The sequence below is a fragment of the Lepus europaeus genome, chromosome 7, assembly GCF_033115175.1.
Source record: "Lepus europaeus isolate LE1 chromosome 7, mLepTim1.pri, whole genome shotgun sequence".
NCBI lineage: Eukaryota > Metazoa > Chordata > Mammalia > Lagomorpha > Leporidae > Lepus > Lepus europaeus.
Window position 1 is genome coordinate 27,456,643 of NC_084833.1, and position 72,089 is coordinate 27,528,731.

At 37.0% G+C, this 72,089-nt stretch overlaps 1 pseudogene; it reads left to right on the forward strand.

Moving 5' to 3' along the window:
- The first annotated feature begins 10,549 nt into the window (after positions 1-10,549).
- Positions 10,550-49,919, forward strand: LOC133763703 (eukaryotic translation initiation factor 3 subunit H-like; annotated as a pseudogene).
- The last annotated feature ends 22,170 nt before the right edge of the window (positions 49,920-72,089 follow it).

Consider the following 72,089-nt stretch of genomic DNA (forward strand, 5'->3'; position numbering starts at 1 on the left):
GATTTGGTGGAGTGTTTAATGGTGATGTCTTTCTATTTTCTATCATTGTTTAGGTTCTACCTCTTGGGTCATCTTCTAAGGTATCAACAGCATTAATAACTGACTTTCCCTCAGGGTAACGGTCATTCCTTATTGGGATAGGGAAGTATATATATATAAAATATATATCATATATATATTGAATATATATATATATCATATATTGTCATCACCTGCTAAAACAATTATTGAAACAGGAAACAAGAATTATTACTTCAATAAATTTCAGAAGTCAGTACTTTTAATATTTCTTTCTCAGTCTCCATTTTTGTTAATTTTTGGTCGTTGCAGAATAATAGCAATAGTGAGGATGTCTTGTTATTACTAAATTGGAAATAACTAATGTGTTAGGCATCCTGAGACAGAATACTTCTTGTTTCTTCTTTTGGATTTCTGCTTGATAAAATACACAACTTTTAAAACAGTACTTAAACTGGGAGCATTTAAGAATACCTTAACAAATTGATTGAGCTTCAAATGCATGTTTTGGTAAAAAATGCTTTATGCAACCGAGATCAGGGGTAAGGTTAAAGTGGGGTTCCTATTTCCTTACGCTGGAATTGAAAACACTGCAGCTTAAGCTTGGCCTGACTTACCCACTCAGTTATAGGCAGAGGAGCCTTTGGACAACTATAGTATATAACAAGTTAACCTCTGTGGGGAAGTCTTGCCTGCTCTCCTTAATACAAAGAAACAGGAAGTTCAAAGTTACTGAAAAGGGAGAGACAGAACTCCTGCTGTGGCAGAGCACACACAGATCAAAGTGATAGATAGTTCTTGCCCTAACAGAATCACAAATCTATATCCTAGTAAAGTAAGATCTTATCCTGATTTAATGAAAACAATGAAATTAGTTATTTCTCCAGGGACTAAAGTATGCAGTCAAGGGAGCAGCTCCCTTCCCAGAATCCTCTTGCCCCACAAGAAGATGAAAGCCTCATCCTTCTAGAAGATAAAGCATGGAAAGTATGTGCTCATTTTCATATAATTAAGTAAACGTTGATAATATCTTTGACACATGATGTGGGAAGATAAATTTCCACAGATCTCAGGTTTCTACCCAAGTATTAACGGCCAGTTTTCCTCAGATTTCCTTTTTCAGAAATGATTGTGTGAGCAAATGACTTTGAAAAAATAGAGGCAATGATGTCTTCTCAGCATATTTGGTTACAGTCCATGAAAGTAAAGATAGAAATGTCTCCTGGGGCCAGTGTTGTGGTATAGAGGGCAAAGCCACCACCCGTGATCCTTGCATTCCATATGGGCACAGTTTGTGTCCAAGATACTCCAGTTCCTATCCAACTCCCTGCTCGTCACCTTGGAGGGGCAGCAGAAGATGGTCCCAGGGCTTGGGCCCCTGCCACACACATGAGGTACCCAGATGAAGCTCTTGGCTCCTGGCTTCAGCCTGTCCCAGCCCTGGCAATTGGAGCCATCTGGAAAATGAACCAGTGGAAGGAAGATCTATCGCTGTCTCTCACCCTCTGTAACCCTTTCAAATATAATAAATGAACCTTAAAAGCCGAGACCACTTTCTTTTTTCGTTGTTTTTAGCACAAATATTTAATTTCAATTAAAAACAAAAATGTTAAAAGTATTATGTACTGTACATAATTAGATAGCTGTATTTCCATATGACTGATAGCAAGTCAGTTTGTTCACACCAGCATCACCAGAAACACATGAGCATTATTGCATATATGTCATTGTGCTGACAATGACATCAGTAGGCAATAAGAATTTTTCAGTTCCATTATAATCTTTCGAGATCAAAATCAAATGTGAAGTCAATCATTAACTGAAATGTCATAATTCAGTATTTGACTGTAGGAAGTTTTTCCACTGTTAGAGTGATGGTTCTCAGTAGAAACTCTGAATCTCAGAGAACATTTTTCATTATCTGAAGTTGGCCTTGGTTGTCCTGGTTGGATGGTGGTGGGTGTACATGCCAGGAATTAAATATTCTACTAACCCCTGCTAAACATTCTGCATTGCTCAGGACAGACATCCACAAAAAGAAATATTCAACCACAAATGCCGAGAGTGTCAAGGTTGAGAAGCCATGTGTACAGAAATATCAAAAAGCATTTTCCCTTGTAATGAAATATCAAAAATGCTCAGTAACCTCACATCCAGGGGCAGTGAGTAGAACCCCAAACAGAGCAAGACACTTCCAAGAGTGTTGACATTTTTATCCCTTTCCTCTCCAGGGCAGATTTCTGAATATTCCAGATAATAAAAATAAGATCACTCTCTCCACAGATTTGCTAGAAGCCCTTGTATAGGTTTGGGATTTTCTGATACCTAGGCTCCTCTCCTGCAAAGCAACCCCACTGCACCTGCATGTACAGACAAGATCCTGCTGTCATCACCTAGCACTTTGGGAATTAGGGGATAGAGAAAAAAGTATCAGGATGATACCTTGGCTAGTGTTTTGCTATCAGTACTAAGCAGTGCTTTGTAAAAAAAAAGATTCATTTATTTATTTACTTTATATTTGTGAGAAAGAGAGAGAGGGAGAGAAAGAGATGGTGGTAAAGGGATATCTTCCATCCTCTGGTTCACTCCCCAAAGGACCACAAAAGCCAGATCTGGGACAAGCTTTGAAGCCAGGACCAAGGAACTCTGTCCTAGCCTCCCACATGGGTAGCTGGGACCCCAGCACGCAGGCCATCTTCCACTACTTTTCCAGACCCATTAGCTGGGAACTGGATTGGAAACAGAGCAGCCGAGACTCAAACTGGCACTCTAATATCAGATGTCAATATAGCATGATTATGTCTCACGTGGCAGCTTATCCTATTGTGTCACACTATGGGCCCCTACACTGTCATTTGCCCCTAAGCTAGAGATCTCAAATATTTACTCTGGTACCTATGAAACTCATGACTGTTTAAGTGTGTTATCTTGTGAATAAGGTAAATTCAGATCATTTCAAGCTCTTGACATGACAGTTTAATACATATCTCTGAAAATCCATGCAAAAGAGGAAAATACTGCTTTGAAAAAAAATGAAGTTCATGTTTATTGCAAGCATATGTGAGGATATTAAAAACATTAGTGGAACATGGAATTAAAATATAAGTTCCTCGGTGGCCTTTTCGTGTATTGGTTAAGAAGACTTAGGGATGTCCCACATCAGAGTGCCTGGTTTTGAGTTCCTCTCCTGATTCCAGCTTGCTGCTGATGCACAACCTGGAAGGCAGTTAGGTGTTGGTCAAATGGTTGAGCCCCTGCCCAGACTGAATTCCCAGATCCTGTTTTGGCTTCTCTCAGCCTCATCTTTTGCCTGCAAATTTGTGGAGATGGCCAGCAGATGGTAATAATCTGTCTTTCTCTATATTTATCTCTCTTTCGCTCTGCCTTTTAAGCAAATAAAATAAACACATTTAAGTCTTTTCTTTTAGAAGATACATTTATTTTTTTTAAATTCTCATGTAAGTTTTTTGTAATATGCAATTTTCATGAGCATTTTGAAAACTCCACCTATTGATATAATATGGCTGTGTATCTGATTGTTCAACCTGTATAATAAAAGTTCTCTTAACCCATGAAGCACATGGAATTTTTTTTTATTTTATGTAGCTTGTCCAAGAATTTTCTTACAGTATTAATTTCCTTATGATACTAAGTTATCTTATAAAAGGACTGAGAGATTATATGTAGCATTATTTAACTAGCCCTCAAGTCAAACTGAGTGTGAAATTCATCCAAAATTTTTTAAAGATTTATTTATTTATTTGAAAGAGCTACAGAGAGGCAGAGGCAAACAAAGAGAAAGAGAGAGGTCTTCCATCCACTGTTTCACCCCCCAGATGGCCACAATGGCCAGAGCTGCAACAGGAGCCGAGAGCTTCTTCCAGGTCTCCCACGCGGGTGCAGGGGTCCAAGCACTTGTGGCATCTTCCACTGCTTTCCCAGGCTATAACAGAGAGTGGATCAGAAGTGGAGCAGCTGGGACTCGAACTGGTGCCCATATGGGATGCCTGCACTACAGGCGGCAGCTTTACCCACTATGCCACAGAGGTGGCCCCCATCAGTTTATAACTGAAAAAGCTATGCTACTTTTGGGGATAAATGTCTGAAAGTCTGCATTATTTATGTTGGAAAAGAATATGTTAAAGCAGCCTTCCTTGATTCATTTCTCTCTCTCTCTCTCTCTCTCTCTCTCTCTCTCTCTCTCAATTATTAGGAATACTTTGGAAAAAGAAAAAAAGATAGTCTTGTCTAATATCCTTCTGATTATGATAACTGGATCTCCTGGTAAATAAGAGTGATGGTAGTTAATAAAAGATACTTCTTTTTGAAAAATTCTTATTAATATGTCACTGATTTAGAATTGCTTATGGTGAACCAACCTAGAAGCTATGGTTCAGTGAATCACAACTACCCAGAGAATGTCATGTATTCTATATCACTATAGCCTATATTAATGACCTGAAAGCCCCACTGTGTGAGGCATATGTCTGATTCTAATGAAGAATGAAAAGATTTGGATCTACCCTCAGTGTCTGAGACCTCCCCATAATGTGCCTGTGCTTCTTGGTTGCTTATGTCCCTGATGTTATAGCAAAACTGGGTACTGGGTAAAAATTTCTGATATTGTGTTACTTTTACTGGACAATCAGGTTTTTGTGTTAAGTCATAAGGTTACACTTATGCTAACTATATTATTATTATTTAGCAAAATGCAGTGTCTGATTTGAAGGGTCTATTCTTGGAACTTGCAGAAAAATGTCATCATTGTTAACCAACTAATGAGTTGAACAATGAATATTTACTCAGGTTACATACTTAAATTATTTCAATTTATGTTGTCTGTGTCTTCTACTTGCTGTTTGCAACACTTGTGTCCTCTTTAACCATTATCCAGGGTCGTCGCTGAGACATTTCTGTACCACAATGATTCTTGCCTCTTTTTACAGAGATCTACCATGCTTTCATAGATTTGCATTACTAGTTGGTGATAGAAATAAAGCTCCTTTTAAATCTGGTGTTACTTCTCTACTACACTTGTGTTTTCTCTTTGTGGTTTAACCAGATTTTATTTATTAACTTAAATTTCTCTTTTTTGAAAATAAGAACAACATTTTTCTTTGTTATGAATGCTACATTAATTAGATACTTCATTAAAAGTACACTTTCTAAGTGGTTGTGGTAGTTTTGTTATCACTGAAATCTGAGAAATGCAAATTATTTCTAACTGATAGGCTCATTGAGGGCAGGTAAAAAAATTCCAGAATATATAATACCTGACTTGTTTTATATCTATCATCCATAACCATACATTTATCTAATCATCTCCCTACCGGATGAATATTTGCAAAACTGCAAAATAGATTTAGATTTTGGAAAATAATACTGATTACCTCACCATTGAGATATGCCAGAAATACAAATGAGACATTATTAACATTCTAGAATTTCCCTTATACATTCACATACATTGTATTTGTTATATAGATAGCAGGTTGAAGCTCATTTCTAAAGCAATGAATAAAAAACATGTTGAATGAATAAGTTAAAATGAAAAGAGAGATCTCTTTTTTTACTTGTATGTGACTTGTTTCATATGGTTTTATCTCATTTGGGTACCAAGGGAATAACTGTAAATTTAAGAACCTATGTGGTACTCAGTTCCTTTGATGAAATAAATAAATTGAAAATTAAATACTATAAATGAATGACTATAATTTGACAAGGGAAACAAATTGCTACACTGAGGTTCAGGAAAAGCAGGTTTGACCAAGTTTAAAAGTCATGAAATAGTGAGGCCATTGCCTTGCAAAATTCCCTAAGAGAAATAGTACTGCAATTAAGCCTGAACCCTAAATTACTTGAGAAATTACTTAGAGGTTTTGCTAGACTAAGTGTAACAGGATAATATGCTCATTAAGTTATAGTCAATTATCATGAGTAACTCAGTATCACTTTAGAATCCAAACCAGTTGGTTGGATAATTCATTTCCAAGAGCCCACAGTGGCATAATCCTACTGCAACCATCTGTATCATAAGAAAAGTTGATTCCCAAGTTTATTATTGGAACACCATGGCAATGTCAGTAAATTTGCCACAGTGATTTCCCTGTGGTCACACATTTATTTAGCCAAACAAATGGTTGTGCTTGTGGTAGGTAGCAGCTGTTGTCAGTTATAGGATACAAAATCATTTGAAGCATCTTTTCTATGGTTCCAACTGAGAGGAAGAAGCAGTGGGAAAGGAGCCAAGTGATTTAAGCTTTGCAAGGAGCACCTTTGTGTTCCTTAAATACTCATGGGATTCCCAGTAAGTCATTTCTCCAGATTTTCTCCAAATAGTACTAGGTTCCTATTGCTATCCATTTGGAGTACTACTTAGTGGCAAATTCAAACAGACATAATACCAGGGTTTTGCAAAAGGCTTACCTCAGTGTGACTACCAGTTCATGCCAAAGGTAGCTCTCACTAATTCTCACTAATCCCACTCTGTCCCAGGAGTACAAAGCACATTCTGTATGTCAAATGGATATTTCTGGAGATAACTCTCTGACCTCACTATAAGTGCTCAGTTATATCTAGTGTCATGAGCTGCTGCTTATTGTCTTTTTATTCATTTCTGTATTCATCATATCCAGCTTGTATTTTTGCTTCTGAATAAAGAAACTTTACGCAGATAGTGTAGATTGACTGATACAATGCCTGGATTCTACTCTCTTCTTGTTTGCTCACTTATAATTAGGAGACTAGAAAGTTTATCTTACTGTTAGGAGTGGGTAAGTGATGTACTTCTGTCCAATAATATATAAACAGAAATAGGGCTCACCAACATATTCCTCTTTTTTTTTTGCTTAAGCTATAGCAGAGAACTGGATCAAAAGCGAAGCAGCCAGGACTCAAAACGGTGCCCATATAGGATGCCTGCACTGCAGGCAGCATCTATACCTATTATGACACAGCGGCAGCCCCCCCATAGGTACAGTTCTAAGATAACCATACTTCCCACCCTCATTCTCCAAGTCTTCACCTTCCCTCCCTTATTTTCTTTTCTTTTCATTAATTTTTGCCAAGACATAATTTTAATCCACTGTATAATTACAGGTTTAGTTCACCACTCTCCACAAATTCCAAATGCTCTTTCCTTGACTTTTGTGTCTGTGGGGTTTCTGATGATCATGATCTCTCACACTTCTTCTTCCTTCTGTTATTTTTTTTGCAGGATCCCTTTCTTTTGAGACGGTCTCCATGATGTCACTGTTGTGCCCAGATCGTTGGATCCCCAAACGCTGCCAGAGACTCGAACACACCGAAATGCAAAAGCAAGGTTTATTTCGGAAGTACAAGCCGGGACAGGGACCCCGTCTAACCAGCTGCGCAGCAGAGGGCAGAGGAAGGCCCCGAGCAAGGCTGGGGGAGCCTATTTTAAAGCAGGGTTATGTCATTGAGGGGTGCAGGGTAACAGTATATTGGCTAGGGTCACCTCTGGTATTTCCTGATGGAACACGATTGTTTCTGATTGGTTCGGACCAGGGGATTTCCTTATATGGTGAACGCTAATGAGCTGTTCTGTTGTTAAGTTTCGGTTTCCCCTGAGTGACGCTGCTTTTACTGGAAGTTGGGCCTTCCTCCCGAATGGAGGCACTTTTTCAAAATGTAGTTACTCTAGCCCTTCAGTCACCTTTGACTATCTTTCTTCTTTCATGGCATATTCTTCTGAAATTTTTGTATTCAAATGCCTTTTATGAGCTAGCATATTGGCAACCAATAAATCTCTAGGTCAGAGCTCTCCCCTGAGATGGCTACATGCAGTATTGAGCTGGTCATTTTATTTTCTATAGGGAAAAGGAAAATGTTTCGGCATTTGCTCATTTTTATTAATATTTCTTCTAGATTAGTTCTTGCAGGTGGTTATGAATCAGGTCCAATCTACAAGATTGCCCACTAGACATCACCACTTGGCTGCGATGGCTTCCAAGATCTGTGTCTCGCAACCTAACTTCCCATTATTGGTATCTTTGCCAGTCTGTCCTTTTTCGATGTTTAATGCTGCCAATCAGTTACTTGCTTCAGTCAGAATCCTGAATGCCATCCCTAATTTGTTCCTCACTTTCATCCTTCACACCTGATCAATTACTAAACCTGTTTTTACCTTGTTGTGTTTAATATCTCTCAATATCCCAGTGGAACTAGCTCAACCTGAGGCACTGTCATCCCTCAGTAGGGCCCCAAAAGACTTCATACTGGTCTCTGGCTCAACCGATCCTGTATCCAGTTGTTTCTCCATGCAGTGACCAGAGGGTTTTTTCTATAATGTGGGTTTCACTGCATCATATTCTTATAGCCCTTCATTTGTCTTCTGGTACAACTTGAAAAAAGTTACAAATCATTCAGGATTCATATAAGGCACTTTATGCATTGGTCCTTGCTAATCTCAGGAGTATGACTTCTTACCACACAGGTTACAAACAATATCACACAATTCAACAAAATTAATATTGCTCCTTCTATTGATTCTAAGAAACTGTTCATGATCTTCCCATTTATATGATTAATATTGTTTTCTTAAGATTTTATTTATTTATTTATTTATTTATCTGAGAGAGAGAATTACAGACAGTGAGAGGGAGAGAGAGGTCTTCCATCTGCTGGTTCACTAACCTACTTGGCTGCAATGGCTGGAGTTGAGCCGATCCTAAGCCAGGAACCAGGAGCTTCCTCTAGGTCTCCCATTTGGGTGCAGGGCCCCAAGCACTAGGGCCATCTTCTACTGCTTTCTCAGGCCACAGCAGAGAGCTGTATTGGAAGTGGAACAGCCAGGACTAGAACTGGCACTGCAGGTGGAGGATTAACCTACTGTGCCACAGAGCCGGACCCAGATTAATATTATTAATGATAAAACTGGTACTTGTGTTTTACATAATATATACCAGGCTCTATATTAATTTCCTTATCAGTATGCTTATCTCTATAACCACCCTAATTTTTTTTTTAATTAAGGTACAGAGTGTTCAACCAATGGTAGTAAGTATGCACATCAGAATTCAAACCCCAGAAAATTGACAACTGAAACAATGCTCCTAAACATCATACTTCATTATTTATCCATGGTCTACCTCTTCAACTTTTAGTTATCATGATGATTCTTTGATGATGAGTCCCTTCATTCAGGAAACTGTAAAAATGAAAATACTTGTAATTATTCCTATAGAGCCTTAAACTAATTTTCACCCTTAGCATATTTTTTTATGGACTTACTTATTTATTTCTTCATGGCTATCTTGCTCACGCATTATTTATTTCTTCATGGCTATCTTGCTCACGCATTATGGCTGTACCTAACAGGGTTTTCATCACATAGCAAATGCAAATATTTATTGCATGAATACAGGTTGAAAAGTGAGAAAGTATTGCTTGAAATCATTAAGTCTCAACAGTGTCTAGACATACACATTTAACTGAGTTTAAAATAGAAACCAAACACAAATACTGTTGAAACTCTTCAAAACCATCACTCACTACTTCTGATTGTGATATTGGTTTAGAGATCGTAATCCAAGAAGCACACCTAAGGAAAACACAAAATATGGGCCTACATATTATTAATTGTTGAAAAAAAAAAACTAAGAATTTTTCCCAATTTTACAGATAAGAAAATTAAAACCAAGGTTAATAATGAGATATTCTGGGGCCAGTGCTGTGGTGCAGCAGATTAACGCCCTGGTCTGAAGCGCCAGCATCCCATATGGGAGCCAATTCTAGTCATGGCTGCTCCTCTTCCAATCCAGCTCTCTACTGTGGCCTGGAAAGCAGTAGAAGATGGCCCAAATCTTGGGCCCCTGCATTCACGTGGGAGACCCGGAAGAAGCTCCTGGCTCCTGGCTTCAGATCGGCACAGTTCCAGCCATTGTGGGAGTGAACCAGCTGATGCAAGACCTCTCTCTCTGCCCCTCCTCTCTCTGTGTTACTCTGACTTTCAAATAAATAATAAATAAATCTTTAAAAAATAATCAAATCTTTTATTAACTTAAATTTCGCATGAGATTAAGCAAGAGGATTCAAGAAAACTGTCTTTTAAAGATATAAAGACAAGGCCGATATTTTGGTGAAATGGCTAAAGCCACCTACTGCAACACAGGCAACCCATCAGAGCACAGGTTCATGTCCAGTAGCTCTTCTGATCCAGCTCCCTGCTAATGGCCTAGAAAAAACTGGGGAAGGCGGCTCAACTCTTTGGGCTCCTGACACCCATGTGGGAGACCCAAATGAAGCACCAAGCTGCTGATTCAGGTCTGGCCCAACACACTGTTGCGGCCATCTGGGGAATGAAAGAGCAGATGGAAGGTCTCTCTATTTCTGTCTCTCTCAGTCTCTCCCTCTTTAATTCTGACTTACAAATAAGTAAATCTTGTTTAAAAAGAAACAGAGATAATGAAAATTTGGATTTCAGCAATTTACTCTTAAATCATTAGTTATTTAACATTTAAAGGTAGAATTACTGCTTTAACTATAGGTATAATAAGTAGAAGGGTACGAGATGTACAGGTAAAGATGTATTATACAAATATTAGACAAATTTATATTGGGTCACTGTTTTCTTTTTACATTTACGTTAATATAAATACACTGTCATAGTTTCTCAATAAGGTAGTCTTTGCTGGTGGTTACCTCTTCAGCTACTATAAAATATGGATATTTCAACTGTTCTCTGGGGCCGGAACCATGCTCACTTGGTTAATCCTCTGCCTGCGGCGCCGGCATCCCATATGGGTGCTGGGTTCTAATCCCAGTTGCACCTCTTCCAGTCCAGTTCTCTGCTGTAGCCCAGGAAGGCAGTGGGAGGATGGCCCAAGTGCTTGGACCCATGCACCTGCGTGAGAAATCAAGAGGAATCACTTGGCTCCTGGCTTCCTCGGATCCGCACAGGGTGCCGGCCATAGGGGCCATTTGGGGGGCGAACAAACTCAAGAAAGACCTTTCTCTTGGTTTTTCTTTCTCACTGTCTAACTCTATCTGTCAAATAAAAAAAAAGTTTCTAAAAAGAAAATCAACTGTTCTCAAAGGGTTTTTATGAAAATTTTATGAGAAATTTATGGTAATTCTATAGAACATTAAAAAGTTTCTATCACTTAGGATATTCCCATTAAACATTAGATGAATGACAAACATAACACTGATTTTGAATTTTTAAACTTTCATTTTAATAATGAAATCTTTCTCTTTTTAGAAATTCAAAACCAAGCTATATTATGATGGAATTTGAAATTGCTTTCTGAACTCCATACCTACTTTCCCTGAAATCACAATTTTTAGTCACAATATTGTGATACGGAAAATGTAGACACCTCAAACAAACTTTGCATGCAAATCATGACATGAGAAATTAAGCTTTGAATTCTTCAGCTGAAGTCATGAAATGAGAATTGATGGTAGCCTAGGTGAATCCTCCATCTTGTCTTTGAATGGGCCATTTATTATCATTATTTAAAATAAAAAATTCAATTGTCATCTCAGAAACTAAATTGGAGGTGTCTTCTAAAAAGCCAATATTTTAGGAAAAATTATTAATCCAGGATATGAACAATTTTTTTATCTTCATTTCCTTCTGTCACCATTAAACAAAATGCTCAAAATAGCAATGTCTTCCCACACATGAGCCTTCGTGTGGGCTCAGATTTGTTTATAGTGCTGGTCATTCCTCATTTGCTTTGACATCACAATTATCTTCCTAGTCACAAATTGTTATGGAACACAAGATGAAAAGCAAAAATATAATCGTTATTGTCCTTATCATATAAAGGCAATGCAGAAGCCACCAAAACATGACCCTTGAGAAAGAGTAGACAGTTTTCTACACTGTGTACCTGCACTGGCTACTCACAACTGCCACTGTGACAGAGGTAAGGCAAAGGCATATGTGTCCCTTTCTCAACCACGAGCTACCAAGGCCCTTCCATCTTCTGAAGGCAAAAAAGAACATCAGAGAGAAGTATGTGATATTGTATATAAGCTTCTGTTTAGAGCAAGACAGATTTTGTTACTGTTGGTACACAGAAACCCCCCCCCCCTTCCTAATAATGTTCCTCCTTACCCAAAGTCCCAATTCCCAAAAGGAGTGAATGCATTGGATTGATAACAAAGAAGAAATAAGGGGGCAGATTGCTAATTAGTTGATCTTGATGTAGTGAGACTTCTCTGGATTATCTGAGTGGGCCCAATGTAATCACAAGGGTCTTCATAAGTTAAAGAAAGGAGAGTCACTTTTAGAGTGATGCTCTATTATAGAAACTCCACTGATCATTGCTGGCTTTCTAGATAGAACAGAAAAACACCAAGATGACTGAGCCCACCCTAGAATCTCCATAAAGAAATACATCCCTATTGACATCTTGATTTTAGCCCAGTGAAACTCATTTCAAACTCCTGACCTCTAGTGTAGTAAGGCACTAAATGTGTGTTGTTCTGGACTACTAAGTGTATAGTAATGTTTTATATCAACAATAGGAGACTACTACACCACTCCACTACCACTGCCAATTTTGTGATCTTCAGCAAGTTTTTAAACTCTTCAGACTCCAAAACAAGAAAATATTCTCAAATACATATTGTACAGATTCTGCAAATCATACTCCTGGAAGTATACTTCTCAAGTACATAATATACCACAAAATTTTTCATTGGTGATTGTAGTAGCATCTCTTTAGCATATAAGCTATGTGAGCTTAGAAGTCATTTAACCTCTTTGCATGATGATTTTTTGTGTAAAATTACAAAAACAATCTTTTAAAAATTAATATAATACAGTATTCAGTGAGTACTTAGTATATTGAAGAAATAATAGATGAATAAGACACTTTCCCTGAAAAAAATGATAGATTTGACACATCTTATATCACATAAACAAATTATTAATCGGTAAGCAAATGGAGGTATTATTATTAGAAGCAATATTTCAAACCAGTTGGTGAGAGTATGCTACTATATTTATTAGGGGATGTGCCTTTAAGCACACATTTGGGAATATACAAATAACTATGTATTGTGACAATGCCTGTTATATTTCTTCCCAGCTTCTACTGTACTTTTTTTGGGTAACAATCCATTCTAACTTTGGTGAATTGTCTTTCTCTTATTGGAACAATAAAGTGTGGTTCTTAATGAAGATGCCATCTCCTCCTCTACAAAATGCATGGCAGGCCAGCTCCGCAGCTCAACAGGCTAACCCTCCGCCTTGCAGCGCAAGCACACCGGGTTCTAGTCCCGGTGGGGGTGCCGGGTTCTGTCCCGGTTGCCCCTCTTCCAGGCCAGCTCTCTGCTGTAGCTCGGGAGTGCAGTGGAGGATGGCCCAAGTGCTTGGGTCCTGCACTCCATGACAGACCAGGAGAAGCACCTGGCTCCTGCCTTAGGATCAGCATCGTGCGCCGGCCACAGCGCGCCAGCCGTGGTAGCCATTGGAGGGTGAACCAACGGCAAAAGGAAGACCTTTCTCTCTGTCTCTCTCTCTCTCTCACTGTCCATTTTGCCTGTCAAAAAAAAGAAAAAAAGAAAAAGAAAATGCATAGCACGTTAGTGGATTAAGGCTAGTCCAATCAACTCCTCCGTGCAATTTGAATTTTAGATGGAGTGAGGACAAGACTTGGAATTTGACTTGTCCAGGAGTGGTGGTCTGCAGATGCTTGACTGTTTTTGTTTTTTGTTATTTTGTGTCTTGTTCCCATATTTCACTTTACACCTGTGACCTATTTCAGATACTCCCAATAAATTATTTTTACTATCTATATCACTGTTAGATGTATTTGGCTATTTTCACTAAAGAACTCTATAGGTTATATCATTAAATAATGTTGTCAATGTAATCACTATTTTATGTAGAGAAACTCTTGACATGTAACCCTACCACAACCTGATTCTATTTGAGAATAATAGCCAAATATCAGATTAAATAAGAGACACTGTTAAGAGCTCTGTAAATAATAATCCATTAAAATTCGCTTTATTTTGGTTAAAAATAAATGATAGTTTGAGTCAACACAAGATGTATGTCCCATGAAAACTGGACTTGGATAGATCATTACATACAGAAATGAACAATTGGCACTTCAGATCTAATTTTATCCTTAAAAGGACACTTCCAATTAAATCTCCAAGGAGAATGTATGCATAGAAATCCAAATCCAAATATAATAATAATACATAATCCAAATATGAAGTCATCCTTATTATTTCATAGAAATTATCTCAGAAATAAATGCCTCATAGGAATGTAAAATGTCACATAATTAATAACATGGATTTTTTTGTAATCACAATAATAAAAGATTATTGATAAATGACAATCGATATTGGCTTTTAATGTCAGAGAGAGATTTAAAAAAAAAATCATAAGAACTACTGATTCATAAATTGTCAACAAGTATTTACTGAGCATCCTTTATCGGTGAGGTGATAGTCCAACTGCAGGGAACAACTGGTAAAGAAAACAAGAGTCCTACCCCATGGAGATTGCAGTCTAGTGTGGAGATAACCAAAACACATCAAATAAGCAGGCATAAAAATAATAACGATAACCGGTGTAAAGAAAAATAAGGAGTATAAAAGCCAACAGAGTACTTTGTACTGTTTTGTTTCAAAAATCATAGTAGGTTTCTCCATGAAAATGACATTTAAGCACCAGTATAAAAGAGCTCTCTATGTGTATGTGGGAGAAATGTTCTAGTAGAATTCCAAATCTCTGAGACAGCAACTTGCTTGATTAGAAAATAATAGACACGGCCGGCGCCGCGGCTCACTAGGCTAATCCTCCGCCTTGCGGCGCTGGCACACCAGGTTCTAGTCCCGGTCAGGGCACAGATCCTGTCCCGGTTGCCCCTCTTCCAGGCCAGCTCTCTGCTGTGGCCAGGGAGTGCAGTGGAGGATGGCCCAAGTGCTTGGGCCCTGCACCCCATGGGAGACCAGGAGAAGCACCTGGCTCCTGCCATCGGATCAGCGCGGTGCGCCGGCCGCAACGCGCTACCGCGGCGGCCATTGAAGGGTGAACCAACGGCAAAAGGAAGACCTTTCTCTCCATCTGTCTCTCTCTCACTGTCCACTCTGCCTGGCAAAAATAAAAAAAAAATAAAAAAAGAAAGAAAGAAAATAATAGACACATCCCAGGACTGGTGGAAGGTTGGTTTCACTGCATTTCAATGATCAAGGAAAAGAATGATAAGCAATAGATTGAAGAGTGAACAAGATCATATATGGTAAGAAACTCATTTTATTCTAAGTGTCACAAGAAGCAACTGGAGTAAGGTTGACATTATTTGATCTATCATTTTATTTTATTTTTCAAATAATTTTGTCTTTTAATTCCATTTTTCATATTTTAATTATTTATTGATTTTTATTAAATTGAAAAGCAAAGGGGTGAGGAAAGAGAGAAATATCCTCCATCCACTGGTTGATTCACTCCATAAATGGACTGGGCTGGGCTAATACCAGGAGCTCTGACCTCTGTTTGGGTCTCTCACATAGATGTCAGGGACCAACGTAGATGACCCTTAACCTGCTGCTTCCTAGGGTGTGCATTAACAGAACACTGGAATTGGAAGCAGAGCCAGGACTTGAACCCAAGCACTTCAGTATGTGGGATGGGTGTCCCAGGCTGTGTCTTAACCACTATGCCAAATGCCTGCCCCAAGATCTATCTATCAAATTCCAAGAACATTGCTTAAGCCACACACTACCATGCCAAAGGGATAAAAATGATATAACAAAAACAGTACTGCTACTATAGGAATCCTTTTATAATTATTAATGGAAAGAGTTGAAAATGATCAAAATCAAGCAGTGAAGAAAACAACTCCAAATTTTTAAAAATTCTTCCAAAGCCCATTTATATCTATTTTGCTTCTTTCCCTAACTGTGGTTACAACATCAAATATAATACATGCTTTTTCATGTACCCTTAAATAATTAAGTCCAGCACTGAATTTCAGTGCTGAAAGAGTATCGCCTTAGAACTTAAAATATTGAGTCAAACATAGTAATCTAATTTCAAAAATGAATTTAACAAATCTTATTTATCTTTATCTGTTAAAATAAGAGCACTTTGGGATCATGGGTTTTTGTCTTGTCTGCATTGTTACATTTATGAGACCTATTAACAACTCCAGGCACATAACAATGACTTAAAAACAAGTGTTGATAAATTAGATCATTTGGAGAGGAAATAGAGCTAAGAAAGGAGAAAGACTCTAGGGTACTTTGATATGATTGAGAAGAGAAGCCTCCATCACAGACAGAGAAGTGAGAGCAAATAAGGTCAGAAGAAAATGAGCCAGAAAAGGAAGAGAGTGTGGCTACTTTTTTAATTAATTCCATTACAGAATTTGTGTGTAGTGAGACCTGAGCATTAACTTATAAATTTGACAGGAATTACTTGATGGCCAAGGAAAGAATGCAAATCAGAAAAACTGAGGTCAATATTCTTTATTAATATAGCCTTGAAAAACAGTAACCAGAGGATATGGCAGGGAGATGAAGGAAAGAGTTAAGAATCAGAAGATGTGGATTTGGGAACAGGGTAGGTTTAAAATGTAAATAGTCAAAAATAACAGATAGTTTTAAAAAGCTGGGGAAAATGATGCCAATAGATTTGATGTTTTATAATTAGCCATGGCAAGAACAATTTCTATTTCTCTCTTGTAGTGAGGACAGTTTACATATCACAAGGCCAACAAAGATCTGGAGACCACATTTTCCTAAGATATCAGAAATGAATTAATACAGTAATAAGGAAGCATGGGGCCGGTGCTGTGGTGCAGTGGGTTAAAGCCTGAGCCTGCAGCACTGGCACCCCATATGGGCTCCGGTTCAATTCCTGGCTGCTCCTCAATCCGATCTAGCTCTCTACTATAGCCTAGGAAAGCAGTAGAAGATGGCCCAAGTCCTTGGGTCCCTGTACCCACATGGGAGACCTGGAAGAAGCTCCTGGCTCCTGGCTTTGGATCAGCTCAGCTCTGGCCATTGTGGTATTTGGGGAGTGAACCAACAGAATGGAAGACCTCTCTCTCTCTCTGGCTCTACCTCTTTCTGTATCTCTTTCAAATAAAATAAAAAATACTAATTTAAAAAAAATAATGAGGCATACATGAAGATATATATATATATATATATATATATATATATATATATATGAAGAGGTAAAGAGCTACTAGAAAAACAGAAAATACACATATACACATAAAGGAAATAAAAAAGAAACCTTTATCATGGGAGAATACATTTCCACATGGAGTGGTCAAAGATAATGTTCTTTCAATTTATTTAGAAAGAAAATGCTTGGGATTAGATAGTTGTGTTTGTTTTTATATGAGTTAAATATAATTTTTATAGGAAAAACTTATATGCCAAATTTACATCTCTTTAATATTTTTATATAGTGGTCTTTTTTGTTTGATATGGATAAGATAATGTTTATTAGAAAATATTACTGTAGTCTCAACCTTGCTCATATTTTATTTTCTACGATTTTTTTTTTACCCAGAGACAATTGTGGATAAAATACTGAACATACTATATGGAAATTCTGTAAGTAAACTGTTCTTAAGTCTCTAAAAACTTTCTACTCTAAGTAGCATGATGAAACCTTGAACCAAACTTCTCTATCCCTCTGGGAATAGGAGTCATCTATTTGTTTAGTGTATCTACACCTTATATGCTATTCATCAATAATTATTTCCTAGCCATCTCAATTATTAGATTGACTGTTATCACAGTATTTTTGTTCAAGTAACTGATTTTACTCACTAAGCTCCCATAGCATAGAGTAGTAATGATGGAATATAGATATATTAAAGAAAAGTACTGTGCTTCCTTTGAGTATCACCTCACAGTGTCAGATAAAGGACAAGTACAATAAAATAACATATATTGGAGAGAGAGAGACTAAATTCACTTGTCTCTTATTACAGTGTATTATCATTACTCTATATTACCATTAGTTGTTGTTTATCTCTTAACGCAATGATTAAACCTTACCATATACACACAAAGACACACACACATATGAAAATACACAATATCCACTCACAAAATGTTCTGTACTGTTGAGAGATTCAGGCATCCAAAGAAATCCCTTGAGGAAAAGGTGGAGACTACTGTAATAATTTGCATTTTTGCTGTGCTTTCACATGATTTCCCTTCTAAGCACCTATTACAATGCTATAGATTTCTCCTTGCATTCATTTATCTTGGCCAAATCTTTAAAAAGTATTCAATGTGCACATTTCTCTACCTTTAGCTCTTTTCTTTATAAACCAATGGGCTAGCCATTCCATTATATTTTACTATCTGGAATAGTTGATGAATAAGAAAATACATAATTTATTAGACTCGTGTACTGGAGATAAATTGATCATTTCAGCAAAATCTTGTCTAAAATAAACTGAAAATGCTGTTTTGTTTATAGATAGCACTCATCCTACTTTTTAGAAAGCAGATCCATTGAATACAATAATTAAAACACTAATTAGGAGTCAGTTCTGCCCCATCTTTAGCAAAGTTGCACATTGTCTGTAAGTTCTGTTCTGCAAATAACCAGTAGCTATCCTTCACCATAAGTGTGTTTGCTCCCATATTAATATGAAGCTAACACTCATACTTCTTTCATCCCACATATGTTTATAATATGGTTGTAGATGTGCTTATTGTCTCTTTAAAATACTTCCTCAGGGGCCAGCACTGTGACTTAGTGGGTAAAGCTGCTGCCTGCAGTGCCAGCATCCCATATGGGAGCCGGTGCCAGTCCTGGCTGCTCCACTTCTGATCCAGCTCTCTGCTATGAACTGGGAAAGCAGTAGAGGATGGCCCAAGACCTTGCACCCCTGCACCCTCGTGGGAGACCTGGAGGAAGCTCCTAGCTTCTGGCTCCGGAATGACACAGCTCCAGCCATTGCAGTCAATTAGAGAGTGAACCAGCAGATGGAAGACACCTCTTTCTCTATCTCTTTCTCTCTCCCTCTACCTCACCCTCTCCTTCTCTCACTGCTTCTGCCTCTTTGTAACTCTGCCATCAAATAAATAAATAAATCTTGTAAACATACTTCTTCAGAGTTCACACAATTATTCTTACATGTTTAAATTTTAACTGAAAAGTGATCTCTGTTAAATATAAGAGTGGGAATAAGAGAGGGAGGAGATGTACAATCTGGGACATGCTCAAGCTGACTTGCCCCAAATGGTGGAGTTAGAAACATGCCAGAGTATTCCAATATAATCCCATCAAGGTTGCATGTACCAATGCCATCTCACTAGTCCAAGTGATCGATTTCAGCTCACAATTGATCACACAGATAAGTCTAAGAGTCAAAGAGATCACACAAACAAGACTAGTGTCTGCTAATACTAACTGATAGAATCAAAAAGGGAGAGAATGATCCATCATGGGAAGTGGGCTATACAGCAGACTCATAGAATGGCAGATGTCCTAAACAGCACTCTGGCCTCAGAATCAGCATGTAAGGCATTCGGATCTGGCTGAAGAGCCCATGAGAGTATTGTAAGCATGGAAAGCCAAGATACCATGGAAAAGAAAAAAAAAGAAGACGACCTAAATGAAAGATCTCTGTGAGTGAGATCCCAATGGAAAGAACGGGGCCATCAAAGAAGGAGGTACCTTTCTCTGAAGGGAGGAGAGAACTTCCAATTTGACTATGACCCTGTCAGAATAAGATCAGAGTCGGCGAACCCTAAAGGCTTCCATAGCCTTGGCAACTCATGACTAGAGCCTAGGGAGATTACTGACGCCATAAATAAGAGTGTCAAATTGTTAAGTCAGCAACAGGAGTCACTGTGTACTTACTTCTCATGTGGGTTCTGTCCTTAATGTGTTGTCCAATGTGAAGTAATTCTATAACTAGTACTGAAACAATATTTTACACTTTGTGTTTCTGTATGGGTGCAAACTGATGAAATCTTTACTTAATATATACTAAATCTAAATCAATCTTCTGTATATAAAGATAATTGAAAATGAATCTTGATGTGAATGGAATGGGAGAGGGAGCTGGAGATGGGAGGGGTGCGAGTGGGAGGGGAATTATGGGAGGAGGGGGAAGCCATTGTAATCCATAAACTGTACTTTTGAAATTTATATTTACTAAATAAAAAAAAAACTTCTTCAATATTGATATTCTGAAAAAGCATTAACTAGCATTTACATTTTTCCTGAAACAAAGGTGAAAAATGTTAACAGTTCTCCAGGTACACAACCACGACTATGTCTTTATGTAGTCTACCTAGTGTGTACATTTTTCTAAGAGTTCTCATACTTTTGATGTCTTCTATATGTACATCAATTCTAATAGATATCAAAGTGACATTAAAAAGAAAACACCATGCTAATAATAACAACCTGAAAAGAATTTAGTATGGTATCTAAAACCAAATTATCTGGGTATGAACTGATTCTGCCACTAATGATCTATGTAACCATTTAGTAAACTGATTTTTCTGTGACTCAGTTTCTTTACTTGCAAAATAGGCATAACAATGAAATTTATATCATTGGATTATTAGCAGAGTGAAAGGAGTTCATGTAAAATGCTTACAGGCACACCTAGAGTGTATTAGTGATGAATAGTATGAGCTGTCATTGGTAGCTAACATTTAGAGTGTACTTAATACATTTCTAATAGCTGCAAGTAGATTATGGCATTGAGTTCTCAGAATATGGAATTGATTCTACAAATTCACAAAATGAGAGATTAAAATGGAGTCATTACAACTGATACAAAAGAAATACAGAAGATTGTTAGAGTTTTCTATGAACAATTATATGGCAACAAATTTGGTAACTTCAAAGAAATAGGACAAATCCCTGAACACATAGTCCTTGGAATGAATCCTGAAGAATTAGGTTATTTATTTTTTAAATTTATTTATTCATTTGAAAGGCAGAGTTACAAAGAAAGAAAGAGAGAGAGAGACATAGATAGAGAGATAGACAGGAAGATATTCCATCTTTGGTTCACTTCCCTAAATGGCTGCAATGGCCAGAACTGAGCTGATCCAAAGCTAGGAGCTTCTTCCAGGTCTCCCAAGTGAGTGCCGGGGCCAAAGGACTTGGGCCATCCTCTACTGTTTTCTCAGGTGCATTATTAGCAGGAAGCTAGATTGGAAGCAGAGCAGCCAGGACTTAAAATGACACTCATATGGGACCCGCTACACCACAGAACTGGTTCCTAGAACTAGAATACTTATATAGACCAATAATGGATATTGGATCATCATCAGTAATAAAAATTTTTCATCAAAGAAAAATAAGACCAAAAGGTTTCACTGCTGATTTCAACCAACATTTAAAGAATTAACACCAATCCTTTAGAAATTATTCCAACAATCATAAAAGAAGGGAATTCTTCCACAGTAAGTTTCTGAGGCCAGCCATTACCTTGCTACCAAAATCAGATAAGGACACAATAACAAAATAAATATCTTTGATGAAAATAGATGTAAAAATGCTCAGCAAAATGCTAGCAAAGTGAATCCAATGTACATCAAAAAGGTCATTCACCATGATCAAGTGAGATTCATCCTAGAGATGTTAGAATGGTTCATCTGCAAATCAATAAATGTGATTCACCATATCAACAGAATAAAGGACGAAAATCATATAATCATCTCAATATATACAAAAACAACATTTAATAAAATTCAGCATCACTTCATGCTAAAAACTCTGAATAAATTAAGTATTGACTGAATGTATTACAACATAACTAAATCTGTACATAAGAAACCAACAACTAATAACATATTGAATGGGGAAAACTGAAGGATTCCTTTCCAAGATGTGGAACAAACAAGGGATTTTAGTTTTAACCATTTTTATTCCATATCGTGCTGTAAGTCCTAACTAGAATAAGTAGTCAAGAGGAAAAAAAGCCACCCAAATTGTAAAGGAGAAAGTGAAAGTGTCACTGTTTGCAAATGACGTGAATTTATATATACAAAACTACTTTTATTCTTATTTTACAAAGAAACTGAGTCACAGTGACCAAACCACTTGCCTAAGGTCACACAGACTATAAGGTAGAACTAAGGTACTCATCCAAACCACTGGGCCACATATTCCATCCCACCTGATACAAGTGGTCAAATCAACTACAACAGAATAACTGAATTAGCTTTGTGGAGTCATAAATTAATTCTAGGATTCTATAAATTGTCATACAGAATATTTTAGTGATTGTATTGAATATTAAGCTATGAATGCTGAAAAACTGTAGTGTTCCAGAAGCTGATTATTAGAACCCATTAAAAAATGAAAAGTGGTGATCCTAGAGTTGTCAACCATGTTTATTAACTTGCAAAATATTTACACTGTTACTTACATGTTTTTAATATTTCTCAGAGTAAATGCCTGAATGTTTTATTTTTTTTCATTATCTTTGAGAGACAGAGAAACATTGAGAAAATCTTTCATTCACTGGTTACTCTCTAAAGGTTGGCAATTACCAGTACCTGTCAGGTTAAAGTCAGAGCCAGGAACTCAACCTGGGTCTCCACTTGAATGGCAGGGATTTATTGTTTTGAGCCATCATGTGGTACCTCCTAGGGTAAGCAGAAAATTAGATCAGAGTGAAATAGGTATACTTAGAACCAGGCAATTTGATATGGGATATAGGCATCCCAAGCAGTGTTTAAACTGCTGTGCCACATAAATGTTATAGACAAGGACTCTTAAAGAATCAAAGAGAAGATATAAACATTCACCATAGAAAGACATACATACATACACACACATACACACACACATATATAGTACAGAGTATCATTGTATGTATTTGTGAGGAAACTCAATGTGAAGCAAGAAAATACAGATAAAGAGGAAATCTATAAGTGAAATGAATGAAAGTATCAGCAAGGAGAAGGAAATCATTAAGAACAATCAAATAAAAAATTGGAGGTGAAATCTGATATCAATGAAATAAAAAAATATGATTGAAAGCTTTAATAGCAGAATAGACCAAGAGGAGGAAAGATTGTTTGACCTCGAGGACAAGATTTTTTAAATAATCCAATCAGGCAAATATAAAGAGAAAAGAATTTAAAAGAATGCATAAATGCTATGTGAAATATGAAATACCATTAAACATTAAAATATTCTTATTATAGGTATTACTGAAGGAGAAGGGAAGGGAAAAGTTGTTGAAAATAATAGTTGAAAATTTCCCAGGTCTTCCAAGAGACGTGCCACCAGATCAAGAAGCTCAAAAACTCCAAGCAAATTCAACAACAACAAAAAAACAAGGTATATGATAATCAAACTGCCAAAAGTTAAAGACAAGGAGAGAATCTTAAAGATATTAAGAGAAAAGTATCAAACTACAGATATAGGAAAACCAAGTAGATTAGCAGCAGACTTCTTAGCAGAAACCCTGCAGATCAGAGAGAGTTATATGATGTAGCTAAGGTCTTAAGAAAAAAAAAAAAAAAAACTTTCAACCAAGACTATTATATCCATTGAGGCTATCCTTTAAAGGGGAAGGATAAGGTCTTTTCCAGATAAACAAAAGCTGAAAGAATTCAGCACCACCAGACTTTCCTTGTAAGAAACTCTGAAGGGAGCCCTGAATTAAAAGTAAACATTCTGAAGAGAGCCTGGCATTAGAAGTTAAGCCACTGCCTGTGTTTCCAGCATCTTATATGGGCACTAGTTCATGTCCAGGCTGCTCAACTTCTCACCCAGTTCCCTGCTAATATACCTGGGAAAGCAGGAGAAGATGGTCCAACTTTTTGGGTTCCCGCACTCATGAGGGAGACTTGGATGAATTTCATGGCTCTGTCTTTGGCCTGGCCCAGCCCTGGACAGTTTTTGTCTCCCTCTCCCTCTCTGTAACTCTGCCTTTCAAATAGATAAACAAATCTAAAAAAAAATAAATAAAAGAAGAAGTAAACATAAAACAGAGGGTATCAACAAATTAATTTACAGAGCAGGTATAATCAGTATCCAATCAACAAAATGATGGGTGTTTGCTCTTATCTATCAATACTACAATGAAGGTAAATGGATTAAATTCTCCAGTCAAAAGTCTTAGGTTGGTTGAATGGATTAAAATGAAACGAGATCCCCAACATATGCAGCTTACAAGAAAGTTATTTCACAAGCAAAATATTTGTAGACTGAAAATGAAAGACTGGAAAAACATACACCAGGCAAATGGAAACCAAAATGAACAGGAGTAGCTATCCTCATATAAAAAAAAAAAAAAGATTTTGTGACCATCCTGATGTTCAGTCATATTCTATAGGTTAAGCAGCACTGACTGATAGCCTATGAAAAGTACTATCTAGCACCCTCGCTGTATCTTGTTTATAACTCTATGACTCAAAGAAGACAGAAAAACACAAAAAAGATTTACCTGAAAAATTAAGAAATTATTCCAGAATAGCTGCTTCAAATGATTACTATTTTATTTTTCAAAGAAACAAGCAAGCAAGCAAAAAGCTCCTTTTAACTATAACCTCATCATACAACTTTGGCAATTCTGAAGTTAAAATGTTGTCACTTAGGGACCATGTTCTTGTTTTAGTATTAAATGATTTCCTAAAGAATATTTAAGGAATGCAACTTATTACTTGTGATTTTTTTTTAAAAACTGTCAAGGCTCACTGCTCCTGGTTTATTTTGGGAACTTAGTGAATGACTCCCCAAAGAAGTGAGCTACATTATTCTTGATATTACTCAACTCAGGGCCTGCTGCCTTGTGATGCAGATCCTTGCTACCTTTTAATGATGAGTAAGGCTCTGTGAATTCCACAGGGTCTTACAATCAGCAGCACTTCAGAAATGCAACTTAGTGCATTCTCTGTGTAATAGGCAAAGTTTTCCACATGTTCTAGGCAAAAAAATCACCCTTGAGATTTTAAGAAGTAAATGAGATTCTCAAATGATTGTCATACTTTACAAGAGACATATTTAAACAATAAAAGGCTTTATCCCACAATGTGGAAATTTGTGTAAAAATAAAGAACAAGAATGTTGATAGGCTTTTTAAATATAAATTATATGGTATTATATGGTTTGTCTTGGACCCTGGATCCTGAGAAATAGCTTATAAGTCCCTTGGAATCCTCAGAGAAATGAGTGGTTTTCGTGTGGTTATGAGAAGACTGGTGACTGGGAGACTTGGGGTAATTTAAGGAGGGAGCTAGTTACTAGAAAAATCAAGGTATGTTTCTAGGGTTGGTACTTTCAGCCTATCTTGCAAGATCTGAGATGTGGAGAGGGGCTAGAGCTTGAGCTGATCACCAGTGGCATGTCATTTCATCAATCATGCCTGTGTAATGAAGCCAAGGGTTGGCTTCACAGTGTTTCCTGATTGCTGAATACTTGAAGGTATCTGGAAGTGCCACGTCCTTTCCCTCGCACTTTGCCAAACGCGTTTTTTTCCACCTGGCTGTTCATTTGTGTTCCTTGCAATATCCTTCATAATACATCAGTGGACATAATTATGTATTTCTCCGAGTTCCCCATCATTGAACCCCATCAATTAATCAAACCCAAGGAGGGGGTAGTAGGAACCCCAGTTAATATTTGGCTAGTTATAAGTTTGGGTGACAGCTTCCTATTTGACATTGGCATTTGGTGAGAAGGTTGGTCCATGGAAGTGAGCCCTCAACCTGGGATATCTGAAGCTCTCTTTAGGTTAATGGTGTCAGAATTTAATTGATGTATAAGACACCATATTGGTATCCTCTGGTGAATTGTTTGATGTGTGGGGAAAAAAAAGAAAACCACATAAATCTTGTCACATTGATTTTCTGTTATATTGAGTGAATGTGTAAGACTAGAAAAAACCCTGTGTTGTTTTCTCTCTCTGTTAATCATGTATTTATTTACTAAATTTAGTATAGTATTTTTAATCCTTGAAAGATACATTGTGGTGATTTAAGTTTCTCTGGCTTTCATTGTGCCTTCAAGTGTTTACATGAAAATTCCAAATATGCAGCAAAACTAGAAGAATCATTAATTTTTAATCAAAATGTGTATTGAATTTCCATTTAATATGCCAAATAATTTCTTTGAATCCTCTTTAGGAAATGTGACATATTAACAGGGATTGATGACTATCATAGAATCAGCAAGTGTACCTTAGCTAAGAGGAGCATGGAAATGAAGCAGCAACAGAGAGCCACAACTCCAGCCATCTGATTCAGGAGAATTACAGCCTAGGATTAGACTCACATGAACTCTTTTCCTCCATCATTTGTATTAGTATTAGAATATGATTATCATGTGATTAATGACATATTACTATATTGATGACATTAATATTTAAATATATAAATAATAGATTAACAATATTATGATTTATTTTCTCCTTCTAAAATATCTATTGACACACACACATTCATAAAGAGATCTTTACATAAAGGGAATATGTTAAATTGAGAACTCTGTGATCCCTATATCTATGAAAGAGCTGAGCAAATCTGAAGACTCTGTCACAGTTTCCATGCTTTATCACTGACACAATTTAAAGAATATAACTTTTTAAAAAGCATTTATGACTGGCCAGCACCATAGCTCACTAGGCTAACCCTCCGCCTGCAACGCCGGCACACCGGGTTCTAGTCCCGGTTGGGGCAACGGATTATGTCCCAGTTGCTTCTCTTCCAGTCTATCTCTCTGCTGTGGCCAGGGAGTGCAGTGGAGGATGGCCCAAGTGCTTGAGACCTGCACTCCATGGGAGACCAGGAGAAGCACCTGGCTCCTGCCTTTAGATCAGCATGGTGCACTGGCTGCGGCGGCCATTGGAGGGTGAACCAACAGTAAAAGGAAGACCTTTCTCTCTGTCTCTCTGTCTCTCTGTCTCTCTCTCTCTCACTGTCCACTCTGCCTGTCCAAAAAAAAAAAAAAAAGCGTTTATGACTAAAAGCATAAGAAAATAATAAACTTCAGTGAATTTTTTAAAGATTTAATTTTTATTTAGAAGATAGAGTTACAGAGAGAAAGGAGGAAAGAGACAGAGACGTCTTCCTTCTGCTGGTTCATTCCTCAAATATTCACAAGGGCCAGAGCTGGGCCAGACTGAAGCCAGGAACCAGGAGTTTCTTCTGGGCTTCACACATGCATGGCAGGGGCCCAAGCACTTGAGCCATCTTCTGCTGCTTTCCCAGGCACATTAACAGGGAATTGGATTGGAACTTGAGCAGCTGGGACTTGAACTGTCAGCCATTTGGTATGCTGGCATTGCAGGTGACAGCTTAATCTACTATATCACAATGCTGGCCCCAGTATGAGTGATTTTTTTTTCTCTCTACATCCAGTGCAATTACTACTTATTGAAATAATCAAATGCAGCATTTTTGAAAACTTTTACCAGATAGGTCAATTAAAATGTGAAGTACCTCCTTTCTACAATATTTATAATGTTATTCTGAAGGTGGTAGGACATACAAAAACATTGGGAACAATCTTAGGAGCTTTTTAAAATAATAGTGACTTTTGGGTGAAAAATTTTCCTGTCCAGTTGATCACTGGGATAAAAACTATGCATAATTATGTCCTTCATACGGTTTTGTTAAGTCAAGGTATCTTGTACACTTATTTTATAGACCTTCAAAGAATTAATTTTACCTTAAATTATCTAGCAATGGTAGAAAAAGGGAGAAAATCTAATGTTTCAGTACTTACCATTCAAAAAAAGTGAAAGTGAGCTAATTTTTTTCTCCTGTAGAATTTGAAGCAGGAGACCATAGGTTTAATATGTACCCTAACAATTATGAGCTTTCTATCCTTGGACAAATGAATCTCTCAAAGATTCAATTTTTCAATTTTTGGACTAGTAGGAACCATAACCTAAATCTAATAAATTTATGGTAAGAAATAAATAACAGCCTAAATGAAAAGAGCTGGTTGAGTGGTTGTGACATAGTAAATACTTAATATTACTGATCATTGGTATTAGGTGTGTCTATTCTGACATTGAATTTTGGCACCTAAGAATAAGCAGTGGTCTCCAGATCTTTGCCAGTCACTCTAATTTATTTAACCTTTCTAACAGGTTATGAAATTAGCAACCTGGAATGTATTCAGTGCCATTATTTGCTAGGGAGTAGCCCAGCAGAGGTAGCTGGGGGCATAAACTCTGAAACCAGATTCTGAGTTTCAGCCCCACCCCTGCTACTTACTGGCTCTGTTTTCAACTCTGATGCCTCAGTCTCCTCACCTATATAATAGAGGTCACAAAATCATCTGTCATTCATAGTGAAGGATTACAGATATCACTGTTTGAAAGACCTTTTGAACGGTGACTAACATTTTGTAAACATAACTTAAGTGTTTGGTAAATAAATACAAGCAAGTGCAATATTTTACTGATCTTTTCTCATAGCAAATATTTTATGTCTATGTTTCAAACCTATTCAATATATAAACCCAGGTATATATTACATGAGTTTGAATTAGAGTAGGAACTTAGTTTGTAGCTAGCCTGAATCGTATGTTTTCATGCATAAAAGGACAACTGTGAAGCCCAAAGTAGAATCATTAGAACTGATCCGATTCTGAGGACTATTGTCTGGGTTAGTATTGACTCTCCATTGAATGCCTTAGGGACTTGCTCATCAAAAGCAACCCCATTATGTTTCTTTGGTGAAAATAGTTTCAATTTTATTTATATAAGAAAGAAAAGAAGCAAAGGGAAGCCTGTTTTCTTCCTTTCAATAAGCTTTCATCAAAAACCTGATTAAATCTTCCTTTCACATAATCAGAAAATGTAATCTGAGTACCTACTCGGACCTAGAAGAGGGAATCGCATCTTCACAACAGTTTTTCCGTAAGAGATTGCATTTGCCTCAGGCCATGGAGTCCTTGCTGCTGATAAATCTGTGTCTGCTTTTCGTGGTTTTTAATTCTCATACTGAAAAAAGAAAAAAAAAGAGAAGGAAAGAAGCAAACCTTAGACTTTTTTTTTAACAATTTTTATTGTTCTGTTACTGATATAATTTAAGACTTTACATTATTTATATAACCATTTACTAAATTCTCATTTCAAATCACATAAGAATATTTTCAATTTTAATTAGCACAGTATGATAAAATACTGAGGGAAAATAATGATTTTTAATTTTTTTTTAATCCATCACTATTCATGTTTCTAAGCTACAAAAGCTTTCTAATAAATAGTACACTATACTTATATGAGGTAGGTTCACTAAGTAATAGTGCTTTAAGAAAAACTTCATGTATTTATGCAATGTGTGTATACTTCACAGAACTGATTGTCCTATATTAATGAAATAAATTTGTATTCTGGAATACTTGTTATTAATCTATTTTTTTCTTATCCCAAATCACAAGTTTCTTTAAAACTCTGGAGATAGTTAAGAATCATTACTTTTACAAAAGACAAATTGTTGATTGAGAATTGAAAGTTACCTTTGGCTTCTAAATAATATCTAAAACTATGATTTCTTTGCATTTCCCACAGTAAAAGAAAGAAAGAGACAGAGGAAGAACGCAGAAGATTAGGATGAGGTGTGTGTCAGAGATAATAGCATTCTTAAGGTGGACTGCTAAATATGGAGGAATAACCGTTAAAAATAGATCCATTTCAGGAGCCTTTCTGTGGTCTCTTGTTTCCTTTCATCATTTATGACATACTCTATGCAAAACTTTAACTTACAAGCTATATTACCATAGACTCCTCAAAAAGAAACTTTTTTTTAAACTAATAACTTCTCTGAACCAGTCAGACTGCCAAAACTACTTTTTTTTTTAATTTTCAAAATCCATGCTCCTAATCTCAGTGCCAGCATCCTCCTTCATCTAGAAATTGTTTATCACTTAGTCAACATCGTATTTTTCCTCTGTAAGGCAGTTTTACTGAGACTTAGCATTTGATGTCACTAAGTGAAAGTGATACATGACTCATACCAAAATGGAAAAAGCCAATCTCTGAGTTCCATTTTAAATAAATAGAGCTTACAACCCCTTTGCGAGATGAATAAGCTCTTTTGCTTTATTGGCTTTTGACAAAGTTGTATATACAACACGGATTGGCTGATGCAGCAGAAATTTTGCAGTTTAGTAGTTCTAAGATATTATATTGCACTTGCTAACATACACACAGCATCTACCATTCTTTGATGAAATTAAATATGCCTTGTAATTCTCAGTGTGATGCTGCAAGGGGTGTTTCTATGCGCAGATGTTCTTTCAGAATAATTTTACCTAGCTAAATGTTGATGAAGTACTTTTATTTCATCATGATTCTTTATTATGAAGATATCTCTTGTATAAAGAGGCACTATTTTTTCCAACCTAAATCATTCAGTAGCTCTATAACTTGATATTTGCATCTACAGTGAAGAAATTGAGAACTAGATCATGCCGAATAGGTGTTTAGATGATGTTTAGAAGAGCAACATTTTATCTTTATAATGTAATACTAAAACTAAAAGCAAATCACAAATTCTATGCAAAGTGTGGTGATGTTAAAACATGTCTTCAAGTCCTTAACACCAAGAAAGAAAATGTACACCCACCCTTTTGAATTCAGATGAGCTTATGACTACTATAATCAATAGACTAGGAAAGAAGTCATGACATTGGACTTCCCAGACCAGAAAAGGCCATGTTCCTGAAACACCTTATAAGAAGTTAGACTACTCTGACATTGCCACAATGGATAATTCCTTGAAGGTCCTCTGACTACAGTCTCAGCAAAGTCCAGCCAACATCACAGACAGACTAGTTAGTGAAGAATCTTTCTTGGGTATGGATCCTACAGCCCAGCTTGTTCTAGCTCCTTGTTGTTTGTGTCTCCTTAACAAAGGACCCAGCCAGATACAGTGAAACGTAAAAAAGGGAACTCCCTGTGTTCTTTCTCAATTTCACTTTTTAATTTTTTTTTTATTTGACAGAGTTATAGACAGTGAGAGAAATAAAGAGAGACAGAGAGAAAGGTCTTCCTTCCGTTGGTTCGCTCCCCAAGTGGCCGCTACAGCAGGCACTGTGCCTATCCGAGCCAGGAGCCAAGTGCTTCTTCCTGGTCTCCCATGTGGCTACAGGGACCCAAGCACCCAGGCCATCCTCCACTGCCCCCCAGGCCACAGCAGAGAGCTGGACTGGAAGAGGAGCAGCCAGGACTAGAACCAGGCTCCCATATGGGATGCCAGCGCCACAGGCGGAGGATTAACCATGTGAGCCATGGCGCCGGCCCCCTCAATTTCACTTTTAAAAAAAGTTATGTATGTATGTATGTATGTATTTAGAGAGATCTCCCATGTATTGGCACATCCCCAAATGCCTGTGAAGCCTGAGACTTTGCCAAGACTAAAGCTAAGAGTAAAGAACCCAATCCCAAATAGGTGTTAGGGATCCAACTACTTGAGCTATCAGCTGTTGTCTCTCAGGTTATACATTAGCTGGAAGCTGGAACAGAGCCAAGACTCAAACCTAGCCACTTCGGTATGGGATACAGACATCCCAAACAGTATCTTATTTGCTAAAACAGACACCTGTTCTTGAATTTCTTTTTTTCTAAAAATAATATTATTTATTTAAAGGAAGGAGGGAGAATTGAGAGAGAGAGAGAGAGAGAAAATCTCCCATTGACTGGTTCACTCCCCAAATGCCTCTTGTGAAGGTTGAAGCTGATCTGAGACAAAAACTGGAAGACAAGAACTCAATCCATATTTCCCATGTGGTTGGGAGAAAGGCACTTACTTGAGCTATTACTGTTGCCTCCCAAGGTCTGCATTAACATGAAGCTGGGGTCAGGAACCAAAGGTAACTCTCAAATCCAGACACTTTGATATGGAATATGTGTGTCAGAATGGACATCTTGACCACTAGGCCAATCGTCTACCCCAGTCTAAATTTCTAAACAACAGGATTTTATGCATAATCAAATGATTGCTTTATGGGCTGTAGCCAGCTTGAGGATGATTGCTACTTTTGAGAAATTTTGGAAGAAAAGTACAAACAAGACATTTAAAATATTACAATTAATAAATTATATTAAAAACAAAGTTTGATGAATATCACTATTACATCAATTATTTTACCATTTAAAGATGGAGATTATGCCTTCAATCTACTATTTTCTGTAATTCCTACAAATTTATAATTTTGCTATTTAAGGAGTAACACTCCTTAATCTACACTGTATTGATCTTATTACTAAAAGATTAATTGTGTATAAAATGAAGCAACCATGAGATTTATGATAATTTTGAAATCATAATCAAATGATTAGATTTTTTTGAAATATGTATAGGGCTAGAATGTGTAGGAATTAAGAGGAGGCAAATAGAGAAAAATATATTGTTATTTTTTTTTCCTTCTCAACCTTACATCAACTGCTCTTATGTTAAATCGGCAATGTATGTCTCCAGTAATTGTTATTTTATTTTATTTTATTTTATTTTTTTAAAGACCTATTTATTTTACTTGAAAGTCAGAGTTACACAAAGAGAGAAGGAGAGGCAGAGAGAGAGAGAGGTCTTCCATCTGCTGGTTCACTCTCTAATTGGTCGCAACAGCCAGAGCTGTGCCAATCTGAAGCAAGGAGCCAGGAGCCTTTTCCAGGTCTCCCACACGGGTGCAGGGACCCAAGAACTTGGGCCATCTTCTATTGCCTTCCCAGGCCAGAGCATAGAGCTGGATCAGAAGTGGAGCAGCCAGGTCTCAAACCAGCGCCTTTTTACATGGGATGCCAGCATTGCAGGCGGTGGCTTTACCCACAGCACCGGCCCCTCTAGTAATTTAAACAACACATGCAAATTATTTTATAATAAAAATTATTCATATTGTACATCAGTGGCATGCACTTCAACATGCATATTCTTATTATAGTCCCATAGCCCTGATGAAAAATACTTTGCCAAACCAAACCCGTGTCAAATCTAATTTCACTTGAGTTTCTTACAAAATTAATTTTAATGCCTAATCATGCAGTCTTCATGCTGACAAAACCCATATTGAAGTTAATGACACAGGTGTCTCCAAAGAATGTCTAAAATTTTATTCTACTCAAGTAGCAGTAGTTCAAAGATTTGGGCTTCAGTAATTTCCTCTTCACCAATTTTTATAAGAAAATAAAGGAAAATAGAGTCTCTGTGTTAAGTAAGAGTTTATGGTTGTCTTGCACATTCTATGTGCTTGGATAAATGCATGCAAAGTCCTTCTCTGCCCACTAGTCTCTAACAACAAATGACCTTGTTTTTCTGTTTAATTGTTTAATTAATTTTTATATTAGGATTTTATTTTAATAGACATTTAGAAATTGTGCATATTATGGATTGCTACATGATGTTTTGATACATGTATGCACTATGAAATTTCAAGCCAGGGTAAGCACCTGTTTCTTTGAACATTTATTATTACTGTGTTTAAAAGAAAAGACATTCGGGCTGGCACAATGGCTCACCTGGCTAATCCTCCGCCTGCAGTGCCGACACACCATTTGGGCGCTGGGTTCTAGTCCTGGTTACTCTTCTTCCAGTCCAGCTCTCTGCTGTAGCCCAGAAAGACAGTGGATGATGACCCAAGTGCTTGGGCCCCTGCACCCACATGGGAGACCAGGAAGAAACACCTGGCTCCTGGCTTCAGATCGGCGCAGTCCAGCCCCAACAATTGCAGCCATTTGGGGAGTGAACCCTCAGACGAAAGATCTCTCTCTCTGTGTGTCTCTTCCTCTCTCTCTCTGTAACTCTGCCTTTCAAATAAATAAATAAATATTTTTAAAAAACGTTGTGATGTCCTTCAAATGTAATGAAATATCAATCCATAAAAGGAATTAAAATACAACCATGATAAAAGCAAACCTGAAATAAATCCAAAAGAAGTACATACTAAAAAGAGCTACTTGAGTAAACAAAGAATCTTATCAGTTAGATATCTTTAAAGATTAAATGACTAATGAAAAAATGTCAAAAATATTTTGAGCTTACAACATATGCGAAAGTAAAATATATCACAGTCATAATATAAATCTCTGTAGAGAAGAAATAAAAACACATGAAGTGCTAGCAATGTCCCTTACATGCATTAATGACATATGGTATAGCACTCCCCACCCCTCAAAAGAGAAATCTAAAATTACACAACAAAGAGCTAAAGCTAATGTTAGGGGCTGATTGTGTTCTCCAATGTTCTAGCTTCAACTCCCAGGACCTTAGAACATGGCTGGTCGTTATGCTACATGAAATAAGCCATGCACAGAAACACGAATGCCATATAGTCTCACTCATATGTGAAGGTTTTTTTTTTTTTAAGGTAATCTCATAGAAGTTAAAGTATAATTGAGATTACCAGAGACTGAGAAGGGATGGGGTAGCTAAGGAGGGTTAAGGAAAAGCTGAATAAATAGTGCTAAGATACAGCCACATAGGAGTAACAAGGCTTGGGGTTTGATTGCACCAAGAACTCTAGCTACTGACTATAGATAATGTTAATGTACTGTATATTTCTCTATCTGAAAAAACAAAAAAATAGAAAGCCTAAATATGATCAGAGTTGGCAAACTCAAGAGGCTTCCATAGCCTTGGCAGCTCATGACAATGCCTATGGTGATTACTGACGTCATAAATAAGAGTGTCAATTGTTATATCAACAACAGGAGTCACTGTGCACTTACTTCCCATGTAGGATCTCTGTCCTTAATGTGTTGTACTATGTGAATTAACAGCATAACTAGTGCTCAAATAGTAATTTATACTTTGTGTTTCTGTGTGGGTGCAAACTGTTGAAATCTTTACTTCGTATATACTAAATAGATCTTCTTCTCTGTATAAAGAGAATTGAAAATGAATCTTGATGTGAAATGTGAATGGGATGAGAGAGGGAGCGGGAGATGGGATGGTTGCAGGTGGGCGGGAGGTTATGGGGGGGAGCCACTATAATTCAAAAGTTGTACTTTGGAAATTTAAATTTATTAAATAAAAGTTTTAAAAAATTTGAAAACTATGACAGTACTCTGGTGATGATGACCTAAGTGATACTAAGAAGCAATTCAATGTAGGAAACTTTTCATTGGAGACATACATTTTTTTTTCTTCTTTTGAAGGTATTTTTTTATTTTATTTAAGGTATACAAGTTTCCTGTATTTCATATATTCAGATTTAAGAACATAGTGATACTTCCCACCCTGCCCTCCCTCCTGCCCATGCTCCCACCCTTCCTCCTCCTTCCTCTCCTATTCCCACCCCTAATTTTTACAAAGCTCTATTTTTAGTTTACTTTATACCCATGAGATTAACTCTACAGGACGTAAAGAGTTCAACACATATAGTATGAACAATAAACAATAAATGCTGCTGAGGATGTGAAGAAAAAGGTACCTTAATCCACTGTTGGTGGGAATGTTACTGGAAAAATAGAATTTTGAGTGTCTCACCATAAATAAATATTTGAGGACTATTTGGCATGACACATTATCCCAAATAGATATGACACAATATATACATGTTTGGAACATCATATAGTAGCATATTATTACGAATATTTTAATATGTCTCAAAAACTTTAGAAAATTGTTTTAAGGAATACTGTGTTTAGAGAACCAATGAGCTCTGAAATAGGTTATTAAGTTAAAATGAAGTCAATATTGCTAGGCCCCCCATGCAATCTGAGTGGTGTCCTTATAAGAAAAAGAAGTGCAGAACCAGCCAGCTCAGCCAGAAACAGCCCTGAACACAGGCAGCAGGTATTTGCATAACAGGGAAAACCCCTCAGAAAAAAATCAACTCTGCTGACACCTTCATCTTCAACTTCTCAGGACATGAGAAAATAAATTTCTATTGTTTAAACCATAAAATCTGTTAAGACAGATTCAACAAACTAACACATTTCTATTGTTAAACTTGGTTTATCTTGCATAAGCCTGCAGTTTGTTATAGCAATCCTACCCAGCCAATTAATACTACTAATAAGCCAACCCAGGAGATAAATCTGAAACACAACTATTCAAAAGAAAGCTAAATATCTGTCAAAGGAAGCAAAGATGGGATGAGACAAATATAAAAATCACAGCAATCTGGTACATTTAAACACAGGCATATCAATAATCACATTGTCAGCCAACTTGTCCTAATGGATGTGTACAGAAATCTCCATCAAAGAATAGCAGAATACTCATACTTTAGTATTTCAAATGGATCATTTACCACCTTGATACATATTTCTGTACATAAATCAAATCTGATAAATTTAAATTTATGTTGTTCAACTAATATGGACCGTGTTTTCTGATCACAGTTAAATCAGAAAGCAGTATCTGGAATATATTATTATATTATTTAGAAACTAACTTACATTAAAATAACCCCTGTTTCAAAGAATACCTCAAAAATATTCTGAATTTAATTAAACTGGAAACACAGCATGTCCATGACATTAAGCTAATGCAACATTTAGAGGAAAATCGATTGCACTAAAATTTATATTAGCATATAGTAATGTTTCAAATAAAAAATGAAAAGCAGGCCGGCGCCGCGGCTCAATAGGCTAATCCTCCACCTTGCGGCGCCGGCACACCGGGTTCTAGTCCCGGTCAGGGCACCGGATTCTGTCCCGGTTACCCCTCTTCCAGGCCAGCTCTCTGCTGTGGCCAGGGAGTGCAGTGGAGGATGGCCCAAGTGCTTGGGCCCTGCACCCCATGGGAGACCAGGAGAAGCACCTGGCTCCTGCCATCGGATCAGCGCGGTGCGCCGGCAGCAGCGCACCTACCGTGGCGGCCATTGGAGGGTGAACCAACGGCAAAGGAAGACCTTTCTCTCTGTCTCTCTCTCTCTCACTGTCCAATCTGCCTGTCAAAAAATAAAAAAAAAAAAATTTAAAAAAAATGAAAAGCAAATAAACACAAAATAAGGGGAATAAAATAAATTAATAGCAGAAAGATAAAAATCATCAATTAATTAAAAAATTTTCTCTCTGAAAATAAAATGGATAAAAGTTGAGCTTTCAGGCCAGGAATAAGTGACAAGTATCAAAATGTTAATATCTCTGATGGGAGAGTTCACATGAGATGCAGGAATTTCATAAAAGATGCAAATTACTTAGTTAATCTTACTTATCCTCCATTTATTAAAATATAAATGTGTAATTGATACACAGAAACTCAAGTTTTAGATTGCTACATAAATCAATTGTAATCATTATTTTAGTATGAGATAACAGTGATTTTATGCAAACTCTTCCAAAAGTGAGGGAGAGAGAATTGTTCCCACCTCCAGGTATTAGGCTTTAATTGCGTTAATACATATTATAGGTAATCTACATTTTAATATTCCACATGAACATGAATTAAAAAATTAAAGCCAATATTTTAGTATATGAAACTCAACAAAAGAACAAAATTCCTACATTATGAACAAGAATATATGAACAAATATATTTATATATTTATATATAACATAAAAACAGTACATAACAAAAATACAACATTGTGAACAATATATGAACAAAAATACTACATTAGGGGCCAGTGCTATGGCAGAGTGCATTAAAGCCCCAGCCTGTCATGCCAGTTTCCCATATGGGTGCTGGTTTGAGCCCCAGCTGCTCCACTTCTGATCCAGTTCTCTGCTATGGCCTGGGAAAGCAATGGAAGATGGCCCAAGTTCTTCTCCATGTGGGAGACCCAGAAGAAGCTCTTGGCTCCTGCTTTGGGATCAGCTCAGCTCTGGCCGTTGTGGTATCTGGGGAGTCAACTAGTAGATGGAAGACCTCTCTCTGGGTCTACCACTCTTTGTAACCCTGTCTTTCAAATAAATAAAATAAATAAATAAAAATACTACATTATATCCTAAGAATGCAACATTTGTTTAACATCAGATAATGAATCATTGTCATTCACCATGTTAACAGAATAAAAAATGAAAAATATAATTTTATTAATAGAAGCAAAATAAAACATTTGGTCTAAACCCAAATCCAATTTCTGCTGACAACTCCAGGCAAACCAAGAATAAAAGAGAACATCCTCTACTTAATAAAGTGAATCCATGCAAACCCTACAGCTAGTGCCTCAGAAAGTCAAGATTGTGGTGCAGCACTGAGTTTATAAGTAATGAGAATAGTGAAAGGCAATAGGGAAAAAAACTCTCATTACTTATAAACTCTCATTACTTACACCACAATCTTTATTATAGAAAGACTTTCGTCAAGGCTGTGTCCTCAGTACTTAGAACTCCTGGCATATAACAGGACCAGTTGATGTTCTTGAATCAAAGAGAGCATGAATAAAGATTACCATCAATTCTACAAATATAGTAGGTTGTAGATTGTTGTAAAACAAATAATTTAGAAAGTTGTAAGAAATAAAGAAATGATTCATTCAAAGTAATTATAATTCAAGTGTATGCATGTTGGGATTTTTTAATATATGTATTTATTTCACATCATATATGTTGACAAATATAAGAAAGATTACATAACTTTTAAAAGCACGTGGTACATAAAACAATAGTAAATAAATGTGTTCTTAAATCTTTTAGTGATACATTATTTACTAAGTAAGCAATGATACCTGATAGGAAAAATAAGAAAAATTTTAGGAAGAGTAGCTCAAGCAAAAGTTGTCATCAAAATGTAGTCTTGTAATTTTTGCTTCATTGAGAGACACTACCATTAAAATGATACCAGTAGCTTTCAAATGAGTTTTACTTAATTACACATTTATTTTAGTATTTAGATTTATTTGTAACCAAGAAGGTAATGCCATTCAGAATTTTCATCTATATACGCAATAATGTAAGTATGTGTATCTATTTTTTTACAGAGCAGTTGGGGAAGTCAAACTCCTAGAATTAATATTTCAGACAAATAAGTAAAACACCTTATTTTTTCTAACAAAGATTAATATCTTATTAAACAAGTCTACAGCAGCACATATGGCTTATTAATGTATTTAGTTGACTAAATGAGCCCAACTCAACACTACAAACATGTGTTACCACTCCAACAGAGCAAATACAAATATCCATCCTCAACTGCACTGGATTAAGATATATACACTTGTTTTTGCTGTAACTGATATTAATATTTAGAAAATACCCCATAGGAGTTCAGAGTTCCTGACCATTTCCCATATGGCTACATCTACAGGTCTTATACCACATGTGCAAAATAAAGCCTTCTTCTCTGGATTTGAATCCCAGTCCCACTACTTACTCTCTGTGTAACTTTGGGCATTCCAATTAACTTGTGTGTTTCTCAACTTCCTTATGTGAAAAAATGGGGATAACAGTGAGGATTGAAATGTGTTAGTATTTCAGCACTTGCAAGTTTCTGACACTTAGTTGTCTATGTGTTATAAGAGATATCATCCCAATTTCTACATGAATTTGCAACAAAAAGGGGATAGAGAGGTGTCACTCATACAGAAGACAAGATGTCACCTTTATTACTGTTGAATAAACCTTATACGCAGAGCCAATTGTGTTTCCTACTAATCAATCCCTGCTGGTGGTACGCTGTGCTGGAAAACCCTCACTCGCCTCCATTCCACCCCACCCACACAGTTAAACACAAAAGGGTTTGCCCTTGTGAAGCTCGGTGACTGGAAAATAATGTAAAATATGGGCTTCCTAGGAGCAGGACAAGTTAATTTGATACACAGAGACTCAGCTCCTTCTTCCAGTTTGATAAAAGGAATTAAGTTCCTCTTCCCAGCAGGAGAATAGGAGCCTTAGACTGGTCAGGTGGAACAAAATGAGAGAAAGCATTTGGTCTTAAGGAATAAAAGCCATTGTTCCCCAACTGCACCGAATGACTAACTTCAACACAGATACTTCTTTCAATCCTATGTCATGTGAGAGTCCCCAGGATGTTTTGGATATTGGGTTTGTTCACAAGCCTCCTCTACTCCCGAAACCCCCACCTTTCTGAACATTATGACTCCTTACTCCAGGAATGAGCTACAAAGTCAGGGACAAAAGCAGAGACAACCATTCAAATGTCAGAGATTCTTAAACTATAATAGAAGAGACATAAAATTCCATCACTATCATTGTCTTCTTCACAAGACAATAAATCCAACCAATACAAAACTCAAAAAGCATAGAACAGAAGCATTTTCTGAATCACACACTTAGGATTTGGTGACAGAGGGTGAGATCCAGAAACTATGCTGCTGAACATTCTAACAAATACTGTACATTTTACCATGAAATTATAGAATTTTCATAATTTATCACCTATCAAAAATAAAAACATAGATTCTATCTGTAGCTCTATTGACAAAAACTATATGGCTTTTGATTTTTTAGCTCTAATATATTTTTGTAGATTTTGTTAATACTCAATAAACCATATTTAATAAATTCAAACACTGGAGATATAATAACACAGTTGAATTCTTTTTCTCAATGTATGGTTCACACTTTGACTTTAATGTGTGAAAATGTTTCTAGGAAATCAGGCTTGAAAATATATAAAATGAATCTAAGACTTTCTGACTGCTTCTAGTAGATTTTTTTTTTCAAATTTCCATGCTATATTTATTTTAGAAAAATTAGTTCAAAAGTCACAAATAGCAAAATTTATACAAACTAGTCAAAATTAAAACTTACCAAATTACAAACCTCACCCATCTCTGACATGTCTGTATCTCTAGTAGAATGGGTGTATTAATCTATTGTACATGAAGCAAATTATCAACAGCACAATGTCTAAATTGCAGGTGTCAAAATGACCACATTTCCCCTATATGCCTCAGGGGAGACACATGGACAGGCATTTTCCAGTATATGGAAGCCACTTGATTTTTTGGTGTGTGGCCCCTTCTTATGTCTTCAAAATTGGCAGCAGAACATCTAATGCTCTGCCTCTATCATCATATTGCCCTTTTGTCTCTAATGCTATGCCTCTATCTCCCTCTTATAAAGAATCTTGTGATTATGTTGGATTGACACAAATAATCCAAGAGAATATCTCCATTCAAAATCAATAATTTAGTCACATCTGCAAGGTCCCTGTTGCCATTTAAGGTCAAATATTCATCGGCTCCAAGGATTCCATTGGGAGTGGGGTTATTCATTGAGCAACAAGAAGCATCTTGTACTAAGTGTAAGATGGGGGTATCTTTGCATTGAAGCTTAGAAAAATTTTAGTTGCTGATCATTCTGGACAGATAATTCTAATTATCAAAACTACAAGAACATTGAAGAAAAAGTGCCCCATTTTAAAAGGTGAAATATTTATGCAATCTGAAGCGAAAGCAGAGTATTAAAAGTATCCCATTTTAAAGACAAAACACCGAACTCCCTAGAGATTTTGTCTTATAGAATATTAGTCAAATTGATATCTGATGTCATAAATCCATTTCTTGGTCTCTTGACTATCAAATGTTTTCCTAGTGTTGCTTTTTCCACCATAGCAAACTTCTCATCTCAGATATCTTGACCACTATATTACCTCTTTCCAAAAAGAAAAAAAAATAATTACTCATAAATGGACATGAAATAGACATGCTTTCGAGAGATATAAAATTACTGTTAGAATCAATCATTTGACAGATGTTTAGATAAGAAACTGATCATATCACTGATTTTTGGCAAAGTAACTAATGTATGAGCAGCTTGAAATAGAAAATAATAAAAGCAACTTACTTTCATCTTTCTATCATCTGGCTAGACTAGTTAGGAGGAAGTTTTTCAGGGTTTGCATAGGTCTTTGGAGTTTGTAATTGATACGAAAGCCACAATGAATTCTCCTATTGAAAATAAAAGCAAAAATGTGTGAATCATTGCAAAGAATATTATAATTATTACAATGACTGAATAAAAAATTTAGCATAGATTTCTCAATGAACTGCTGAAGAAAATTTTAAACAAAGTTTTATATGAATATATTTAGAAACATTTTTTCAAGTAATTTGGATACAATTTTAATAACTAACCATCACTTAACACGGGTAATATACTTTTTTTTAAAGATTTATTTCATTTATTTGAAAGACAGAGTTACAGAGAGAGATGGAGACAGAGACAGAGGTCTTCCACCAGCTGGTTCACTCCCCAGATGGCCGCAATGGCCGGAGCTGCTCTGATCAGAAGCCAGGAGCTAGGAGTTTCTTCCAGGTCTCCCACTCGGGTGCAGGGCCCCAAAGACCTGGGCCATCTTTGATTGCTATCCCATGCCATAGCAGAGAGCCGGATTGGAAGAGGAGCAGCAGGGACCAGAACCGGCTCCCATATGGGATGCCAGTGCTTCAGGCCAGGGCATTAACCTGCTGCGCCACAGCGCCGGCCCCGGGTAATACACTTTGAATCTTAGATTCTTTGTTATAAAATGTGCAATCAATTATATTTATTTATTAAAAATAAGAAAAGATTTTGAATTTCCCCATATTCATATTATTATCCAGTCTCAAAAGATTTATGGATATAGATAAAATATTTACTGTAGAAAGTATAGCTAAACAACATAATTGAATCATAAATACTTCTTTGATTCTAATCATATGCCTATTTTTATAGAAATAGAAGTTTTGAATTCAAACATCAATTATAATTAGGATTAGCCTACAAAATCAATGTCATAATGCATTAGTTATGATGCAATATTATGTGTTACAGAACAAAATAGTGATAACATATATTACTATCAATTTATTGTAATATTAAGAGAATGTTATAGGTAATATTTCTACTTAAAATATGCATCTATTAAATTTCTTATGTTTAATGATTTTCTTTTTTTTACCATGTAATCTCACTCCTTTCTTTTGAAAGCTTTTATTTAATAAATATAAATTTTATAGGTGCAATTTGTGGATTATAGCAGTTCTTCCCCTCTCATACCCACCCTCCCACCCCCAAACCATCCCACCTCTTACTACCTCTCCCATCCCATTCTTCATTAAGATTCATTTTTAATTATCTTTATATACAGAAGACCAACTCTATACTAAGTTTGCACCCACACAGACACACAAAGTATAACATACTGTTTGAAGACAAGTTTTACCATTAATTCTCATAGTACAACTCATTAAGGACAGAGGTCCTGCATGTGGAGCAAGTGCACAGTGACTCCTGTTGTTAATTTAACAATTGACACTCTTATTTATGACGTTAGTGATCACCCAAGGCTCTTGTCATGAGTCGCCAAGGCTATGCAAGCCTTTTGGGTCCACAAACTCCGTCACTATTTAGATAAAGACATAAGCAAAGTGGAAGTTCTCTCCTCCCTTCAGAGAAAAGTGCTTCCTTCTTTGATGCCCCCTTCTTTCCACTAGGCCATTTAATGATTTTCATTTTGACACTATCAGCTAGATAATTGGTATTACTCTTTTACACCTACAGATGTAGAATTGAGGTGCAGAAAAGAATATTTTTTCTTATCAGAAATCACAGTTTTCCAAGAGGTAGAAGCCAGTCTTTCATAGTGATTTTAAAAAATTTTTTTGCAACCAGAGATGAGATCATAGTCCTGTACACTATATTTTCTCATTCATAAGTGAGGATTGAGAAAATTCCCTAATAAAAGAATGATCACAAATGGAAAAATCACTTTGAAATGTGAATGGAGAACTACTGCTTTTTCCCAAGGTAGACACACAACAAAGCTTTTTTGAAAACTGAGACTGTGTATTAGCTTGCAAAGTATACATTAGTCACATGCACATTCTTTACTTTCTGAATTATTAAATTAATAAGCCATGATTAAAGCAATTTTTAATGAATTGCAGTTAGATTCCACATCTTCTTATAGGTAAATTGGTGGTTTTCGTTTTGTTTTGTTTTTTGCTTTCTGATCAACAGGATATCATGACTCATGGATTTCTGATTAATGATCTTGTTAATAAACCAATCTAAATGCATGCTTCTGGGCATCTCCTAAAGAAAGAAGATTTTGAGAAAGCTAGCAGAAGAGAAAAGCAGATTTTGAATAATGCATGGATTTGTTCCCTTCTATCTCCCTGCCTTTTGCTTGTAATGATATGTTTTGATAGCTGTAAATAGCAGGGATTTGCAGATGAAAGATACTACCTGCCTAATGTTATTTTACTATTCCAGGGATTTGATAAACCATTAAATCATACCAATAGCAAAATCAGTAAATGCTGCTTAACCTTAAGCTGTGAAATGGTAATAATAATTACACAGTGGTTTTACTGGAGATGATAAATGTTTTTGCAAAATTGTGACTACATTAATAGTTTTTAATGATAACATATTTCAGTGAGACATGTGGAATTTATAGGAATAGATGTTAGAGAAACATTACTTGTTAATGAGGGGCTGTAGTGTTTGCCAAAGTGCATCTGCTTGATGTTCTGGGTTTTGCAATCATTCAGAAAATTTTCAGGTTGATATTTCCCTGATAGTCTTCAGATTTTAACCGATTCCTTCTGCTTGCAACTGATAATAATACTATCATCAAATGAGATCTAGTCAACATCCTAAGCATTTTTGCATCTATTAACTCTATTGTTCTATTTGATTTTCAGAAATGCACAACATAATAATTATTATGATGATGGCCAATATGTAAACAATACCTTTTATTAGAATAGGTTTCTTAAAGGCTGTTTTAAAAAACCACAGACTCAAGTTAATCTAAAAACATATCTCCTGGAGCTGGCACTGTGGCGCAGTGGTCTAAAGCCCTGGCCTACAGAGCCAGCATCCCATATGGGTGCCGGTTCGAGTCTTAGCTGCTCCACTTCTGATCCAGCTCTCTGCTAATGTGCCTGGGAAAACAGTGGAGAATGGCCCAAGTCCTTTAACCCCTGCACCCATGTGGCTCAGCTCCAGCCATTGCAGCCAATTAGGAAGTGAACCCACGGATGGAAGATCTCTCTCTCTCTCTCTGTCTTTCAAGTAAATAAAATAAATCTTTAAAGAATAAATTAATAAAATAAAATAAAAACATACTTCCTTGCCATAAATTATCCTTTGTGTCTAGTGTAGTGGTGAGGCTTCAAAGTCTAAAGACGTAAACTGGCTGGCGCCGTGGCTTAACAAGCTAATCCTCCGCCTTGCGGCGCCTGCACACTGGGTTCTAGTCCTGGTTGGGGCGCCAGACTCTATCCTGGTTGCCCCTCTTCCAGGCCAGCTCTCTGCTATGGCCTGGGATGGCAGTGGAGGATGGCCCAAGTGCTCAGGCCCTGCACCCGCAAGGGAGACCAGGAGAAGCACCTGGCTCCTGGCTTCGGATAAGCAAGATGCGCCATCCGCAGCGGCCATTGGAGGGTGAACCAATGGCAAAAAGGAAGACCTTCCTCTCTGTCTCTCTCTCACTGTCCACTCTGCCTGTCAAAAATAAATAAATAAATAAAGACGTAAACTTACTTTTTAAGATCAAAGCATGCTTATTCCATGGCTATGATTAGATTCACTTATTTTTTTTTTAAATTTCTCATCCAGTTGAGTCTTATCCTCTACATCAGTTATCTAATGCTGTGTAACATGTTATCACAATATTAGTGATTTAGAGAAACATACATATTTTATCTCACTGTTTCCATGGATCAGGAATCCAGTCTCAGCTTAGCTGGATCTTCTGCTCCTGCATCTCCCACACTCTTGCAGTTAAGTTGTCCACCAGAGCAGCAGTCTCATCTCAACTCATGACTGGAGAAAAATGTGTTTCCAGGATCATGTGGTTGAAGGCAGAACCCAGTCCCTCATAAATTGTAGAAGGGAGGGCTTCAGTTTCTCCTTGTCAGTTGGAGAGCACGTTCAGTTCCTTGCCACATGAACATTTCCACACAGTAGCTCAAAACGTAGTAGTCTGCTTCCACAGAGACAGCAAATGAGGTTCTAGCAAGATGGACATAGGTCACTCATGGGGATGATATCCCAGCACCATTGTTGTATTCTCTTGGTAAGAAGTAGGTAAGAGGCCCTGCAAAGGGGAGGGGCGTATACCAGCTTGAAGGTTTCAGAAGGTGGAGATAATTGGAGATCACCTTTAGAGCCTGTGAACTATAGTCTCCTTATGGGAGTCATTGGAAAATGGCAGATCTTCACTTGAGCTATAGGCATAATGCTGGTTTTCACTGTCTAGATAAATCAACTATCTGAGAATCTGAAGAATATGGAGTACATGGATGGATTCTTGGCTGCTTGATGCTTTTATTTCCAATGAACTATGCTTCTGCTCATTTCACTAACTTCTGAAATCATATTAAAAACCTTCAACTTCCTCTGGGACTTAGGTATCCTCTTCTCATCAACCAAATTTCAGAACTTAGAGTAGATTTTTCACAGAAATTTTGTACCAGTCTTACAGTACTAAGAGGCCTGTGTTAACTGACTTTACACAAGAACTGTTAGCCTTTCCAACATTTCACTTATAGTTAAAATTTTAATTCACTTAAGTCTGTTACTTTTGATCATATGTCTTCATTTTAGATTACCATTTCCATGATGATGATGGGTTCCCTGCTGTCAACATAGGGCTCAGTGTACATTAGGATTCAATCATTATCATTGACTAAATTGATGAACAAATTCTTCATAGAGTTGAAACTAAAATTCACTATTGATCTCCTATTTCATCTTCTTCAATTTTATTCATCTCTAACATCATAAAATAAATCTTACAAACTCAATATATGGACTTTGTTATTCTCACCAATTCTGACTCCTTTCTGCTTTTATATCCTCTGGTTCTCACAAGTTAAAGTCTTTCCCCAAGCGGCCAGTGGTGTGTTGTTCTGGGTAAAGCCACCACCTGCAACACCCATATGGACGCTGGTTTGTGTTCTGGCTGCTCCACCTCTAATCCAGCTCTCTGCTAATGGTCTGGAAAAAGCAACAGAGGATGGCCCATGTTTTGGGTCTCTGCCACCCATTTAGGAGATCCCAAATGAAGCTCCTTGCTTCTGGCTTTGGCCTGGCCCAACCATGGCTTGCCATTTGGCCGTCCCGGGAGTATCTCAGTGGATGGAAGACCAATTTCTTCTCTCTCTCTTCCTCTCTCTTGCACTCTCACTCTTGCTCTCCCCCTGTAACTCTGACTCTCAAATGAAATAAATAAATCTTTTAAGACAAAAGTCTCTCCCCAAGGACTAAATGAAAATACACCACTCAGAAGAAACATCCTAAATTTTTTGAAGAGTTTTGTCATTAAGAAACTATTTTCTATTTTTAACTATTTTATTTCTTATAGTTTTATAGCAAAGTGGTTTTATAAGAAAATAATTTCCCCAAAATAGCAAATATTAAAAAAATTCATTGATTTTTAGAAAAAAAATAGTTTATTATGTACTAACTATACCTTTATTAGAAAAAGGAAAATTTTGCCAATTGGTTGACATGGAAACAAGAAAAACAGATATCTTGATTTAAAGCTACTTTAGTTACCAGGTAACCATAAGTTGATAGAAACTTAAAGGGCATTAGATAGAAAGAGGAAGAAACTAGACTTTGTCAGATAAGAATACTGTCCTCAATTATTTTGCACATAAATTATAAGCAGTTTAATATTAAACTGGTTGGGGCTGGCACTGTGGCATAGCAAGTAAAGCTGCTGCCTGCAGTGTCAGCATCCCATATCGGTGCCAGTTTAAGTCCCCACTGCTCCACTTCCTATCCAGCTCTCTGTTATGGCCTGTGATAGCAGTGAAAGATGGCCCAAGTTCTTGGGCCCCTGCACCCACATGGGAGACCCAGAAGAAGTTCCTGGCTCCTGGCTTTGGATTGGTGTAGCTCCAGGCACTGTGGCCAATTGGGGAGTGAACCAGCAAATGGAAGACCTCTCTCTCTCTGCCTCTCCTTTTCTCTCTGTATAACTCTTTCAAATAAATAAGTAAATCTTTTTTAAAAATTAAACTGGTTAGTTGAAGTCATCATCACTAAACATGGGCTGAAAAAAAGAAAAAGAAATATGAGTAAACTGCATTTCTTCCTGTCTGGATAGAAAGGTGGCATGTGGCAAGTAAGGCACTAGCTCTACCACCAATTCTTGTAGCTCCACCACCAGTGTGGTAGCAAAAGGAAAAGCCAAATATGGCTCTGGAGATTCAGCCATGAAGGAAGTGCAAACATTTGGTTTGGTGGTATTAAAGGTAATCAGACTTTACCAGGAAGAAGGACAAGGAACTGAGGTTGTTTACTGAGTGTTTTTGAACCTGGTTAAGAAAATGAGCTTGAAATAACCAACTGTTTTTCTTTCCTCCAGCTCATATGAAATGTTGCTGAGCATTCGCCATGTAAATGTTGATCTTCTCCACATAGGCTGATACCAATTCACACGCTGTGGCTTATTAGTTAGCTTGCTTCTTGAGGATTTTCAGTTCTGTTGCCAACATGACATTGGGGAATCTGTCATTTCATTTATAGCTCAATAACTGTACAGGAATCTCTGTACCTAATAGCACACAGAATGGCATCTATACTGATGGAAGTTATAAAGAGAAGGATATCCCCCTGAAACATCAAAAAAAGGCAAATGTTACCATTGAACATATATTTGAAGAATGCCTATTGTAATGAACAATTCTCATCTTATCAATGTTTTAACATAGGAGCTTGAGAAGAAACCACATGTACCAAATAAATATGAATTACTCAGTCTTGACAGCAGAAATAACTTGGAGAAGAATCTGCAGTTGCTGATGGACAGAATGGAAAAATGAGCCAAGAGATAGTTAAATATGACACACACAAGAGGTTTTTGAAAATTTCATGGATGTCAGAAATTGCAAATTGTTTATTTTGCTGTAAAAATTTTTCAAATTCATGCATAATTTCTTTGGTAACATGCATTTTCTTTGGCCTTTTTCAAACCCCTGAAGTCAATATGTTGAAGGACAAATAATCTAATCTTTTCTAGTAGAAATTAAGGTTTAAAAAGCCACATTAGGACTTCAGATCATCTGGACTGCTTACACTTCAAATGATAGTGCTTTTTTTGTTAAGCAAGAATTCTGCCCTGCCTGGTTCCCACACATCAGAGGACCCAGCTCCTTGGAAAACTTTCTCAAAATTTTCCAAGTCTGTCTCTAGTTCTTCTATTTAAGCTGAATGATCCAGTGCAAAACCAGAATAGTGTGAGTCCTAGTCACCATTTTATCTCTGGAAGGCTCTCTCCTATCCTCTCTTCCCTTCAACATCATTAAATGCTTGGACGAATTCAGCACTCACAAGGATGAGGTCATCTTGGGACCCTATAGCCATAGGGATCTAGGAGGGTGAACTGATGATTGAAATACTTTTTTTTTTTGTTAGACTGCATGAAATTGGGCTTTTATTTATTTATTTATTTATTTATTTATTTATTTTATTTTTTGCCAGGCAGAGTGGACAGTGAGAGAGAGAGAGACAGAGAGAAAGGTCTTCCTTTGCCGTTGGTTCACCCTCCAGTGGCCGCCGCGGCCGGCACACTGCGGCAGGCACATTGCGCTCATCCGAAGCCAGAAGCCAGGAGCCAGGTGCTTCCTCCTGGTCTCCCTTGTGGGTGCAAGGCCCAAGCACTTGAGCCATCCTCAGCTGCACTCCCAGGCCACAGCAGAGAGCTGGCCTGGAAGAGGGGCAGCCAGGACAGAATCCGGAGCCCTGACTGGGACTAGAACCCAGTGTGCCAGCTCCACAGGCAGAGGATTAGCCTATTGAGCCACAGCACCGGCCAGAAATTGGGCTTTTACAATGGTACAGCCATGGTGACTTTATATAACTTTCACTTATATTGAACCCAATATGAGATCAGGACTATATGTTACCAATTATCCATTGGAGTTTGTGCTTGAGCTATAAGAGTAGACCCATGTATCAACCCTTGCTGGTCAGTTAATGCCCACCTGTCAATGTTGCCATTGCTGTACTGCCTTCAATATTCAGTGGTAGTATGATGCATTTATATGCTGCTACAGAAGCCATCATCGCATTCCTGAAGGTTAAAGGATATACTCCAGGAAATACTGCCATGGTAGCTGCAACTTATCTCCTCTGATGGTTTCATAAGATTCCAAGTAATGTCATCTCTTAATTTCAGATGAGAAAGTTCGCTTTGTGGGTCAGTCTAGGACACACCAGAAGAAGGAGGGATATTTTTGAAACAATATGACTACTTTTCTCAATCTACCCAAGTTTTTCAACTGTCTTCCACCCGATGGTGATATGTGGAGACTGGCAAAAGTTCACATTCTAAGATACAATGATTAGGGCATACGCTCCTCTACAGAAGACACAGGTAAAATATGCATCCTTCAAAATTTATGTTTAAAAATCTCCAATTGCTAAATATAAGAACAGAAAATATATTTTTACTTATATTTTCCTATGTGGTCTGGGTAAAACTGGCATTTCTCAGAGCTGGCACTATGGCATTGGATTAAGTCACTGTCTGCAGGGATAATGATATCCCAAATGGGCACAGGTTTGCATCCTGAATGGTCCACTTCCAATCCAGCTCTCTGCTGCTGTGCCTGGGAAGGCAGAAGAAGTTCTTGGGCCCCTTCAACCACATGGGTGACCAGAGGAAGACCCTGGATCCTAGCTTCAGCTTGTAACAGCTCTGGCCATTTAGTGAGTAAACCAGCAGAAGGGAGATAACTATCTCTTTCTCTCTCCCTTTGTAACTCTGCTTTTCAAATAAATAAATAATAAAATATTTTTAAAATATAATCATTTCATTTCTTGTTACAACCAAAAGAAACAACCTTCAATAGAATCACTGGATGCTTGTACCCAGAAGAGACAAGGGATTGATGCAGCTGGTGTGATGTAAGTGGTATTAATGCAAAGCAAAGGCAACAAGATCCGTGCTGCTTCAATGAAAACAGGGCATTGTGAGAAAGACCAGCATTGCTGCATTTCTGGCATGCTGACAACTGTTAAATGAACCTGGAATGGTGCCTTTGGTGTATCTCAGGCCCAAAGAAGAAAAAGTATGACCCAGACACTAACAAAAATCTATGTATGCACTGATTGAACACTGCACAAATAGGTAAATAGCACTCCTAGAAATTATTCTTGGCCGGCGCCATGGCTTAACAGGCTAATCCTCCGCCTTGCGGCACCGGCACACCGGGTTCTAGTCCCGGTTGGGGCACCCGATTCTATCCCGGTTGCCCCTCTTCCAGGCCAGCTCTCTGCTATGGCTTGAGAAGGCAGTGGAGGATGGCCCAAGTGCTCAGGCCCTGCACCCGCAAGGGAAACCAGGAGAAGCACCTGGCTCCTGGCTTCAGATAAGCGAGATGCGCCTGCCGCAGCGGCCATTGGAGGGTGAACCAACGGCAAAGGAAGACCTTTCTCTCTGTCTCTCTCTCTCACTATCCACTCTGTCTGTCAAAAAAAAATTATTCTAAATTGCCTTAAATCAATGACTATACCTGAGGTAGGCTTATGATTTTAGAATATTTAAATAATAGCTCTATTGAGATACAGTTCATGCAGCATAATGCTTACTTTTGGAAAGTATAAAATATACTTCATTTAATCCACAGATTTATATAAACAGCAATACCAGGTAGCTGAAGAATATTTTGCTTACTTCAAAAAGAAGTCTTAAGCAGTAGCAATTACCCCTACTTCTGTTCCCCCAGCAGATTGTTACAATCATCAGTCTACTTTATCTTGATGAATGTTGGCAACTAGATTAAAAGAAAATAGTATACATTAAAGGTGAGGAAATTAAACTAATACAATCAATGTGCTCTTTTAAAAATACTTATTTGCTTATTTTCATCTACCTGAGAGGCACAGCAAGAGAAGGGAATCGGAGGAATCAAGAGTGACATCTTCCAGCGACTGGTTCACTCTCCAAATGCCCTTAACAGTTCCAGGTTGGATATGGAACTCCATCTGTGTCACTTACATGAGTGGCAGGGACACAGCTCTTGAATCATCACCTGCTGCCTCCCAGGATGCATTAGCTGGGAACCAGCACTCAAACCAGTATGGTATGTCGCTGTCCTAAGCTACGGCTTGACTATCTGAGATACAATGCCTTCCCACATAGAAACTGTTCTTTACCAGGAAAATATCACTGGTTTTTCCAACAATGACATTCTGTTATATTCTTGCATCAGACAATGAACTTTCATTCTTCCATTCCTTTTTAGTTATAGTTTTCTTTATCTAGAAAAGTATGCCTGTGTAACTTCCATTCATTTTCAAGGCCAACCTAAAATTACCTCTTTGTCCAACCATTGTATTAGTCAGGAGAATATTTGTTGTAATAGCAGATAAATTCCTACATCACATGGTTCTTTTTCAAGGTCATAAAGTCCAATTAGATAAGTTGTATACATTCATCTTGTAGCTACATGATCTGGGGCACATGGCTTCCAAGAGGTTCATTACAAGGAAATGCAGGGATGTAGGAAACACAAGTGTTGTTAACGTCAACCTGAAGGTAAGACATGTCACTTCTACTCAAAGTCTTCCGGCAGAGATAATCATCCAGCCAGGAGAGTGTGGAAAGTATAGATATTTTTTATTACTCCCACTTCTAAATAAAATAAACAAAATATAAATATATATGTGAAATCTTTGAGGGCATCTTTAGGTTATTAACATAGCTCAAATCGTACTACTTATAAAAATGTCATAAATCTTTGTGATCAATATTTTATTTAAATGTCTTATGTGTCCTGGATAATAGGTACCTACCCTTAAATAAGGTATAGAATTGTCCTTCAAGTAATTCATCCAAAAAATGTGATATATATATATATGCACATAGTAATTATATATAATAAATATATATAATAAATATATTGCAATTTTACCACTTTATTTTAAATGTAAACACTTCCATTATTTTTTTAGATTTATTTATTTATTTGAAAGTCAGAGTTACACAGAGAGAGGAGAGGCAGAGAGAGAGAGAGAGAGGTCTTCCATCCGATGGTTCACCCCCCAATTGGCCACAATGGCTGGAGCTGCGCTGATCCGAAACCAGGAGCCAGGAGCTTCTTCCCTGTCTCCCATGCGGGGGCAGGGGCCCAAGGATTAGGGCCATCCTCCATTGCTTTCCCAGGACACAGCAGAGAGATGGATCAGAAGTGGAGCAGCTGGGTCTTGAACTGGCACCCATATGGGATGCTGGTACTTCAGGCTAGGGAGTTAATCCACTGCGCCACAGTGCCAGTCCCAACACTTCCATTATTTAATCCCTAGAAATTTGAAATAACATATTTTAAGGAAGCTGCATTCCATCAATGATGAGTCAGAGAGAAAGTAGCCACCTCTAGCTCTGGTTACTCTGGCTCATTCAACATACAATCATCAAAGCATTTGCCCAAAAGTACAGCCATGTCCAGTCTCCGTCAGGACAACGGCCTACAGACATTATATGGGGTAACCAGTTAGTCTCTCTGCAGCAGGCAGAGTATCTGGCATCAATAGCCCAAGGGTAAGAAAATCCAAGAATGTGCTTTCTTCTTTGCTGTACAGTGGTAGCTTAGTCTGACTGACTTTCCACTATCATAAACATATTATCTGAGTGTTGATATCCGGTTTGCTATTCCTGAACCTTGTCTCTCTGAGTTCCTCCTATGAAAACACATATAATAACACACAAGAGACACACAAGAAAGTAATGCAAACTCTTTTCACATGTGAACTAATTTAACCCTTATGAAAAGTTTATAAAATGCAGTGTTTTTTTTTTTTAATTTGAAAAATATTTATTTGACAGAGAAACAAAAAGAGAGATAGAGAAAAATTTCCCACCCTTTATTCACTCTCTAAATCCTCACAATACCCAGGTCTGGGCCAGGGTGAAGCTGGGATCTGGGAATTCAATCCAGGTCATCAGGGACCCAATTACTTGAACTATCACCAGTGCATCCCAGAGTCTGCATACCCCAAAAAAAGGAAGTCACAAACCAGAACTGGGAACCAAACTCAGGGAGGCTAACAGGGGCAGCGGCATCTTGACTATGAGGCTAAGCACATTCCAAACACAGAAAGTTTTATAATTTGCTTGCGGTCAGATAGCTATTCAGATTAGGATTAAAATTCTAATGGTCTAACTTTACAGTCTATTCTTTTAACCACTTTAGTCATCTGGGACAGGGCAGTTATCATCATTGAGAACTATACTACCCCTGGGCTCTCATAATCTCCAATGCATCTCACTGGATTTCAGTATTTGTGCTGAAACCAAGATTTCCACAACTCTCTTGGAGAATGAGTATTCATGGCTCAAGCTACAAAGGTACAGGAATCTAACTAGAGGCTGGAGAGCATCAGTTTACACAGCTCACAATTTCAGTCCTTTTTGCTTACAGACAACATGGTGTTCAAATCCTAGGCTTTTCATTTGCTACTTTTATGAACTTCAGCAAACTCGTTTTCCTTTCCATGCCTCGTATTTTCTGGGTGAAAAAAATGAAACAGTACCAGTTAACCAGAGTTTCAAAGCCAATGAATGATACCAGGTACAGAAAGCATAAATACATTTCTCAAAAATATGTAGGTAGTTTTCCCTGTGTCTTGCATTTTTATATGAAATATAAATTTCAAATATTCAAACATTGGTACCACATCATTATATCATATCTAATTTTAAGCAGAAATGGTGTTGTTCTTGTTTATATTAATATTATCAGGATATTTTGCAAATTAATCAGTGGACTGTTGCACTCAAAATTCCATCTTTGCTCCCATATTTTTTCTGAATGTGTTTCTTTCCCCCTTGAGAATGAAAATACATCATTAAATTCTATCACAGCCTGAGTCTTTCTCACCTTTGAACTTGGCATCTGAGGTTTCTTCTAGAAATATGGATTCTGCAAAGGGCAGTTTTATTACTCGTCTTGAGTAAGCAAGGATTAGAGAGATAATCAAAGGTCACAGCTAAAGCTGTGCTGAATTACTTTTCCAGGCTCGCAGAACACAAGCAAACAAGTTCTTACCAATGTGTCTGTGGAGCCAGACTTCCTGCAAGAAGGAGTGCACTGTCTGCTTTTGGGCTGCATATCTCCACTCCTTTCACAACTGAAAGAAAGTTTGCTTCTGTGCATGTGAAAATCATTTGTGTTTTTTTAAAGAGGAAAGACATCTACTTTGTCTCATGTATTTATTGTACCCTAAATTCTGTGAAGTAGCTTTGGTTGTTGGCTCATTAATCCTGATAGCCACTGTGCCAGCCACTAAAATTTCCCAAAGATCAGCCCTCACTGTCACACATTTTCCTGTCTTACAACTGCTTGTCTGGAAGAAGCGAAAGTTTGACAGGAACCCATGTAGGAACTTGCTTCTTGTTTGCTAAAGCCTCTAAACTTACTTACTCTATAAAGACTTCAAATGAACAACATATATTAGGAGCCAATAGTTGGCCATGTTTAACATGTCTCTCGGGAAGCCCAAATCCAAAATTGGGTTCCCTGTGTTGGAGTCCCAGCACCACTCTACTTAATGTTCACTCTGGGAGACAGCAGATGAAGCTCAAATACTTGGTTCCCTGCCAATCATATTGTAGAACTAATGAGTTCCAGGTTCCTGGCTTCAGCCTGTCCCAGTTAAGCTATTGTGGTCATTTGAGAGTGAACCATGCTCAGTCGCTCTGCCTGCCTTTCAAATAAATAAATTAAAATAATGAATACTTTTAAAAATAAGATGCTCTACATTAATTAAACACACCTCTTCTGTCCATTTATATTTCAGCCTGTTACAAAACTTTCACAGAAAATCGCAATCAACCACCTAATATTTTCTTCTTCTTCCTGAGAATTTCCACTTCCAGCTGGGAGGACTGCACATTTAGCTCTACTCAAAACACAATTATTGCAGTGGGAAGGAAGAATTCATTTATAAAAGACAATCTCCAGCAGGTAGCACTTGACTACTTGGGAAATGCTGCCCCAGGGGGTGGTATCCATAGATGCTGACAATCAGATAAAAGACTTCCAATAGGTTAAGCAAATCTGATGAAGCAAAATTCTGTTGCCCACACTTATTTGACTATGGATGTGATTACGGGGTCTGTTAGAGATTATCGATCTGCCTAGGAGGTGCTTACAAAGTCAAAGTTCTTTGTATTAATCCAGACAACCAGCTATTATGAACCGTAACTTTAGTTTGCGGAGAAAACACAATGCACTTAGCTTGAATTAAAGGTACACTTTCATGCTTCCCTTTCTTTTTCTTTTAAACTTGAGATCCTTTTATTTCCTCTAAGAATTCTGGGGGACATAAAGAAGGAAATAAGCAGTATTTAAAAAAAAATACAAATGGGCAACTTCTGGAATAAAGGAGAGAATTTCTCTACTGAGAAAGTGAAAATATAAATCATTCGAATTGGCATTCTAAGGAGCTTCAGGAAAAATAATAATACGATTATTCTTTTTTTCTAAAATTCTATTCATTATTCTATCACAGAAATACTAATATCTTTAGAGAGTGTTTTGTAAGTGTTACTTTGTTCAATTATTTCAATACTGCCAGGCATTTTATTTTTCTCTTTAAATCAATGTGAAGTGTAGGGATTAGAAAAATGAAAACGACATGTCAAAGCTCACATAGATAATTGGTACTTGAGCCCAGACTTCCCATCAGGTCTGCTGGTGTGGAAGATGTGAACCAGACATCAGAGCCATGGGTGCTCTGCCACAGCCGTGGAGCTGCCCACAGAAAGAATCACACTAGAACATACGCCCCACAGAAACACTACTACAGGCAGTAATTGTCTTCCCTGCTGTAAGCACAAGGCCTGCATAAATGTCTGACCCACAGTGGGTGCTCACTAATTGATTTCTGAAGAATAAATAAATGAATACATAAATGAATTAAAAAGAAGGAAATGATATGTTAGTAATTAAACTATCCTTGATACTGCCTTTTAATTTTTACCCATTTATTTTCTTACAGATGAGAACTAAAGAACTTAAAAACCAAATGGAGGGTACCAAACTAGAGACAAGTAGATGATTCCATGCTTATCTCAGACCTCTTATTTTTTTTTAAAGATTTATTTATCTATTTGAAAGGCAGAGTTACAGAGAGAGAGAAGAGAGACAGAGAGGGAGGTCTTCTTCCACTCTCTAGATGAACACAACAGCCCAGGTCTGGGCCATGCCAAAGCCAGGAGCCAGGAGCTTCTTCCCAGTCTTGGCCCAGCGCTTGGCCCAGCTCCACTGCTCTCCCAGGTGCATCATAAGGGAACTGGATAGGAAGTAGAGCAGCCGGGGGATGCTGGCATCAGGCAGCTTTACACACTAAGCCAAAATGCCAGCCCCTATCTCAGCCTGCATCATTGATAACTTCTAATGTTGAAAACTCAATAGGGCTCCTTCCTTTTTTGTACCAAATTAGAATATAAGTAAGTGATTAAGACATCATCAAAGGGATAGAATACTGTTGAAAGATCTTGTGATCCTCATAATCACAGTAAGGTTATCAAGATTTTGTACCTGGGTTCCTCTATACAGGGAGACCCTAAAGTACCTTGTGAAACTCAGGAACTTTATACTATAAAATGAGATAGCAAAAATAAAACCAGGGACAATAAAAGGGAAGTATTGTTTTCAAGTATTTGTACATGTTGTAGTAATGAAATACATCACCTGTCAATCAACATGTGATAAGGCATTTAGCAGCACTTGGTAGGAAGGATCATTACTAGGGCGATCATCTCATTTCACTGAAGGGGGGAATGTAGAATGAATGCCGTTGAGCAAACGGAAAGTGGAACCAAGATGGAGACTGAGGAAGAACAGCTCAGGCTGCTTCTGTGGATACAGACCACAGTGCAAAACAGACAAACATCCTTTATAAAATAGTTTGAATATCCACTCTTTTTTTTTTTTTTTTTTTTTTTTTTTTTGGACAGGCAGAGTGGACAGAGAGAGAGAGAGAGAAAGGTCTTCCTTTTGCTGTTGGTTCACCCTCCAATGGCCGCCGCGGCCGGTGCATTGCGCTGATCCGAAGCCAGGAACCAGGTGCTTCTCCTGGTCTCCCATGCGGGTGCAGGGCCCAAGCACTTGGGCCATCCTCCACTGCACTCCCGGGCCACAGCAGAGAGCTGGCCTGGAAGAGGGGCAACCGGGACAGAATCCGGTGCCCCGACCGGGAATAGAACCCGGTGTGTCGGCGCCGCAGGTGGAGGATTAGCCTATTGAGCCGCAGCGCCAGCCTGAATATCCACTCTTACATAGAACATTTTAAAATGAACAAGCATATTTTCAAATTTTTTCTTTGCAAACTGCAAAAGTACATTATGTCTTCCTTTGAGAATAAATTAGAAGAACTATTTTCAATGCTATACCCATAAAATAGATCAGACAATCTGAAACAACTATAGAATTAACATCTTATAAGTATTAAGTTGAAGGAAATAAAATTCAGCATTAATATATTTTTAAAAAATGCATAAGTGTCTGCTTTCTGTAAAATATATAATTTAATACATATAGTTCTGGAGAAGGAAATGCTATTTTTTAGTACACATATGTGCATAAAACCAGGATATATTATTCAATTTTATATCCTTTACTTAATGAAAATTATGCAGAAAAAAATGTGAGCAGTAGTATTGTGGCATAGCAGACTAAGGTGCCGCTTATGACACTGGCATCCCATATGGGTGCCAGCACGTATCCTGGCTGCTCACTTTGGATGCAGCTCCCACATAATGGGCTGGGAAAAGCACCAAAGGTATCCCAAGTGTTTGGGCTCTTGCCACCCATGTGGGAGACCCAGATGAAGCTCCCAGATTCTGACATTAACCTGGCTCTGCCCTCCCTGGCCATTCCACCCATCTGGGAATGAACCAGCAGATGAAAATATTCTCTCTCTCTCTCTCTCTCTCTCTCTCTCTCTCTCTCCTTGTGTAACTTTGAATTTCAAATAAATAAGTAATTTTTTTAAAAAAAAGAAGAAAAAATATTCAAAACTCCTTTCTATATTTTTCTGTGTTGGTTTGTTTTAATGTTTGTATTAAGGTTACATTTACTATTTGGAAGGAGAATGAAATAAGGAGATAAAAATGTCAACAAGTATACATGTTTTCCTTAACAAAGTAAATTACTAGCTTCATGACCCAGGTTACAGAAAATGTTGAGTAATCCAAAACGTCTTAGAACATAATCACCAGGAAAACAAGGTAAAATCAATCCTATGGCACCAATACTTAGTTCATGAGTTATACTGACTTGTAATCATCCATAGTAAGTCTCTCTTCCTTTCTGTTACGTGACATGATAGAAACAACAATATTTTTATGTTAAGGAATTCATATTTCAAGAGTGGTTTATTCAACAATCATCTCTTACATTTGGCTAAATCATGGAATCAGTTTCTAGAATTATTGAGTAGGGCAAATAATGCTTTGCAAGTTTTGTTCAAAGGAAAATACAAAGTATTCCATGAAGGCTTCATAGTACAAATAAATGAATTCTAATATATGACACAAAGAAATCATTTCTCCAGTTCTTTGGGAACAAAAGAAGTTTCCATGAAGAAGGTAGAATTAAGTAGCAAAAATTACCTTCAAATTGACTTCATTACATAATTACAGACAATATACTCTGCTCTTCTAAACCCAACATAAATGAGGTGAGAGATAAACCGAAGTCTCATGGAATTTTGTATTTTTACTTTACAAAAGCTAGTACAGCAAATCAAATTTACTAGTTGAACAAATTCAATGAAATGTGTTACAAAAATATATTACAAAAGCTAATTTAATGATTTATAGTGCAGAGAAAGGAATCAGCCAGACAACAGTTTAAATTTTAGCTCTGTCATTTCCAAGATGAGTGACTCTAAGTTACTTAACTACTATGATTCCTGTCATTGGCTGTCTCAAACCACTTTTCCAATACATTATGGTCTTGTTATAAAATTAAAGTGGAAAATACAACTAAAGCAACTAGTACTGTCTTCAATATAATCAGCACTCAGTACTCTATCTTCCATTTGCTGTTTTTGTCTTTTTTATGTTAAATACTTGTTTATATGAAATTTGAGGATATAGGGCAGGCTGAATTCTCTATTGATTTTATGCATTATGGTTTAAAGACAAATTAATCCACCTTACTAGCTGGCATCCCTTACTAAAGTGTTGCCTTGAGTCATGGCTGTTCTGTATCCAATCTGGCTTCCTGTCAATATGCCTGGGAAGGCAGCAGAGGATGGCCCAAAAACTTGGGACGATGCCACTCATGTAGGAAATCAAGATGGAGCTCCTGGCTCCCAGCTTTGGTCTCTGATCCATACTTGACTATTGTGGTCATTTGAGGAGTAAATCAACAAATAGAAAATTTCTTTCTCTCTCTCTCTCTCTCTCTCTCTCTCTCTCTCTCTCTCTCCTTCCCTCCATCCCTCCCTTTCTCTCCCTCCTCCTCCTTCTTTCTCTATCACTCTGCTTTTCAAATAAATAAATCAATAAATTTTATTTAAAGTTTAAGAAATAATGTTGATTTTCAAAGGGTATCATTGCTTCAACTCACATGAGTTGTTATTTCTCAGTAGAGTTTTGAGTTATCAACTAACATGAATTGGCTACCCAGAAATTTCATTCCTACCAAAAATTTGAAAAATTCTTAAATTTTTTTTGACAGGCAGAGTGGACAGTGAGAGAGAGAGAGAGAGACAGAGAGAAAGGTCTTCCTTTTTGCCGTTGGTTCACCCTCCAATGGCCGCCGCAGCTGGCGCGCTGCGGCCGGCGCACCACGCTGATCTGATGGCAGGAGCCAGGTGCTTATCCTGGTCTCCCATGGGGTGCAGGGCCCAAGCACTTGGGCCATCCTCCACTGCACTCCCTGGCCACAGCAGAGAGTTGGCCTGGAAGAGGGGCAACCGGGACAGAATCTGGCTCCCCGACCGGGACTAGAACCTGGTGTGCCGGCGCCGCTAGGCGGAGGATTAGCCTATTGAGCCGCGGCGCCGGCCAAATTCTTAATTTTTTGAAATTATCACTATTGGTGATGAGTTTTTGCTTTATTAAGCACCATAAATAATGTCTAGTATATTTCTTGCAGCTCTCTCTTTTTGTGATTTGTATTGTTGGCTTAAGAGTTTCATTTATTTATATATTTCAATCACTTGTAATCATTTTGTTTTATGACACTCAAAGAGTCACTCATTTGCCATTCTGAGTTTCTTCTAGTGAGTACTCTCTTCTGGCTGATCCCTTATTTATTGCAAGCTTTTTGGCTTTTGGAACAGCACAATTGTTGTACTTAACAGTATTACTTAGCAGTGAGCACACAATGATTACTCTATATATTCATGTAGTATAGAGCAATATATGTTTAGCATAATAATGTAAAATGGACAATTAACTTACTTCAGAATTGTGATATAAATCATTTATGGGATAGGAGAAAGAAAAATAGAGTTGTAATATGAAGAAAAATATAATTTTAAAAAGTGACACTAATGGAAATATACATTTATATATAAACATATATATGTTTTATCAAGGCCACTGAACTAAGCAGTTATTTAGAATTAGAAAGCTTATTCTGATATTCTATTAGAAACAACTGAAAGAAACAAGCTGATAATTCCATTCCATCCCTTTGGCTCAATTCAAGTAGCATTTCCTAAATTTCAGAGCAATTTCATTTCAACTATTGGCACATACTACTTTAACTAAAATAAACACTGTAATAAGCAATCATAAATAACTCCAAAATAAACACCCCTATTTTCTCTGAACTATGAAAACTGGGCAATACAGGAAGTCAAACTAAGAGAATTTATTAAGAATGACTCTAGGGAAAATAACTCAAAAATTCTTCATTTTCACTGTTGCTTACTCAGTATCCATTACTTGATAGCAATAAGTTGGCACATAATTGTTTAGATAATCATGCAAATGCACATTTATTTTTTATAGTAGGCAAAATTTATAACTAGAGAATAAGATCTTTCTTCTGCTACAATAACTCTACATTCAAACAGTCTCTTAAAGATTGAAACATAGAGTGAAGCACTTTATTTCCTGAGAAAAATAATCTACTTCACATCTCTCTACTTTCAAGTGCAAACTATTCTTTATTACTCCATAGGGTCTGCCTCACTGGTAAAAGCTAATACTTCTGAAAGAGTGGTTCTCTTTTTTTAGAATTTGTTTTAGAATAGACAGAGTATACTACTTGAGTTAAATTCCTCTCAGTTGCACTCATGGCTATAGCCCCATCACCTTTATATACTGATGAACTTAGAATTAAATAAAACCTAACATATTTACCACTCCATAACACTGAGCTAATATACTTCCCCACATTCAGGAGAAATTGTATAGAAATTTAGGTGAATTTTCAATAGATACTTGGAACACATAACATAGCGGTCAATGTGGGTAATCACCAAGCAAACAAAGGATCCCCTTGCAAAGGGCTAAAGATTTATCAGGAGACGGGGCACAAACAACCACAACTGGAGTAGCATGCAGAGGTGCTCTGCAGAGAACATAAACAAATGGTATGGTAGTACTGAATGAAAGAAACACATGTACTCTGGAGAATGGAGAATTAAGAAATCTTCCTGAAGCCTTCTAAGGCTTCCTATGGATGGCATCTGGAATGAGCCTTAAATTCTATTTAAAACTGTCTCATCAGCTGAACACAGAGCACATCTCAGAATTTTAAACTGATGATTAGCCTTGCCATACACACATGGATTTGGTATTCTAGGAAGTTTTTCAAAATATAACATAGATCAAAGGCTTACTTTCAGTTTTAGACATTTTTAATTTATTATATGCATCTTCTCATTTCTTTTTTTACAAATTAAATAAAGAACTTGTAATGTCTCCTAATGGTGCTTAACATATTGTTCCTAATGATAGCAATATTTTTTACAAAGAAGTAGCACTGTAATAATGTTCCCTCTCACCCCTACTACAAGCATTAGGACAGACTAACTGCTACTAAAGGAAATACAGACCACCACATGGTCTTCTATGCTTTAAACTTAATATAACCAATAATTACAAAAAACACAACATAATCAACTCTCAGAAAATGTGTTTGGCTTCTTAATTCATGAGCAGTAGTTTATCCTTTGATCTTTAATAACTTAATGAGGAACTCTAACAAATATTGTTTGGGTTCTTATCCAAATATATCCAGGTTTTTCCCTGTCTGGTACAAGAATTACCCTTCCCTGTGTTTTTTTTGTTTGTTTGTTTTGTTTTGGATCTGGAATATGAAGTGTATCTGTATTTAAAATAAATAAATGCTGGAATATTTAATTGAAGAGATAGACCTTCCAGAGCTCTCTTCTTTTTGTGACAGTAACCAATAATATTTGAGATGCTTGGTACTTATTTTCCTGAATGAAATACTAAACCAAATAGATATGGACAGATGGCTTAAGAAATACACTTTCATTGTCACAATTTTGTAATTGCTTTCTTTCCACAGACTAATGTATTTGGACAGATACAGACATTGACACACAAAGGAAGATATTTGGTTTTCAAATCCTGAGAGCTGTGCCATTCGTCAGATTCATGACACAAGAGTCCAAGGGGAAGCAGATGGGCTTCATTCACTTCACCAGCTTCCAATTCAGGGGCCCTGATATGGATCCCTAATTTCACCTCTTTGACATTCATCTTGCATTGACATGATCCAGATTTTGAATTCAACCTGCAAGCAGGTTTGTTTTATTAAGTTTTTGACACAGAAAGTCAAGATTCAATACAAGAGTTTGTCTCATGTGTACGTGTGTGCACATACACATGCGTTTTGTATATGCATAGATATATGGAGTTTCTTACTCCTTTTAAAAACCAGGAAATGTACTAATCTGGGCCATCATCCACCCACTGTGAAATCTACAGAGTCAGATTCTTTGCCATACTATGGTATCCCTGACAATGATGTGTTGAGAACTAGCTGCCATTCGTCATCCTACTTGAGCTGCTGTTTTTCCTGTAGAGTCAAGGAAACAGTGAAATATTTCTTACACTCATTTCTCTGCACAATGCAGAAAAATAAAGGAGAGATCAGGAAGGCCACATACTTCAATAACAGTAAGAAGGACTATATTTCTTTGTGGCAGTAAAAACAAAATTATATATCTGGACTACTTAATTCATTTTTTTTTTGCTGCTTACTAAGGCCCAGAGCATATTAAAGGTATCTACCTTGTTCTATTTGATTTTTTGTATCTGCTTGATGGTATCCCAGGGGAGCTACAATTTATCTACATCAAAGTAGAATTGATTTTATTTCAAATCAAAATAAAATATAAGTACAAATCATGCAACACAACTGAGAAATATAATGAAACTATATTATATTCTTGGATATCACAAATATTAGATATTATAGACAAGTGGTTAAGAATATGTATGATTAAACCAAATAATCTATTTGAATTCTGGTTCTGCTAGGAATTAACTTTGTGACTTTGCCAAGTTTTTTAGCCTTTTTATGCCTTGAAGCCCCAACTACAACTACAAGTGGAGATACTAACAGTGCCTACTTTAGCATGTGTTATGAGGACTACATGAGTTAATAGCAGAAACTATTTAAAACAGAGTGGCAATAAGCATTAGATACACATTTATCAGTTACAAACTCTGTTTCTACAGTTTTGGAATAATCATCCTTTTGCCAAAAAAAATCCTATAGCAATTACTAATTTGCTAAATAAATTTATCTCTACTATTGAGTTCATCATCTTTAGAAGTCATTATTTATGAATCTGTACCTCTAGCAAGAAGTGACTTCTGAGAATTCCTTATTTTTTTCTCCTCTGTACCTTCAGCAATGCCAGAAACAAAATAGACAATGAGAAAGCATTTGTTTAACAAAAATCTCAAGAAGGAATGCAAATCGGATTTTTGAGTGCCAAAAACCGTGTATGTGGGGGAGGTGGTGGTCATTAGAAGCCACTTAGTTAACACCTGCCTATAAAGACTGAATAATTGGAGAAAATGTTGAATATATAAAAAAGATTCACTGAATTTCCCAATAATAAATCCTATAGGAATTGCTCTCACTTAATTGAATTATCATGACACTCACAATGAATTGAAGATCTGGAGTATCTCAGTTATAATAAGATTCTCATCAAGAATTTGCCATATTTGAGACATACACAAATGCACATACACACTCACACACTCCAAAGGTATTTAATTTTGCTTGTTAGCTTCACTAGCATAAACAGTGGTGAAAATAATAGCAACAATTACCCAGGTAAGTAGTTAATTGCCACCTGTAAATTATTTGCAAATACAACGTAATACATAAATTCTTAATAATAGTAATTAGCAGGCCTAATGATTACAAAAGAAAAAAATCTCTTCAGCTTGACTTATTTCTGCCATTTTATACCTTCTACTGCAGTTGTTATTGGCTAAACAAATGACAATTTACAAAACACAGTAGTTGGGCAATTTAAGAAGCATTCCTCATTTACATATTTAGAGATGATTTTAAACCATAATCTAGTCTTATGCAAATATTATGTTCATAATTACTTTTTTTGAGAGAGAGGTAGAGAAGAGAAAGAGAGAGATCACATCTGCTGGTTTTATTCTCAAAATGTCTACATGGTAAAAGGTGGGTGATGGGTGAATAAAACCAGGAGCCATGAACTCAGTCCTGGTTACCCATGGGGTGGCAGGAATCCATCTACTTGAACCATCGCCACTGCTTCCCAGGATCCATATAAGCAGGAAGCTAGAATTAGAAGCCAGTGTTAGGAATTGAATCATGTCATGGGATGCAAGTGCCTTTTCTAGTATCTTTACCAACCCATGTGCACAACTCTTAACCTTTATGCTGTTTACTGGAAATTTTACATTTGTCACTTAAGTTTACTTCACTAGATAAAGAGTTAACAGGTTAGAACAATAAATACAGAAATTTATTTGGATAAGTATCATTCTACAAATAGAGCAAACCACCAGAAAACCATATATCACAAAAACTATAATTGATACTTAGATATCAAAACTGTTTAACTCACTGGAAACTTTCTGCATAAAATTTCCTAAGAGTCATGTGAATACTGTTATAATGTCAGAGATGTCAGAGTGGAAAATGAGGGATGGCATACTATCATATAAGAAGCAATTCAGGCCAGCGTTGCTGCTCAATAGGCTAATCCTCTGTCTTGCGGCGCCAGCACACTGGGTTCTAGTCCCAATTGGGGCGCCGGATTCTGTCCCGGTTGCTCCTCTTCCAGTCCAGCTCTCTGCTGTGACCCGGGAGTGCAGTGGAGGATGGCCCAAGTGCTTGGGCCCTGCACCTGCATGGGAAACCAGGAGGAAGCACCTGGTTCCTGGCTTTGGATCAGCGCGGTGCACCGGCCACAGCGCACCAGATCTTTCATTTAGGTCTTCTTCTTTTTTTTTTTTCTTTTCCATGGTATCTTGGCTTTCCATGCCTACAATACTCTCATGGGCTCTTCAGCCAGATCCGAATGCCTTAAGGGCTGATTCTGAGGCCAGAGTGTTGTTTAGGACGTCTGCCATTCTATTAGTCTGCTGTGTATCCCACTTCCCATGTTGGATCTTTCTCTCCCTTTTTGATTCTATCAGTTAGTATTAGCAGACACTTGTCTTGTTCGTGTGATCCCTATGATTCTTTGACCTATCAGAGCCATCAATTGTGAACTGAAATTGATCACTTGGACTAGTGAGATGGCATTGGTACATGCCACCTTGATGAGATTGTATTGGAATCCCCTGGCACATTTCTAACTCCATCATTTGGGGCAAGTCTGATTGAGGATGTCCCAAATTGTATACCTCCTCCATCTCTTTTTCCACTCTTAAATTTAACAGGGATCACTTTTCAGTTAAAATTTAAACACCTAAGAATAATTGTGTGTTAATTACAGAGTTCAACCAATAGTACTAGAACAATAAGATCAAAGTCAGCGAACTCTAAAGGCTTCCATAGCCCTGGCAACTCATGACTAGAGCCTAGGGAGATTACTGACGCCATGAACAGGAGTGTCAAATTGTTAAGTCAGCAACAGGAGTCACTGTGTACTTACTTCTCATGTGGGATCTGTCCTTAATGTGTTGTCTAATGTGAAGTGATTCTATAACTAGTACTGAAACAGTATTTTTACACTTTGTGTTTCTGCGTGGGTACAAACTGATGAGATCTTTACTAATTATATACTGAATCAATCTTATGTATATAAAGATAATTGGAAATGAAAAAAAAACCTGGTGTTAATTGGAAATGGCATAGAAAATTAATTAATTTTTTAAAAAAATATTATGTAGGATCTCTGTCTTTAATGTGCTGTACACTCTTATTTAATGCTATAACTAGTACTCCAACAGTATTTTTTTTTCACTTTGTGTTGCTATACGGGGGCAAACTGTTGAAATTGTTACCTAATATATACTAAACTGATCTTCTGTATATAAAGAGAATTGAAAATGAATCATGATGTGATAGGAAGGGGAGAGGGAGTGGGAAAGGGGAGGGTTGTGGGTGGGAGGGAAGTTTTGGGAGGGAGAAGCCATTGTAACCCATAAGCTGTACTTTTGAAATTTATATTCATTAAATAAAAGTTTAATAAAAAAAATGTTATCTCAAACACTAAAAAAAAAGAAAGAAGAAAATAAAAAGAACTATTAACTGCAATGACTCTGTTCTCTTTATTTTAATATTACTTTAACATGAAAATAATAAAATATTAGTGAGGAAAAAAAAACAAATTTATTAGCACATTGATTTTGTACTTCATAAGTACCAGAATTGGGAAAAACAAATGTATACTGTTTAAGCCAACCAGTCTATGATGTTATAAATAGACTGAATAGATTAGCCAATCTGCTACACTGGCCTTGTTTCTGTGGTCAAAACATAAACTCTTCAACAGTCCTTAGTAGATGAATTGCAGAAAGATTTTTTTTTTTCCTGTTTTCCCAAGCACCATTCCTTTGGTTTGTGGTGATCCATTAACCAATCATTAAATGTTTGTTTATTCTACCTCATGTCCAGCTGTGCAATTAACTGTGAGAGCATTCAAAATCAAGGAGAATTGAATGACTTGTATAAAAATAACACCAATAGAGCTGTTGGTGGAATCAGTGACTTTTATGTACCAAATGGAATCAGTATGTATTCCGTTCCCTGAAAAATTCTAACTTGCTGGGTAGCATCTTCTCTTTTCTCAAAAAAGAGTACAAGGAAGCGTAAATAGTTCCAAGTACCACCTTCTCACTGCAAAAAGATAGTTGCCAAAGGAGAGAGGGTAGGAGACTTTGCACTGAAACAGTAAGTCAGCTTTAAGTAATATTGCTCACATTTTAGATGAGAAAAATGACAGTACTAATTTATTAAGATAAAATTCTCAGGGACATCGTAAAATATGCTTCCTTTTCCTAGGATTTAACAGTTCCTGGAAACGAATTACTACAGGAAAATGACCATTCATCCTCCATTCAATATCTATATCTACCTTAACTTGGCAGGCAGGGTGTGAGGTCATCCCAGGTCTCACACCTAGTGGTGGCTTTGGAGAGAGCCAATGCTCCCTGATGCTTATCAAATAAAATTACTGATTCCCTAACTCAAAATGCCATAAGCTAAACTAGTATTTCATAAGGGAAAATACAGATATTCTTTTGGAAATTTTCAAGTAATTATTCTACTATGTATTTTAGTAATTGGGAGCCATAAGATAGAGCAAATGATATCAACTGAGATTTAAAATTCAGTTAATTCATAGCTGCAATATTATATTTAACTATTCTCTCAGCAAACATATATTTTAAAAAGAGGAATAAAAATGAATATAATTTTCAAAAATGCTTGATATACCAGGAAATACATATATAAACAAATGTTTATAATATAGCATCATAAGCTGTTCTGAGAATAAAGGAGTGTTTCACTATCACTTAGCAGAGATTCTACAAAGTTTCAGCAAAATGCTTTTTTCCATAATATATGGTTAGTGCCTGATTATAAGAACAAGATATTTCAGTGAGTAAAAGAGGCAAAAGAAGGAGATATAAAAATTTTCACCTTCATAAAGGTGGCATTCTAGGGTCTAAGAAGCAGACTACATACAATTAACACAAGAAAGAAATAAATTATGCAATTCGACATAAAAGACTTTCATTGTTGAGGAAAAGACCAAGGCAAGGGAAAAAAGGCATAGATTTCTGACAGGGCTGAAGTAAGGTGTCATGAGCCATGATGATTAGGACAGAAAGTGTGAATGACCATCCATTCATTAGTATACTGAATGATAAAGAGATTGCTAGTTGTCTTAGTTAATTCCTATTTCTATAACTAAATAACCCAGCCCAGGTAATTTAAAAATACCAATTTGTCATAGCTTTGGGGGCTGGCCAGATTGTGTGTCCTGTGAAGGCTTACTGTCTATTTCCGAGATGGTACCCTTTGCTGCTTCCTCCAACAAGTATGAATAATGTTTCCTCAAATGATGAAAGGGGCAGGGGACTCAGGAAGCTCTCTGAAGACTTATTTTATGGGGACATTAATCCCATTTACAAGGTTGGAGCCCTCACAAATTCAACATTTCCCCAAAAGCCCCACCTTAATCTATCTGAGATTAAGTTTCTACATAAATAATGGAGGAGCATAAGTATTCAAATAATAGCACTAATGTAGCATTAAACAAAATTGTTTGTGTAACTCTTCATAGGACTTCTGTAAAAGCATATTTTGAATCTGAGTGTGATTCAGGTCATAGGATATTACAAGTAGTAGAATTGATACAAATAGAAGTAATAGTTCTAATTTTAAGGGTACTGATTGATACACTGCTGGGATCCAAATTCAACTTGCTAATGCTATAGTAAAATAGCATAGGTACAATACTAGGTACAATACTATCTTACTAGTTCTAATGAAGGTAAAAGTTCAGGTGGTTCATAATTGCCAAATGTTATGATATCTGCAATTGGTAATAGTAATCTTTACGAAACTAAAATGTGTGATTTTTCATAGTTGTATATAGCCTAAAGTAGAATCAACAAATGTTACTCTGAAGGATAAGGTGGTAAATATTTTAGACTTTTCTGACCATATACCGTCTATCAAACTACACAACTCTGCCCCAAACATTTTAAAATGTAAAAAAAAAAAAAAGAAGCAAACAACAACAACAAAAAAACCTCACAGACTATTCAAAACAAGTGGATACCTAGGCTCATCCTGTGAGTTACAACTTATTGTTCATAAAATCTGGCCTTTAGGTTTTCATTCAATCAGTGTTATCAAAGTTATGACAAATATGTGCAGGACAGTAAGTAGCAGAAGGTTGAGGCCAAACATTCTCTTAAAATGCTGAACTGGAGAGACAGGCATTGTGTGTGGCACAGCAGGTTAAGCTGCCACTTGGGATGTGTACATCACATATCTTTGTGCTGGGGATTGAGTCCAGCCACTGCTTCATATTGAGCCTCCTGTTTTTGAAGGCAGTAGATAACGCAGCTACTTGAGAACATGATACCCAAATGGGAGACCCAGATTAATTTCTTGGCTTCTGGCTTCAGCCTGGGCCAGCCCTGGCTACTGAAGGCATTTGGAAAGTCAACTAGCAGATGGAAGATCTCTCTCTCTCTCTCTTTCTCTCTCTCTCCCTCTGTCACTATGCCTATCAAGGAAATAAAAAGGAAAAATTAGACATTTTTAAAAAGATTATTAGCTGGAATAGATGCTTTGGATTCATCATTTAATTTATATGCAATTACCTGGCTCTAAAACATTAATGAGTACTATTCTTGGGACAAGATTTATATTTATTAACTAAATTTAGATGATTCTATCTATCCTATTTATGATGCTTTTACTATAGTAAGTCTTGCCTCTTTTGTCCTTTTGTATTTCAGAAACCATAGTATAGATTGTAACCACCTGGTCCAGTTTAAACACAGCTCTCACATGATTTCATTTGTATCAAAAAAAAAAAAACTTTAATAGCTGTTGCAAATAGAATGTCCTGATCTAACACTGAGTTCATACGGCCTACTGTCAATATGAATTATAGAATAGGATTGTGTTGCAATCCCAGGATACCTTGTTCTAAGGATCAAAGTTTTCAGTCAATTAATGCCCTTACGTACTTTGGTTATTCAGACCTTGTTCTGGGTTCTGAGGTCACCCTAAGCAAAATTACAAGTTTAGGTCTTGGTTTTTTTTGGCCCCTTATGGTAATTAATTTTCATATTGAACTAATAGATTAAGCTTCACATCTTATAAATATATCACCTGCTTTCCACAGGAAGGTCAGTTTCACTGTTCAGAAGTACAGAGAGTAAAACTCTGGTGTGACCACTCAGTTCCTTCTTTAGAGAGAAAGCATTTATGTTACCTTGCTACAGAGAAGGAGGGAATGGTTGGTGATCATAAGTCGCGATTATATTTTGAGATATGGACGTGACATTTGAACAAAGGTTTGGAAGGTGTGAGCTTGCCAGATGATAGCATGGGAAATGTATTCTAGGCAATGAGAGTAGGTCTGGCTTATAAAAGAACAACCCAGAAAGCAGCATGGCTGATGCAAATGAGCTGAGGTGTGAAAGGAGATCACAGGGGACCAGATCAGGGGTATTTGATGGATGATGTCTTATCAACATTTAGAAGAATTTGTCAGTTGGCGAACATATGATTTTAATAAAAAGAGCACTTATTTACACTGAACTTTGAGTTTGAAACATTACAAACAGCACTATCTGTAGCCAGAGGTACACTAATATGCCCCTGGTGGGTGTCACCATGAACTTTTAGCCTAACCACAAATTATGGATAGATCTCCCTGACCTCATCTAGAACCTACCTCTAGAACTCAAGTATAAACCTTAGCATTGTACCATGCCGCAGAGGCATATATCCAAGAATAATGTCTTCAATAAAAAAAAAAATCTTCCAGAAGATATAGAAACAAGAGATCCCCTAATGCACAAAAATCAATGTAGAAACAAAAGAAACATGAACAAGGTAGAAAAAATGATTCTCAAAGGAAACACAAGAATACATTAACATTGGACCATAAAGAAGGGGAAATTGAGGAAATACCTGAAAAAGAATTCAAAAGAATGATTGTAAGTTTACTCAAAAGGATAGAGAAGGAGTTAGATGAAATAAGAAAATCAGTACATGACAAGGATAAGAAATTCTGCAAAGAGATAGATACTGAAGAAAATCCAAACAGAAATATTAGAAATGAAGTATTCAATAAGTCAAATGAAAAATGCAGT